Genomic DNA, 72,089 nt, shown 5'->3' with positions numbered 1-72,089 from the left:
GATCAAGGAGCTAGAGAAGAAAGGAATGGAATTGAATTTTGATTACGAAACTGGTGGTTTGAGTATCTTGCAATTGCTTGAACAAATAGATGATATCGAAAGGTTGGGCCTTGACTATCGGTTTCAAAATGATATAAGGAGAGCACTTAATATTATAGCATCAATAAAAGAAAATAACACTGAACATGAAGAAAAAGAAGGTAGTCTTCATGAGGCATCTCTTCGATTCAGGCTTCTTAGGAAACATGGTTATAATGTGTCTCAAGGTGCTTCTATGTTTTCCTGAATAAACATCATGCTTTTCTTTAATATGAAAATTAACTTATTCTCTATATATTTCAATTCTCATGATTAGCATTCAATTTCAATTGAACACAGATTTTCTTTTAAGATTCAAGGATGGTCATGGTGGCTTCATGCGGTCTCTAGAGACAGATGTCAGGGGATTGTTAAGTCTATATGAAGCGTCATATCTTTCTTTTGAGTGGGAAAGAGATTTGCACGAGGCCAAGTTATTTGCAACGAAACATTTGATGAAACTTAAGTGTCAAGAAAATGAAGCTCGTGAAGACATAAATCATGCATTGGAACTCCCTTCTTATCGTAGGATGCTTAGATTACAAGCAAGGTGGTACATCGGTGCATACAGTAAGCGAAAAGATGCAAATATGCATGTGTTGGAGCTTGCAACATTTGATTACAACATGGTTCAATTGGAATTCAAGAAAGAACTTCAAGAAGTATCAAGGTATACATAACTCGCCTTTTATCACTTCTCGACAATCAAATTAACTGATAATATATAAATATGTAGTGACTGACCTTTCTCTCTATATATCAAACAGGTGGTGGAAAAATATAGGCCTAGCAAGCAAGTTAAGCTTCGTTAGGGATCGACTCGTGGAATGCTTCTTTTGGTCAGTTGGAGTGGTATTCGAGCCTCAATATAATTCTTGCCGAGTAGAGCTTACAAAAGTTTGTACGTTAATTACTGTCATTGATGACATCTACGATGTTTATGGTTCTCTTGATGAACTCGTGATGTTCACAGATGCTGTCAAGAGGTATACAACTTTGAAGCGCGAATTTGATATCTCATGTCTTGTTTAATATCCATATGTAGCTAACTTGTATTTTTCATGGGGAAATGGTGATCATGTAACTTTAGGTGGGACATTAATGCAGTGAAACATATGCCCGAGTATTTACAACTATGCTTTCGAACTCTATACAACACTATTAATGAAATAGGTTCTTACACCTCGATTGCACAAGGCCAAGACATCATACCAGCCTTAGTGAAAGTGGTTAGTATCACCATAAGGAATTCAAACTTCAATTCCTTAACGAACTACTAAGAGATTGACATCTTTTTATTGTTGGATTGACAGTGGGGAGATTTACTTGAATCATTTTTGTTGGAAGCAAAGTGGACTGATAACAAATACATTCCAACACTTCAAGAATATATGGATAATGCATGGCGATCTGTCTCGGGAGTGGTTATACTTACTCATGGTTACTTTTTAATAAATCAAGAATTCAAGGAAGATGTAGTTGAGAACATGGAGAAATATAACGATCTTTTGAAATGGTCATCAATTGTTTTTAGACTTTGCAATGATTTGGGTACTTCATCGGTATGTTTTATTTTTCAACGAATTCATAAACCTTGAACTTATTGTTCTTTTTTTTCTTTCTTTTTTTTTCTAATTTTTGTATTTCTTTTGGCATATATATATAGGATGAGATAGCTAGAGGGAAAACTGCAAATGCAATATCATGTTACATGCAAGAGAGTGGTGCGTGTGAGAAAGTTGCCCGTAAATATATAAAAACTTTAATCGACCAAGCATGGAGGGAAATGATCAAAGCCCGAGTGGCTTGTTCTCAAGAGTTAACAGATCCTTTCATTGATATGGCCATTAATCTCGCTCGAATTTCACATTGTGTATACCAATACGGAGATGGGCATGGAGCTCCCGATGCTCGAGCCAAAGAGCGAGTCTTATCTGTGATTCTTGACCCCATTCCAATTAAGGATAATTAGGAGTTTTCTGCAAAAATAGAGTTTTTTTTTTTAATTTTATTTATTTATTATTATTTTTTACTACAAAAGTGGTGCTGTTTTGATAACCTTATGTACAAACGGGGTTATTTCAACAATTAGGGCATGTTGGCCCACATATTTTGTTTGCTTGTTTATAAGTTGCATAAATGGTCCTGATTTGTTAGGGATTCCACCCTTATCTTATATAACAACTTATAATTTTTTTTTATACTATTGTTTTTTTAAATAATTCTCATATCATCAATATATTTAAGCAGAATTCCGTATATACCCTTGCTAAACATCTAAATATCATATTTGCACGACCTAAACTCTAAATATCGTATTTACATTTCTTAATCTTTTTTAATATCAAATATACCCAAATCTATTTTTTTTATAACTTTTATTGATTTATAATTCGTTTTCATAATCTTAAATCATTATACTTAAAAAATCATTTGAAATTAACAATAATGCTCTTAGTTGTAAAATCTTATACAACAGACACATTCATCACTATGCATGTTCTTGAATCTCCAATATTGAGTAACGTCTTGAAAACTTGTCTAGAATTACTGGAGTCCATTTCAATTTCATCAACAGCAGTCCCTGCCACCACAAAAGACTCCATGGAAACTGACTTTATTGATGTCATTACAGATTCATACTCTGTTTTTGAATCTTCAATATTATCAAAAACGTCTCACTCCGAGACTCGATTCCCATCCAATTCACCATGGTTCTCTAAATTATATATATTGATATTTCAATTAGATTCAATTCCATGCAAAAAGCTTCTATCATTCGGACTCAAACCTACACCCAAGGGATCATTTGTATGTGATCTTAACCAACATGACAAAGAGGGCAATTTAAATGCAATCTTAACCAGGTATCAATATAAGGGATATGAAATGCATGGTTATATCTCAGAAAAAATTGTAAAATCTCATCATCTTCAAACTCACTCAAACAAACCGAACACATAGTTCCATCAATCAAGTTGTAGCCTCTATTAAACTTTATTATAGTAATCGAATTGATCACATATGGTTGAAGGCGGACGTTGGTGTGTACCATATGGGATAATCAACTTGAAACACTGCATGATTTTCATCGGAAAAATCTTCTGCTTTGTTGTAGACTTTTAGGTGGAGGACTTTCGAAAACGTCTACAACATCTTACCATGATAAGGTAATAGATGATGACGAGAAAAGAACCTCCAAGCAGGGCCACAATGATGATAACGTAACATGATATGTTGGTGGTGGTGGTATGTAGAGGTAGTTGTGGTAGTTTCTGTTGGATTAATGTCTAAGTTCATAACTATAATTGGTAAGACTTGACCCGACCCGACATGGTCCATTTGGGTTGCATGGCATCATTCATATGGATTGACTAAAATGAGAGAAATAACACTTAAAGTTTGGTAATATATTATAAGTTCTAATATATTAATAAGATTATTTAATTAGTATTGATCAAGAATTAATCTAGAATTAATTAAGTGATCAAAAGAAGACTAATTAAATATATAGGTTGATTGTGTAAATCATTCATACTTTTATAGTGGGCTAAGACTCCATGGATTATCAAGTTGGGCTAAAACCCATAGGATGCTCCATGGATGCTCCATGGTGTATTTGAACCCATGGAAAGCCATGGCAATTAGGGTTTACCCTAATTGTGACACTATATAAAGATCATATTCTTGGGAAAAATTGGCCACTATGTGTGAAAGAAAGGGCTAGCCGATTTTCATGAAGTGTGTATGTTATCTCAAGTTATTCCAAGTGTATTTGTTTGTAACATCCCAAAATTTAAGGCCAAAATTTTCATTTTTAAATAAGTTATTATAAAACCAACAGTATAAGATAACATCCATAATATCATGTCATGTCAAAACCAAAGTAGAAATAGTCAAAACATAATATCATAAAACAATATTAGAGTGTAATCCCAAAGATCTCATGTGCGGAAAACCATAGTGTGATGCGTTGCGATCAAGCCGACTCCTTTCCTTTAAACACGAAGTACCTGAAACCAAAACTAAAAACCGTAAGCACGAAGCTTAGTGAGTTCCCCCATCATACCACATACCGTATAAACACATAATGCCTAGCATATCTGGGTGTTGGCCTCCCCTTTGGTATATTTCAACCGGTAACCGCCTAGCATATCTGGGTGTTGGCCTCCCATTCGGTCTCTTTCAACTGGATAATTGCCTAGCATATCTGGGTGCTGGCCTCCCCTTCGGTCTCTTTCAACCGGATAACTGCCTAGCATATCTGGGTGTTGGCCTCCCATTCGGTCTCTTTCAACCGGATAACCGCCTAGCATATCTGGGTGCTGGCCTCCCCTTCGGTCTCTTTCAACCGGATAACCGCCTAGCATATCTGGGTGCTGGCCTCCCCTTCGGTCTCTTTCAACCGGATAACTGCCTAGCATATCTGGGTGTTGGCCTCCCATTCGGTCTCTTTCAAACGGATAACCGCCTAGCATATCTGGGTGCTGGCCTCCCCTTCGGTCTCTTTCAACCGGATAACCGCCTAGCATATCTGGGTGCTGGCCTCCCCTTCGGTCTCTTTCAACCAGATAACTGCCTAGCATATCTGGGTGCTGGCCTCCTCTTCGATATCTTTCAACCGGTAACCGGGGACTATTTCACCCCTACCACTACCACATAAAAGCATAGCATAAACACATAAATCACATACTGTCTAGCATATCTGGGTGCTGGCCTCCCCTTCGGTATCTTTCAACCGGTAACCGGGGACTATTTCACCCCTACCACTACCACATAAAAGCATAGCATAAACACATAAATCACATACTGCCTAGCATATCTGGGTGTTGGCCTCCCCTTCGGTATCTTTCAACCGGTAACCGGGGACTATTTCACCCCCTACCACTACCACATAAAAGCATAGCATAAACACATAAATCACATACTGCCTAGCATATCTGGGTGTTGGCCTCCCCTTCGGTATCTTTCAACCGGTAACCGGGGACTATTTCACCCCCTACCACTACCACATAAAAGCATATCACATATATCATAATCTGTCTAGCACATAAACATAACATGTAGTAGCAAACATAGACAATTATCACAAAGACAATCATCTAACAACAACTCCTACTGGTGGGTCGGCATTGTGGCCGTAGACCCACCCCTACTGGAAGGTAAATCACCTCACACTGTTGAAGTCCCATAGACACAATCCCACACTTGCTGAAGTCCCGCAGACTCAACCCCAGTTGTTGGATGACAGATTCCCGAACTGTCAACACCAAAACAACACCCACTTAATAATTGGGTCCCAACACATAACCATAATACATACTTGGATAATTACTACATTACCCCATACTTGGCTTATTTAAGCCCAAGGCCCAATCCTTAGGCCCAAAGTACACTAGGAAATCAAAGCCCAACATATGACCCAATTTTCCAAATTGGGCCCAGGCCTATACATGGTCTTATTCTAAGGACCAACATTATACAATCATTAAGGCCCAACTATGGCCCATCTATGGCCCAATTTTCCAAATTGGGCCCAAGCCCCTTACATGGGCCTTACCCTAGGCCCATTAAATTACTCTAGACCATTTGCTTGATCTTGGATAGCCCATTTAATAACCCAATAGAAAGGCCCAACAATAAATCCAAGTAAAATTAGGGTTTCACATAAAAAGATGATTAGGGTTAAGTTTCCTACTTAACCCATTAAGGACTTAATCCATTAAGTCTAATATTACTTAGATTAATTTCCGCCAATGATTATTATTTAATATTCGAAGTTATTAATAAGTCCCGTGTGTCTCGATTAATTCCCCAAAATTAGGGTTTTGATGGCATTAGGGTTTTCCAAACCCTAATTAGGGTTCCATCCCAAATACTAGCCCATTTATTAATTTGTTGGGCTTTTAGATCAATTAGGGCTTTATTGGGCCTATTAAGCCCACTAAAATATTATTGAGCCCATTATGGTTTTATTGGGTCCATTAGAGTCCATTAAGCTTCATTGGGCCCATTTGAGCTTCTTTAGGCCCATTAGGGTTCCAAGCACCCCAAACGAATCAACACTACGAGGCAAAGCACACCGCCACCCGACACGGCGGCTGGTGGTGGCAGGAGGCGGCAGCCACCACCCTAAGGTGGTGGTTTTCAATTTCTTTCATTATACTTTAGCTAATTACAGTTTACAATGCCTTAACCAATAATAAACACACACACACACACAAACTACATCAACACGCACCCATGGCGGCTTATGGTGGCAGCCACTACCCTATGGTGGTGGTGGTCGCTTTTCCGGCCAAAAACCAAACACCAATTTACAAGGAATCAACAACACCTCGCAGAAACACATACTAGGCACCAAAACACGTCCACGACCACCACCACTCGGCAGCTGGTGGTGGCAGAGGGGGGTAAACACGGCAGGAACCACCATGGCTGGCTGCCATGGTGGTGCTCTTGCATTCCGGCGACACACACATTCCGAGCACACACATACGAGCTTGCAGATGGACCCAACCACCAACTGGTGGCGTAGGATGGCGGCGGGGACATGGGAAGGCGGAGACAGCAGCAGTTGCAATGCAACAGTGGCGCCATAGGCCAGAGGTAGTGGTGGCAACGACGTCTCACCATAGTCGTTTGGAGTGGCGGCGCTCGACAGCCCTAGCGACACCGTCAACATGGTTGAAAGCGAACATGAGAAGAAGAAGAGACGAAGCGCATCTGGGCACGGCAGCTTACAACCACGACAATGGTCTTTGGTGTTCCCGTCTCCATTACTAAGCGGACGGCAGCTGGGCGATAGTGTGGCATTGAGGTGGTTCTTGGTGGCTGGAGAACGAACGAGATCCATGGCAGCTCGGAATCGGTGGAGATGGGTGGTGCGACACCGAGGAAGGTGAAGGGGAGTGTAGATGAAGTTAGCGGCTAAACAAATGAGGTTAGGGTTAGGGTTTCATAACCCTTATATACCGACTCCTCATACTATTTTTCCATAATGACCAAAATGGTCCCTCCAGCTCCAATTTAATTCGAAATAGATCCATATTTTACATTTTTAACCCCTCCTTCAGAAAACCCTTACAAATCAAGTCCCGATAATTACTATGCAGCCCCTCCTCTACAAATTCTTTTTAACAGAAATACATATATTACCATTCAGCCCCTAAGTCTCCAAAATCTCCTTAATTTAAGTCCCAAAAGTTAGCATTTAGTCTCTGCCTTCATTATTACTTACAAATTAAGCCCGAATTTTACACTTTTAACCCCCCTAATCTCTTAAAGTGTGATAATTAGCTCTACGAGACCATCATTTGGTATATAATTATTTATTTTAGGGCTTCTATTCGTTCATTAGTTTATTTATTTATTAAATAAATAAACAGGGTGTTACATTGGTGTTGTGTGAACCAGTTGAGGTGTCACACATGGGGCACTAGGCACTCAAGCTTCATGAAGGCATTCTACGTCAAAGAGGTATGTAATTATAACTTGATATATTCATATGAATCAATGTTTTATGCTAGTTAGGATGAACACCTTGGAAAGTTCATAAATTGCGTGTATAATAGAGAAAACATAGATCCAAGGTACTTAGGGTTGGATGTATAATTAGGAGTGTTAGAATGCTCAAAACCCAACAGTTTCGATGACCAAAATATTTCTGGGTAACTACATTTGTAATGGCGTATTGGAGCATAATTAGAATAGGTTGACGTTTGGTTGGAATCTTATTTCTCATTTTAATTTTCAAGATTTACTCATTCCCCCTCCTAAACTATAACATTTAGCTAATAACTAACTACTAAGTAGTTAGTTATCTAAGTTCTATCTTCTTCCCTCTTCTCTTCCTATAAATCTCGAACACACTCCTCTTCATTTTCTTATTCAATATTCCAGAAAACTCTCCATAGAAAAGCTTTCAATCTTCATCATATTTCAACCACGTAAACTTCCTTCCAAACCCATCACAACTGTGAGCAAAACGAAGCTGCTTTCCCTTGGTTTTTCAGCCACCATTTCACCTATTTTCAACTTCCTGTTGCTTTATATTTTCACCTCTAAATACCCCTGGAAGTAAGTTGTTATGCTACACTAAAATGAGGACTCAAGACAGTGGCTAAACCACTATTTTCTTACCCTTTTTGCTAGGAATTGTTGTGACAGCAACAAAGCCAAAACAGTGACTGTTTTTTAGCATCAAACCAACACCCAAAAGTCTTTCATTTTGCCGCCCATTTTCGAGATTCATAGTAGCCCATATGTTGCTACTTTCAAGCGCTTAAAACCTGGGAGAAAGTTACATTTCATCTCTCAAAAAGCTTGTTTTTTCCACCACTTTTTGGCAATATACTTTAGATCCAAGTAAAATCTAGGTATATTCTTGATTTTTACTTTTTCCTTTTATCATAAAGTCCAGTGGTTTTAAGTGATTAAATACATGATAATAGTCTAACTTAGATGTAAATGTATGTCTTTATGTGTTAAGACATCCCAAAGAATACTCAAATCACGAGCTTGAGTGGAACCGGAAACCACATGAATCGTTTTCAAATCGAATAACTTTACGCAACAAAAGTGAGTTTTCTACGGCCCCTATTTTACGTTTTACAACTTTTATGGGAGAATACATACTAAATGATGTCTAGTTGCATGATTTATAGGCTTAGTTAGTTGAAAATACAAGTTATATCACTAAACATTTCTAAGCTTAAAATTCAGTAATTTACTGAAAAATTATGCTCTATTCAAGGACTGCTTTGCCCTTCTTAAACCTTAGGGTTTTCAAAACTATACAGTATAAAAATATTTCAGATCGAAAATTTTCAAGGACTACTCGAACGCGTTCATACGATTTTTCTACAATTTATAATGATTTTTACAGAACTGCTTATCATTTCAGAACATTTTGAACCAGTCTGTAAAAACATACATTTTCATCCTGCTTAGGATCCGCATAAAGTCAGGGTAAAAATCATGGAAAAAGTAGACTAAATTCCTAAGCTTTGAAAGTTTACAGATCCTAATTCTGACTTACGATGATTTTTCTATAATTTTTCTAAAAACAGGGACAAAATCGACATTTTGATTAACCTTGTTGTTTAGTCTTTCAAATACATACACGGAGATTTGTTGTAGATAAGAGAAACACAACTTATGATATTGTTTAATTCACAAACTTTAAGGTCACAAAAGTGTTATTTATAACAAGTTTTTCTAATATGGTCATGTTGAAAGTCTTATGACATAAAATGATTTGAAATATGTTGGTTTTAGTCACTCATACCCAGGGTGTTGTATAAACTTTATGTTGTCACTTACAGTCAGAGTACTGTCTAAACATTTATGTGGTCTCTTACTGTCAGAGTATTGTCTAAAGATTTGTGTGGTCACTTACAGTCCGAGTACTTTCTAAACATTTGTTATGGTCACTTACAGTCAGAGTATTGTCTAAATATATACATGGTCACTTACAGCTGACATGTTGTTTAAACTCGTATAGGGAGACATACGACCGTTGTCCTGCTAGAGCTCTGGTAGCTTTACACTATTAAGCATTACAACCAAAAGTTTTCGAACAAACAATTGGAAATTATAACAAAATCTTGGAGACAAATATACTAATACAAACTAGGATGAGGTTGTATGTAGTCTAAATAATGTTTGTAGATTGTTAAACCGATTGGTAGTGTTTATTGACACGCACACTAAATATTTTGCTTCACAAAATATGTAAATATGTACTTTTATCATAAGTATATTAACATGGATACTCGTATCGGATTTCATGTATTGGGTCTCACATGAAGCATAACAGTAACATTGTTAGACCATGTTTTGCACAACTTATTTTGTTAAATGTTCTACATTTTATAAAGGTTTCTTTTTATAAAACTCACAGAGTCAAAACCTGTGGAACTCACCAACAATTTGGGTTGACGTATTTGAAAAATGTGTATTCTCAGTTGACTAAGAAGTCGGAGGTAGGACATCGGTTCTAATGAAATTATAGTTCCTTTCTTAGGGAATAAACTTGACTTGGTTTAATTTACCGTTGTGTGTTTAAATTTTGAAGATGTGATTTCAATTCCAAAACCTAAAGTTCTATAATATATTGATTCAAATATGTTAAGTGTTTGAAATATGTGGTTGAATGTGATCAAATTGTAAAACATTGCGACCCCGAAATTTTCCATCGTCGGTCGGGGTGTGCCAGATTGGTATCAGAGCTAACGACTATAGAGAACTTAATATTTTCTTTTTAAGAAAGGTACAACTATAGTCTAGGGCTTACTTTAGTAGGTCTAGGAATATCCTTACCCTACAACACTTAAAATATAAAAATGTAATAAAGTTAAACACAAGGATTTAGATCAAATACTCAACTAGGTTTCATAAAATATAGGTCATACTGTAACTAAACCTAGTTGCGAGCCTAAGTTTTATTTTGGTCGGGCTCATGCATTATCCAACTTAAGCGAAGTAGTTGATAAACTAAAATCTTGGCGTTTTAAGAAACATAAAGTAAGATCACAACTCAATAAAATTCAATAGAATATTATTTTATTTATATGTGTAAATTTTTGTGTAACATATTTCAGATACTAAAAATTTCGGGCTTACGTGGTTTAGACCAAAACCCTAATAATTAGGGTTTATGCACTATTTAAATACCATTATTGCCCCAATACATTTCCCTTTACTAGCCTCCATCTCAAGATCGACCCTCTTTGCAAAACCTAGTTCATTTTTAAGCATTTTGAGCTGTTTGGAGTGATTGTATGCTTCCTTGGTTCTGAAGAAGGACCTTCAAGGAGTAAGCTTTGCTCTCAAGACTTTGGATCCAACATCTACTCTTCATTGGGCACCATTTGGAGGTATAAAGCTCCAAACTTGGTTTATGTTTCATTAGATCATGGCTAAGCCTTGATTTTTCATCCTATTATCCCAAAGTCAAGTGCTTGGTGAGTAGAAGGTACTCCAAATCCTATAAGGTATCCTTTCAGATGTTTTAAGTCATTTGAAGTCATAAAGATGCAAGCTTATATCTTGATTTGTCCCCATCCATGAGTTACGATGTAGAAAAAGGATGAAGTAAGCTAGGATTTTAGTGTTGGGCTTCTTGTAGCCAATCAAAGGCATAAAGTTTGTAACATTATGAACTTAGGAGTCTTAGTAGGTTCAGATCTAAGTTTTCTTCTTTGGCTCTTAAGGCTTTAATACATTTTTGCATGGGTTGCGTGAGGGGTGCGTACGTCGTGCGTAACTCCTTATATTTTGCGTGTACTGCATCCCGGTCGCGATCCTTCCACTTTGGCCGAGTACGTTGCATGTACCAGTTGGTACGATGATCGTACAACGTCATCCAACTTGGGGTGTGGCTTGGGCCTTAATCATTAGGTTTACTAGTTGGGCAGAACCATGAACTTTCTTGCTGTCGGGCCACTTCAGACAATGAAGTCATTTTGGACCTTTGATGATCCTTAGCTTTGGGCCTTGGATTTTTTGAGCTTTAAAGACTGGCTTGGCCCATTTTATCTTGGACATTAGGCAAGTGTTTTTGGTTTTTAGTTTAGTATATGTCTCAAGTGTTAATTAGGACTATATTTGTTAGTTAGCACTGGGATTTCTTGTCACACCCCCGAACCAGACGGCGGAAACGTCCGGGGGCTGTCGTGACTCAATTGAATACCATAACATTGAATATATATGAAACATAACAACATTCGTCACCGTGCATTAATATATTACAACCAGCAGTGTTTACATGTCATACATTGTTTAAACATTACATTCCCAAAAATTAAATTGTTTGATTCGTACATAAATAAACTGCAATCGTCACTGAATATGATTTCCCTTGATTCACTGGTTCCCTGAGAATACAAGTATTTTGAAAAACGTCAACATATGAAATGTTGGTGAGTTCATAAGTAGTGGTTGAAATCGAATGTTTGTATTGTTTGAAAAACCGCCAGAAAATCCGATATTTTCTGAAAAGAAAAGCTTTTGAAAACGTTTGTGAAGATCCATAGGTATGCTTGTTTGTTTCTATACTTAAAAAAATTTCATTTAAGTTGTATGCATTTCAAATCTGTATGTATTGAAAACCCTAGGAAAACCCGATGTTCTCCTAGTTCCTTGAATTGTATGAAGTTACATTGAAACCATTATGTAGCGTATAGTGTCAGTCCCAGGCGACGTTGGAAGGTTCTCGAGCAGGATTATTTACTACAAACCCGCGTTACACAAACGCCTAGTTTATAGTTATACTAACGACTCCGAAGGCGTCGTCAGTACTAATCGCGTTATCCAATCGCCCGGACTAGGTGTCGTCCCACATCCGAAGAGTAAGAGGACACGAAGGCCTCGATGACTCTATTAACCGGTTGGGGATAATATGCGTGTGAGGGGTCCCCGACCCGCCTCGTAAAATATGCAGACTTTTCTAGCAATACCAAGGACCCTTGGGGACCAGTGGTATACAAGCCATTGAAAGTCCCTCTACGTCGTGCCGAGTCGGTGAAACTCAACACTTCGTAGAAAATATGCGTCTTCGGGCCTTAAGATCAGGTCATTGGGCTAGCTAGGCCCAACAAGCAAGATTTTACACTTTTGGGGCCCGAAGATGGTGCGTAGACGTCTGTGCACACTCGTATGTAAGCTAAGTTCCCAAACGTTATTTATATGAATCGTAGTGTCGTAGAGTTAGTAGTTGTAGATTTCTATTGGCTCGAGACCGAGCCAATTCGTTTAACAACGACTTTTGGTATTGTAATGTGTTGTATTTCGTCGATAGTCGCGATGCTATTATTTAATCAAATTGTGTATATTGAATTAGCCTTGAAGTATTTCTGTTTTCAGCCCCTCATTATTTGTAAAATTTCCATTTTCAACCCTTTTATTAAATACTTCCCGGTTTGGTCCTTAAACTAATTTTCTTGACATTTTAACACCAAAAATTATTGAAATTAATATTTTTCAGCATATTTTTCATAGAAAACAGTTTAAGTCCCTGAAAATGCAGTTTTCTCGGTTTTAATCCCTTCTTTTCGCAACTTTGACAATTTTGGCCCAAATTGGAAAATTTTTGCACTTTGGTCCTTTTTAAATTTAAAAAGCATTTTAAACCTTTGAAAAGGATTTGGAACACTTATAGTCCACTGTTTTACAGAAAATCACAGTTTTGGCCCTCCAAAACAGAAAAATTCGCATAATGGGCCTCATTGGGCCGAAATTTCCATTTTTAGCCCATTAAGCTTGAAATTCATGTTTTTAATCCTCTAATTGAGTATAATTCCAGAAATAGTTTTATGGAAACTGTTTTGGCACACTTCATCCATCAGAATCTGTGAAATGTCAATTTGGGCCCTTAATTTTGTATTTTTCACATTTTTGGCCCAAAATTTGTGTTTTTAGCTTAAAGAAAATTGTTACTAAACCATTTAGCCATCTTTCTTGAAACACTTTGTATTTAGAAATATATTTGAAGCTAAAATCATTTAACACAAGATATATCTCGGTTTTGAGGGGTTTTATGGCTAGATCCAACATTAAAACACATAAAAGCATACATATAAGCATGGAAATCATACAAGGCATACAAACACATATAGATCTACACTTTCACTTGTATTCCCCCCCCCCCCCACAAAACTCATAAAAACAGAAAATAGGGGGTATGAAGCTCACCTTGGGTGTTGATTCGGTTTTTGGAAGAAAGATTGGAAGAAATGAAGTGATTTTTGGCCTTTGCACTCCTTGATGAACTTTTCGAGATTATGGGGTTTCTAGAGTGCAAGATCATGATTTTTGCATGGATTAGGAAGAGATTTTTGATAAATAAGGAATACAAGTCATAGATCCAAACAAAACCTTACCTTAGATGATGATTTTTGTGGAAGAACTTCCTTGAATGCTTCCTATTTTTCGAGATTTTGGATGGAGAAGAAGGGAGTGTTCTTGAGTGAATCTAGAGAGAGTTGAGATATTTTTGGGGTGTGTATGTGTGTATGGCCGAGAGTGAGAGAGAGGAGAGAAGAGAAGTGATATTTGAGGTGATGTGCATGGAGGAATGGGAAATATTGCATGGATATCCTTTGGATAATAATGAGGTGGCATGCATTAAGTCAACACTTCCATTTCTCTTTGGGTTTGGGCCTTGGGCCGAGAATGAGAAGAGAAAAAAAAAAGATTTTTGGGCTTTTTGCCCTTAAGCCCAATATTTGAGGTAGTTTGGGTATGTCTTTAGTCTAAAAGAATGTAGTAGGATTTTTATGTTTTTATCGGACTAGTTTAGGTTATTCATGTATCAAGGCTCTTAATCCATTTCATTCTAGGCCCAACATGACCTAAAATGTTAAAATAAATAAGTGTGGGTCCAATTAGAGCCCAATTAGGGTTCTAAGCCCATGATAGTCTAATTGGAAGCTTATTGGTCCGTTTGGATCCAATAAGGAAGTTCTAGTCCAAAATAGACTTAACAAGAACTTCTAGGGTTTTCCAATTGTTTGATGACTACTTGTAGTACTTGTATGATGTATTTGATTGAAGTTTTTGATTCACATTTACTTGAATGTATAGATTACATAGCTCAAAATTTTCAGTTGTGACATCATCCCCCCGTTAGAGGGAATTTCGTCCCGAAATTCTGTTTGAAAGCTAGATTTGAGAATGCTAGAATAGGTGAGGGTACTTCAGCTTCATTTGATCTTCGCGTTCCCACGTGAATTCTGGCCCACGCTTTGCGTTCCACCGTACCTTCACGATCGGGATGCGGCTCTGCTTAGTACGCTTCACCTCCCTGTCCATGATTTCGATTGGTTCTTCGACGAACAGGAGATTCTTATTGATTTCGATTTCGTCAAGAGGAATGACAAGACTTTCATCTGATAGACACTTTTTCAGATTAGAGACATGAAACACGGGGTGTACACCGTTTAGCTCCGCGGGTAGTTGTAGTCTGTATGCTACTGGACCTATTCGGGCGACGATTTCGAAAGGTCCAATGTATCGCGGGTTCAGCTTTCCCCGTTTTCCGAAACGTATAACCCCTTTCCAGGGTGAGACCTTCAACAATACTCGATCACCGACCTGGAATTCTAAGGGCTTTCGCCGTTTATCAGCGTAGCTCTTTTGCCGGTCACGCGATGCCTGTAATCGAGCTTTGATCTGGACAATCTTTTCTGTGGTCTCGCGAATGATTTCCGGTCCTGTTATTGCCCTATCCGACGTATGTGTTCTTGCTAGCTGGGTGTCGCCTACTTCAGCCCAACATAACGGTGATCTACATTTACGCCCGTACAGTGCTTCGAAAGGGGCCACCTTAAGGCTCGAATGATAACTATTGTTATATGAAAACTCGATCAACGGTAGGTGGGTATCCCAAGACTTTCCGAAGTCTATCACACATGCACGAAGCATGTCTTCAAGCGTCTGAATGGTTCGTTCGCTTTGACCGTCCGTTTGTGGGTGATACGCAGTGCTCATATCAAGATGAGTTCCCATGGCCTTGTGGAGCGACTGCCAAAAGCGTGACGTGAACCTACTGTCCCTATCCGAGATGATAGATTTTGGCACTCCATGAAGCCTTACAATCTCTCGTAGGTACAAACGCGTCAGTCTCTCCATCTTGTAGGACTCTTTGATTGGTAGGAAATGGGCAGATTTCGTCAGTCGGTCGATTATTACCCATATGGTGTCCAGTCCGTCCGACGTCTTGGGCAGCTTGGTCACGAAGTCCATAGAAATCCCCTCCCATTTCCACTCAGGGATTGCCGGTTGTTGTAACAATCCGGAAGGTTTCTGGTACTCCACTTTTACTTTGGCGCACGTAAGGCACTTTCCAACATAAGTCGCGATTTCCGCCTTCATGTTAGGCCACCAATAGTGTTGCTTGATGTCCAAATACATCTTGTCCGAACCGGGATGAACGGAGTATCGTGTCTTGTGGGCTTCCTTCATAACGGTCTCCCTGAATCCTCCGATTTTTGGAACCCAAATACGGTTCATGAAGTAGTATATCCCATTCTCCTTGACTTCTAGGTTCTTCTCCATTCCGCGTAATGCCTCGCTAGTTCTATTTTCCGTTTTCATAGCCTCTGTCTGGACTGATGCAATTTGAGTGGCCAGATGAGACTGAATGGTTATCGAGTGCGTTTTCGTACGGCGATTTGTGTACTCCTTCCGACTTAATGCGTCAGCTACCACGTTGGCCTTGCCTGGATGGTACTTGATCTCGCATTCGTAGTCGTTTAACAATTCCACCCATCTTCGTTGTCTCATGTTTAGCTCCTTCTGATTCAAGATGTGTTGGAGGCTCTTGTGGTCCGTAAAGATGGTGCACTTTGTGTCATACAGGTAGTGCCTCCAAATTTTTAGAGCGAAGACCACGGCTCCCAGTTCTAGGTCATGGGTCGTGTAATTTACTTCGTGCGCCTTTAGTTGGCGGGACGCATATGCTATCACTCTTCCACGTTGCATGAGAACGCAACCTAGGCCTTGATTCGACGCGTCACAGTATACTACAAAATCTTCCGTTCCTTCGGGTAGAGATAGCACAGGAGCACTACAAAGAGCTTGCTTCAAGGCTCGAAACGCAATCTGTTGTCGGTCTGTCCACTTGAATGGCACGCTCTTTTGCGTAAGCAAGGTAAGTGGCTTGGCGATTTTAGAGAAGTTTTGGATGAATCTCCTATAGTAGCCTGCTAGGCCTAAGAACTGACGAATTTCTGTGGGCGTAGTCGGAGTTGTCCATCCTTCCACAGCTTTGACCTTAGAGGGGTCCACATGAATTCCGTCTTGGCTAACCAAGTGGCCTAGGAAATTCACACTCCGAAGCCAGAACTCACACTTGGAGAGTTTGGCGTAAAGCTTTTCCGATCGCAGAGTCTCTAAGATTTGTCGGAGATGTTGGCCATGCTCCTCTTTGCTTCGAGAATAGACGAGGATGTCATCGATAAACACAATGACGAAGTTGTCCAAGAACGGTCGACAGATTCTGTTCATTAGGTCCATAAATGTGGCGGGTGCATTTGTTAGACCGAAGGGCATTACGACGAATTCATAATGTCCGTAGCGGGTTCGGAAAGCGGTTTTAGGAATATCTTCTTCTCGGACCTTGAGTTGATGGTACCCGGACCGTAAATCTATTTTAGAAAAATAACTAGCTCCTTGGAGCTGGTCGAATAGATCGTCGATTCGCGGAAGTGGGTAGCGGTTTTTGACAGTGAGTTTATTTAACTCTCTGTAATCGATGCACATTCTGAAAGATCCGTCCTTCTTTTTGACAAAGAGCACCGGAGCTCCCCATGGCGAGTAGCTAGGTCGGATAAATCCCTTGTCCAGAAGCTCGCTGAGTTGGCTGGACAATTCCTGCATTTCAGCAGGTGCCAACCGATATGGTGATTTAGCGAGAGGAGTTGCTCCTGGAACGAGGTCGATTCGGAACTCAACCTGTCTCTCTTGGGGTACTCCTGGAAGATCTTCAGGAAACACGTCCGGAAATTCACACGCTACCGGAATGTCTTGGATGTTAGTTTCTTATTTGGTCTTGTCCACTATGTGAGCCAAGAACGCTAAGTTGTTCTTTCGCAGATGTTTTTGTGCCTTGATGCACGAGATGAGGCGAAGATTCGTACTGGGTTTATCTCCGTAAATTACTAGGGTTTCGTGATTCGGGAGACGAAGGCGAACGACCTTCTCATGGCACATAATCTCAGCATGGTGGGGGCTTAACCAATCCATGCCGATAATCACATCGAAACTCCTAATTGATACTGGCATCAGATCTATTCGTAAGACGTGTTGGTTGAGGGTTAGGGTACATCCGATGTAGATCTCCCTAGTGGATTCGGTTTTCCCATTGGCCATTTCCACCGTATAGGTTTCATTTAGCTTCTGGGGTTGTTGTTTTAATAAATGTTTAAACTTCTCGCTTACGAAACTTCGCTCCGCTCCGGTATCAAATAAGATGCATGCATAAGTGTGGTTTAGGAGGAACGTACCGGTCACAACTGCGGGGTCCTGAACTGCATCACTCTGACCCATAGTCAGCATTCTTCCTGCTCCTCTGTTTCATGAGTTGTTGTTGTTGTTAGGGCAGTCTCGACGGAAATGCCCCGTCCTTCCACACCCAAAACAGGTGTGGCTAGGCCCTGCATTGTTGCCGCCAGTATTGATGTTGTTGTTATTGCGGTGGTTGTTGTTGTTGTTCTGGTTGTTTCCCTGACTCTGGTTCTGAGAAGGATAAGTCCTGCAGAACCTTGTAGTGTGTCCCCTTCGGTTGCAACTGGTGCAGTGGAACTCCTTGCATTCTCCATGGTGATGGAACCCGCACTTATTGCACTTGGGAGAATTACCGGAATAGGGTCTTGAAGCATTTGAAACAGCTGAGGCTGGAGCATGTGATGTGACTGGAACCGGCGCAGTGACAGCGTTAACTGCCACCGTTTGCTGCTTTTTAGAGGTCTCGGGGCCCTGACGCCCCTTCCTCTTGTTGTTCCATCCTTTCTTACCATCACTCTCCTTCTTCTTCTCAGTCTCTACCGGTTTCTCGCCCTTTTTGTGGTTATGATCATATAGCCTCTTTGCCAATCTCTTCGCACTGTCAAAAGTTTCAGGGTTCGCAGCTATCACATTCCCTTGAATAGGGGATGTCAGTCCCCAGATGAATCGTTCGATCTTCTTTCCCTCTGATGTGATCATACCCGGGCACAACAGAGATAGTTCACTGAATCTCGATATGTAAGCATCGATATTCCCATTCTGCACCGTGAGATTCCATAGTTCTTGCTCCATCTTCTGTGTCCGGGGGCTGTACTCAGCCGTCAACATCTCTTTCATTTCTGCCCAGGGAATAGAGTTGGCTACAGGGAGTGTCATAGCTTCTACGTGACCATTCCACCAAGTGAGTGCTTGGTCCACAAAAGTGCAGGCCGCGAACTTCACTTTCATCTGCTCGGGGCACTCGCATATCTCGAATACCGACTCTACCTTCTCGATCCATCGCTTTAGGGCGATCACTCCTCCAGTGCCGTTGAAAGTTCGGGGTTTAGCGTTCGCAAAATCCTTGTGGGTGCACGTTTTAGTGAGTCCTTGGTTCGTCCCGTTGTTCGAACTTCCGGATCCTTGCCCGTTACCTCCTCCGTTGTTCCCTCGGTGAAGTTGTGCCATAGCTGCTGTGACTGCAGCAGACACGGCTGCCTGGAAAGCAGTGGAGTCAACTTCTGGCGGGGTTGGTTCGGGATTTCCGCGAGTAGCTGGGCGAGGCATCTTTTTGTCACGAAACGGAAAGATGTTGAGTGTACGTGGTTTCCGTGAGGTCGTGGTCCTACTGACTAGGTGTATGGCACGAACTTAAGTACTTCTATCATTTAGCATACAATCATAGATTCGCAACACATAGCAAAACACGTAAGAGTTCACTAATATCATCCTATGCCTCTTCCACTATTGCAGACTAAACAGTCGTCCTCTTTTTGGTGCTAGAAGGGTATAGTTTTAGGTTCCCTAGCTATCCCGTTCTCATCAAGACGTGTGTTAGTTTTACTTTGGAGGGAATGTAGTTGATCAGGCTACATTCACTCCTTGGTATCACTAAGAACAGTCCCGAATTAACCGAGATACCAGTGTTATTGTGTTTGATTCAGCGTTAGATTCTTATCCCTAATGCAAGCAAGTGTGTTTTATTTGCTTGTTTTGTTCAGAGTTATGTTAGTCCCTCTTTTTGGTTTATAGTTGCATATCAATGTATGGCTCGACATGCTAGTTCACTATAAACAAAGCTCTGATACCAACCTGTCACACCCCCGAACCAAACGGCGGAAACGTCCGGGGGCTGTCGTGACTCAATTGAATACCATAACATTGAATATATATGAAACATAACAACATTCGTCACCGTGCATTAATATATTACAACCAGCAGTGTTTACATGTCATACATTGTTTAAACATTACATTCCCAAAAATTAAATTGTTTGATTCGTACATAAATAAACTGCAATCGTCACTGAATATGATTTCCCTTGATTCACTGGTTCCCTGAGAATACAAGTATTTTGAAAAACGTCAACATATGAAATGTTGGTGAGTTCATAAGTAGTGGTTGAAATCGAATGTTTGTATTGTTTGAAAAACCGCCAGAAAATCCGATATTTTCTGAAAAGAAAAGCTTTTGAAAACGTTTGTGAAGATCCATAGGTATGCTTGTTTGTTTCTATACTTAAAAAAATTTCATTTAAGTTGTATGCATTTCAAATCTGTATGTATTGAAAACCCTAGGAAAACCCGATGTTCTCCTAGTTCCTTGAATTGTATGAAGTTACATTGAAACCATTATGTAGCGTATAGTGTCAGTCCCAGGCGACGTTGGAAGGTTCTCGAGCAGGATTATTTACTACAAACCCGCGTTACACAAACGCCTAGTTTATAGTTATACTAACGACTCCGAAGGCGTCGTCAGTACTAATCGCGTTATCCAATCGCCCGGACTAGGTGTCGTCCCACATCCGAAGAGTAAGAGGACACGAAGGCCTCGATGACTCTATTAACCGGTTGGGGATAATATGCGTGCGAGGGGTCCCCAACCCGCCTCGTAAAATATGCAGACTTTTCTAGCAATACCAAGGACCCTTGGGGACCAGTGGTGTACAAGCCATTGAAAGTCCCTCTACGTCGTGCCGAGTCGGTGAAACTCAACACTTCGTAGAAAATATGCGTCTTCGGGCCTTAAGATCAGGTCATTGGGCTAGCTAGGCCCAACAAGCAAGATTTTACACTTTTGGGGCCCGAAGATGGTGCGTAGACGTCTGTGCACACTCGTATGTAAGCTAAGTTCCCAAACGTTATTTATATGAATCGTAGTGTCGTAGAGTTAGTAGTTGTAGATTTCTATTGGCTCGAGACCGAGCCAATTCGTTTAACAACGACTTTTGGTATTGTAATGTGTTGTATTTCGTCGATAGTCGCGATGCTATTATTTAATCAAATTGTGTATATTGAATTAGCCTTGAAGTATTTCTGTTTTCAGCCCCTCATTATTTGTAAAATTTCCATTTTCAACCCTTTTATTAAATACTTCCCGGTTTGGTCCTTAAACTAATTTTCTTGACATTTTAACACCAAAAATTATTGAAATTAATATTTTTCAGCATATTTTTCATAGAAAACAGTTTAAGTCCCTGAAAATGCAGTTTTCTCGGTTTTAATCCCTTCTTTTCGCAACTTTGACAATTTTGGCCCAAATTGGAAAATTTTTGCACTTTGGTCCTTTTTAAATTTAAAAAGCATTTTAAACCTTTGAAAAGGATTTGGAACACTTATAGTCCACTGTTTTACAGAAAATCACAGTTTTGGCCCTCCAAAACAGAAAAATTCGCATAATGGGCCTCATTGGGCCGAAATTTCCATTTTTAGCCCATTAAGCTTGAAATTCATGTTTTTAATCCTCTAATTGAGTATAATTCCAGACATAGTTTTATGGAAACTGTTTTGGCACACTTCATCCATCAGAATCTGTGAAATGTCAATTTGGGCCCTTAATTTTGTATTTTTCACATTTTTGGCCCAAAATTTGTATTTTTAGCTTAAAGAAAATTGTTACTAAACCATTTAGCCATCTTTCTTGAAACACTTTGTATTTAGAAATATATTTGAAGCTAAAATCATTTAACACAAGATATATCTCGGTTTTGAGGGGTTTTATGTCTAGATCCAACATTAAAACACATAAAAGCATACATATAAGCATGGAAATCATACAAGGCATACAAACACATATAGATCTACACTTTCACTTGTATTCCCCCCCCCCCCCCCCCCCACAAAACTCATAAAAACAGAAAATAGGGGGTATGAAGCTCACCTTGGGTGTTGATTCGGTTTTTGGAAGAAAGATTGGAAGAAATGAAGTGATTTTTGGCCTTTGCACTCCTTGATGAACTTTTCGAGATTATGGGGTTTCTAGAGTGCAAGATCATGATTTTTGCATGGATTAGGAAGAGATTTTTGATAATAAGGAATACAAGTCATAGATCCAAACAAAACCTTACCTTAGATGATGATTTTTGTGGAAGAACTTCCTTGAATGCTTCCTATTTTTCGAGATTTTGGATGGAGAAGAAGGGAGTGTTCTTGAGTGAATCTAGAGAGAGTTGAGATATTTTTGGGGTGTGTGTGTGTATGGCCGAGAGTGAGAGAGAGGAGAGAAGAGAAGTGATATTTGAGGTGATGTGCATGGAGGAATGGGAAATATTGCATGGATATCCTTTGGATAATAATGAGGTGGCATGCATTAAGTCAACACTTCCATTTCTCTTTGGGTTTGGGCCTTGGGCCGAGAATGAGAAGAGAAAAAAAAGATTTTTGGGCTTTTTGCCCTTAAGCCCAATATTTGAGGTAGTTTGGGTATGTCTTTAGTCTAAAAGAATGTAGTAGGATTTTTATGTTTTTATCGGACTAGTTTAGGTTATTCATGTATCAAGGCTCTTAATCCATTTCATTCTAGGCCCAACATGACCTAAAATGTTAAAATAAATAAGTGTGGGTCCAATTAGAGCCCAATTAGGGTTCTAAGCCCATGATAGTCTAATTGGAAGCTTATTGGTCCGTTTGGATCCAATAAGGAAGTTCTAGTCCAAAATAGACTTAACAAGAACTTCTAGGGTTTTCCAATTGTTTGATGACTACTTGTAGTACTTGTATGATGTATTTGATTGAAGTTTTTGATTCACATTTACTTGAATGTATAGATTACATAGCTCAAAATTTTCAGTTGTGACATTTCTCCAGTCCAGCAGCCCGAGCGTTTATCTAGGATTTTTAGCAGTTGAGGTGAGTTTCCTCACTAGATCCATGGTTTGAAGGCACTAATGCTGGCCCATTGTTTGTTGTGTGGAACTTTGGATGCCTTATGATGATTATATGGAAGACCAGGATCTGGCCCTTAGCATTTGTATGAAAGACTAGGAACTGGCCCGTGGCAGTTAATTATATCAAAGACTAGGACCTGGCCCTTATCATTCTTATGAAAGACCGAGATTTGGCCCTCGACACTAAATAGAAAACTATGATTTGGCCTATAGAATTTATTTTCTTTCATGTGTGGTATTTGGTACTTAGGGAACTCACTAAGCGTTATGTTAACAGTTTTTGTTTATGGTTTCAGATACTTCCAGTTCCAAAGGGAATTGCCCGACATGATGACACAACATTCTCCCCTCGCGTTTTTCGCATTTGAAATAATTGTACTATGATGATTTAATACTATGATTTGTATGGATTCCAAACAATTAATGAAGAATTTGAATGACCTTTAAATGAAAAGGTTTCTAGCCTAGTGGAAAGGTGGGCGACACCTGATCCCATGTCGGCTTGGAAGGAGAACTAAACATTCCTTATAAAGCGTGTGGATATCTTCCCAATCATAATGCATTTTAAAGTTGTGAGAGCAGTAGATCCTATAAGAATTCTACAGTTAAGCGTGCCTGGACAAGAGTAATTCAGGGATAGGTGACCCCCTGGGAAGTTTTCGTCCTAGGAGCCCAAAGCGGACAATACTATGATATGTGTGTGGATGTTACAAATCGTATTAGAGCTAGGGTAGGGGCCAATGTGTGTGGATGTGTTCCCTATAGTAACACGTTTTAAAGCCGTGAAGGTAAAAGATCCCATAAGAACTCTACAGTTAAGCATGCCTAAGCGAGAGTAATTCAGGGATGGGTGAACCCATGGGTAGTTTTCGTGCCAGAAGCCCAAAGCGGACAATATTATGATATGTGTCATAGGCGGATGTCACAAATGGTATTAGAGAAAGGGAACGGGTTGATGTGCTCGACAGGGACGTCGAACACTATAATGGGGTGTGAAAGTATGTTGCACCTGATCCCACGTCAACCAGGAAGGAGAACGAAACATGCCTTATAAGGGGTATGGATACAGTCTTTATCATAAGGCGTTTTAAAGCCGGGAGGGCAACAGATCCCAAAAGAACTCTATAGCTAAGCGTGCCCGGGCGAGAACAATTCAGGGATGGGTAATTCCCAAGGAAGTTTTCGTGTCGGGAGCCCAAAGCGGACGATATTGTGATACGTGCCAGAGGAGGATGTTATAAAATGTTGTGTCGTGACAATTCTCTTCGTGTTGTGACGATGGTTTCCACCCAAATCCACCTCACCTTCAAACAACCATTACTTCCTCATTTCAACTTTGTTTTCAGCGAGCTTTATATCCACAGAAAGGTATTGAAGAGCGACATACTTTTATCTATTTAATTGTGGCTTAACAAATGTCGAACTAAAAACCATAATCCATGCAAGAAGTCTGAAACATCATTTTTTTCCATTTTACCCTTTGACTTAAAAACACAACCCAAGGGATTAGGTGACATAACCATGATTATCAATATCCAATAAAGTGTAAACCCTATTCCCTGTACGTCCAAGGCCTTTACTTGATCCATTAATTTATTGTCTACAATCTCAAAATAAAAAAAACTTCTCGAAATAGGATGTTACACGTTTATACAAAAAAATGAATACTAACACGTATTTTAGAAAAATATATACAAAAATTTATATATATATATATATATATATATATATATATATATATATATATATATATATATATATATATATATATATATATACACACGTTTATTGTGAAATAGGTGTTTATATAAAAATTTTTATAAAAACGTGTTTATATACATTTTTTTATAAATATGTGTTTTTATATAAACGTATTTATAATAAAATAGGTGTCTGTATACATTTTATAAAATATGTGTTTGTATATATTTCTTTTATAAAAACGGATTTTTCTATATTTATGTACTTAATAAATTCCTATTTTTAGGTATTTCGTATAGAATTTTTTTGAAAAGTTTTTATATAGAATAAATAAAGTCTTTTATGTGAAAAAATATATTTTTCTAAAAATATAATTTTATAAAGAAAAAAACATATTTGAAACAAATTTTATGAAAAAAAGATGTAAAAAAACTAAATTTAAGATAAATTCATAACAAAATCCTGTAATATGGACAAAAAATGTATTTGGACCAAATTTTTAATAAAATTTAAAATCTAGATCAAAACTGTAAATTTTGGATCAAATTTCAAATAAAATTTGAAATCTAGATGAAAATTATAATTTTTGAAAGTGACCTATTGACCAAGTAAATGGTCAAAATAAATACAATTATTGTTTTTGGGGATTCAATTGAATAAAAAAAATACATAAAAATTAAATCGGTTAGGGATCAAATAGGTTATAACTTATGTACAGTTTTCCCAATCATTTAAGAAAGAAGTGTACAAAAGAAATTTTTTTAACACATGCACAAATATAAATGCACAAAATTGTCTTCTTTTTCTTTTTTTTTTTTTTTTTTTTTTTTGCAAAATTAACATGTTTAAAACCCAAATTATCCTTGTGATTGACCGACCATTACACAGTGGGACTATACATGAAAAGAAAGGCAAAAATTAAATGCACAAAATTGTCTTTTTTTTTTTTTGAAAAATTAACATGTTTAAAACCCAAATTATCCTTGTGATTGACCGACCATTACACAGTGGGACTATACATGAAAAGAAAGGCAATAATTAAATGCACAAAATTGTCTTTTTTTTTTTTGAAAAATTAACATGTTCAAAACCCAAATTATCCTTGTGATTGACCGACCATTACACAGTGGGACTATACATGAAAAGAAAGGCAATAATTAAATGCACAAAATTGTCTTTTTTTTTTTTTGAAAAATTAACATGTTTAAAACCCAAATTATCCTTGTGATTGACCGACCATTACACAGTGGGACTATACATGAAAAGAAAGGCAATAATTAAATGCACAAAATTGATGTATTATGCAAAATGACACGTTTCTGTCAGAATATTATTCACAAAATCGTAGTGTCAAATTTTCTGTTGGCAATCAGTTAGCTGAGTAACACTAGCTAGTCAACGTATCTTAGATTATAATATTTATGAAGACAAAAAAATTTCTTATATAAAGACCAAGGGCGCTAAAGTTGAGTATTCAAATACTCCAGTTTCTTCTCGAATGGATAATCAAATACTCCAGTACGCTTGTCATCGAACGGCACTTCCACTCTATCCAGTTTTTTCTCAAACCTTCTTTTCAGTATAAAAACTAAAAAGCAAAGCAAAAGCTCCCACAAATTATTGTAAAGCCAAATAGCAGATATTATCCTTCGATAATGTGACAACCGTCAATTTTCGGTCAAGTCAAAGCCAACTAAAGTCAGCAAGTCAAACCGGTCAACTCAATGTGCCATGAGTATTAGAGTTTACGTTATGTAATTTCTAAACAACTCTCTATTCTAATGAGAGATCGTAAATCGAAAAGTGCGTACATCTAGATCTCCTTAACCTAAAACAGTGGTACGTGGCGAGCCAAACCGATAAAACAATGTTGCATACTCATCGGGAGTATGCAAGATCCTTAAACAAGGCTTAACGGGGTTTACGGACCCTGCATTGCGAAGCCGAACACTCAAAAAGGTCGCCAATGAAACCTCTTTCAATCATTTACACTCCATCTCTTCGTATTAGAAATCTCTCCAAAAATCTCTCTAAGTATGTGAAACCTCTCCCACATATCTCTAAGTATGTGAAATCTCTCCCACATATCCCTAAGTATGTGAAATCTCTCCCACATATCTCTAAGTATGTGAAACCTCTCCCACATATCTCTAAGTATGTCAAATCTCTCCTTGAATGAGAAATCTCTCCAAGAATGTCAAATCTCTCCCAAATCTCTCTTTGTATGAGAAATCTCTCTAAGAATGTGAAATCTCTCTCAAATCTCTCTTTGTATGAGAAATCTCTCCAAGAATGTCAAATCTCTCCCAAATCTCTCTAAGTATGTGAAATCTCTCCCAAATCTCTCTCTGAATGAGAAATCTCTCCAAGAATGTCAAATCTCTCCCAAATCTCTCTAAGAATGTGAAATCTCTCCCAAATATCTCTTTGTATGTGAAATCTCTCCAAGTACGTCAAATCTCTCCCAAATCTCTCTGAGTATGTGGAATCTCTCTCAAATCTCTCTCGAAATCTCTCCCCAACTTTCTATAATCACTCGGGGCATCCCGACCCCCGAATTTGGCGAAAATAGCCCAAAAACGGAAGTCTACGCGAAAAACGGACTTAAGGAAACGAACCCTCCGAACCGAAAGTACTATTCATGAACCGAACCGAAAGTACTATTCATGAAGGTCCGAACCGAGAGTACTGTTCATGAGCCGAACCGAAGCTGCTGACCCATGAACCGAACCGAAGCCACTGTTCATCCGAACCGAACCCGGCATTGAAGGAGGTCCGAACCGAACCCGGCATAGAAGGAAGGTCCGAACCGAGAGTACTGTTCATTACTGTTCACAACAGCTCCTTCGGTTCTGGCCTCACTTCGGACCGAACCCACCCGCCTTCGCTTCTCGCCTTCGCTTCGGACAGCTTCTCATCGGACCGAGCCATCGCTTCGCGTCCCGCCTCCTGATTCAGCCACTCGCGTCCGAACCCTGCATCACCTGACCGAACTTCGGCCCAGAGACCGAGCCTCGGCCGAGATCCGAGGAGTCTCGCTGGGAAAGTTCATTTTTCACCCGTTTTTGCGTATTTTTGCGTTTTAAACCCATTTTTAATTATTTTAACATAGGATTTTCACCCAAAACTTTATTTTTAATTATAAGACCCCTAAATTAATGATTTAATCACATTTTAAGGATAAAATCTTATTTAAAAAGGAGTTGGTAAAGTACAAAAGAAGAGTGTTGACCTTACTTTAGTTTATGACGCAAGCAACCCCCACACCCACTCCATGACAACCCACACTCCTCCCCACCATACCTTGTACCTTTTACTCCCTTTCACAAGTAACCCCCACAATCTAAGGGCTGATCTTACAACCTCTCTCCTCATTCTCTTCAAACACTCTCAAATTACACCAAGATTGAACTCCAACTTTTTCTCTCCAACTTCTCTCTCTAACTCACGATCTCAAGGCTGATCATCAAGTGTTCTTCCACTCTTGATTCTCGAAAATCTTCAAGACATTCCAAGTGTCCTTGAGTTAAGCACCTCCATTCTTCAACAATCATCTACTGAAAACACTTAAGGTGAGTTCATACCCCTACATTTTCATGTTTTCTCAAGTTTTTAGGGGGGGGAATACAAGCCAAAACATCAAGAACATATCTAAATTCTTCTAACAGCTTTCATCAGAAAAGTTAGACTCCATTCACGGACTGTTTTGGACACCTTAAACATTTTAGTTTTCAAAACTGTTTTAGGTGCATGTAGTTCCACTTCTTAGCTTTAAAATGACTACTTGCACATCTCCATACGATTTTTCTGCAATTTATGGTGATTTTTACAAAACTGCCTATCATGTCAAACACCAATCCGGACCAGTCTGTGATTATGGACCTTTTCACCTAAGTTACAGGTCATTAAAAATCATGATAAAAATTATGAGTAAACTAGACACATTTTGGGAACTCCCAGAATTTACGGATTTAGTTTTCGACTTCGTATGATTTTTCTATGAATTTTCAAAAACAGTGTAGAAAGGCTGAAAATTTGTTAACAGCTTGTAATTTTTATAACACTTTATATTATGTTGAGCAAAGTGTATAATGTCAAGTTCTAAGTATTGAATGTGATACGTTGTAAATTTTATCATCATAAACTGAAAATAAGTCATTCATGATAAAATTATTCATTCATTTAGAACACCCATATATATATATATATATATATATATATATATATATATATATATAAACTATAATAAGCATAGTTTAATGGATTTCATAATCCTAACGCTTTTTCATAAAAGAGTTCTTATATATTACAAACGTTTTGGATAAACTATAATAGGTATAGTTTATGTATCATTTACTTCTCAAACTTATTTACCAAAGGTTTTCCGTTTAGTTCACGTAAATCTGTTAATGAATAAATTTGTGAGTCATTCCCTTCGGGTTACTTCCAAAGTAACAAAACCAAAAAGTCCTATAAATTGTAACCAGAGTCTCTTGTAAGGAGAACGTGATAGTTGTCTATAGATCTATATTGGGTTTGACAAACCCACACCAGAGCTGCTCGCTACAGCTAGACCGGCATGTCTGTGGTGACAAGTGTCATTTAATGGCGACGCCTGAAGAACGTCGCATTACGAGGCCACCCAAGTCAAGTATGGTTACGATAGCTCACATGTGGTATTAACAATCATAAGATTTACGGGTTCTAACCTTAAATTAGCGAGTTAAGTCTAATTAGCTCACTGAAATTACTTTAAGTATGGAAAAATACTTGTACGCTTTCATATCAAACAAAAAGGGTTTTATGTCGATTTAAAATCACATTTTATATCAACAATACTATATTGTATACTTTTGGTCTTGGTATTTAGGACTACCTAACTTTTGTAAGGAAAATATTGGATTTTTCTTGGTATCATACATCTCTTTACAAAGATCGATTTTCAAACTCTTACTGTCAAAAGCTTATGAACTCACCAACCTTTGTGTTGACACTTTTCAAAACTACTTGTATTCTCAGGAATTCAGTGAAACAGGAAATCAACCACGTTTTGAGGATGGGACGATAAATCATCGAACAGTTCACCTTGTATCATAATGTAATTGATTTGAATCATGTAAACATATACTTTGGTGAAACTTTTTCAATTATATTTATGATGGTTGTATTTACTTTGAGCACTATTATACTCGTTGTTGTGATACTTTACATGAAGTCCTCCTCCCCCGGACGTTTCCGCCATCCTTGGTTTGGGGGTGTGACAGATTGGTATCAGAGCATTGTTTATAGTGAACTCAGTATATCGAACCACATAAGATATACAAACTATAAATGCATTGGGACTAGAGTCTCTGATTTTATGTTTTCAAAACAACTATACTTTTGGAAATAAGTAGTTTCTTATTAAAAGTATACACGCATGCATACATACTAGGGTCACGTCGTTCTAGAACAAAACAAAAGTAATGATTGTTGGATATCACAGGTAAGCTCGGGGATGTATGGTCAGTCTTGGGATTGGCATAGCCTGATCAACTATGCTCGTCCGAGGAGTGATTAGCACATGCCCAAGAATGGTTGTGATATGGCAACAAGTCTAAAAACTTACCAACACTACCACAATGAAATACCATAGGGGTATTTGGTGTTATTATAATTATTTATCTGAGAACTAAATAGATTTTTATCAATAGGTCAATAATTGCTTAGTGGATACATTAAAATTATATGTAGCCAGGACGTCATAGACTTAGAATCTGTGAATCTTTGCTTTACTTCCTGTTCTCGTTGGATTGGGGATTTAGAGTTAGGATCGCTTATTCGAAGGTCTATCCTGTCCCAAATACATATGACTAGTATGCACTAAACAATGTATTGAAGTACCTGATAAAGATAATCTTATAATTATCTAATTAGTACATCTACTTAGTTACTTCTTATATCCCCATTTCTCGCGAAGGTATCATGGCTGGATTTCATCCCCACGACGACCCGTACTACCCTAGCCACAACAATATTGAATGGCTCGGAGAGGAGCCAGAGAACGATCACCCAATCCCTGTGGATGGTCACCAAGCTGAAGGCCTTGCTGACGGTTCTGACTCCGAACCTGAAATGGTGGACCTATCCTCGATGATCCGTGTTCCCAATCCCAACCCTCGACCGGCTTTTCAAGGCCCGATGCCTCCTTGGGTAGAGTGCTTGGAAATCTGGAGCGAAGAGCAAGACCAACCTATGTCATTCGATGGAGATCGAAACTTCTGCAACATAAACGAAGGAACCCCAGCCGATAAAATTTTTCCAATCCTGGTCCGTAGAGTTGCCCGAGAAGAGATTCGGGGCAGAACAACTCTCCATAGTATCGCAGAGGTTGATGCAAATGCAAGAATACATACAATCCGCACCAATTGCCTTGAGCACACTTGTGAAAAGTCTGCAGAAGACTATGAAACCTTGTTGCAAGCACTGGCTGAATCACGAACCGATGTCATAAAACTCCGAGTACGCCAGAGGGTGTACGAAAGGCACATGCCTGATATGGAGCGGCAGCTAGCTGAACTGAGAGATCACAAGAAAAATGACTGCCGCCAGTAGTAGATGCCTTGCTTCATTTCATGATAAAAAGGAATCGTTTTCCCTATCTATGCCCTATGTGGTATTCCCTATGAGACTATCTTGTACTGTAGGCACCTTTAGTGAGGCCTTTAGGCGGCCAAGACACCCCTGCTTTGATATGATATAAGACCCTCTACAAGGTCAATTTCCCCTAATTTGTTACATCTTAAACATCAATGACGTATCAATCAGCCGAGTTCTGTGTCACCTTTTTGTTCAAACACTCCCATCATGCTGCCATAAGAGCCTGCCTAAAACCCACTCTATTCAAGTTGTAAGACTAGAGTAATCTAGCTCCGGAATCGTCCCTGATCTTCTCTCCAAGGTTGGATCATGTTATTCACCAACCAATGGAACCCGGTTTCAAACAACCAACATCAAAAGATCACTACCTGAACTTACTTCTACTCTGTATTAGGACTGCATCATAGGGATGCAGGTCAAATCTTCAAGAACATGCTCCAATTGGTCGTAATAAGGACCTAGCCTGGGCCAACTATAAGGCACCACTTGGATGCTAAACTACTAAAAATTCATGGGTTACCATATAAAGACTCCCGTTATGAATTGTTTTCAGAACGCCCTTAACGACCAAATTACGTTACAAATCGATATAAGATAAAACTTAGTTAGAAACTCGCGACGTATAGCCATTCTAAAAACTCATTATCACCTCACCCTTAATCATTTTGTTGAGAAGTTCCTTCATCATAGACTTACGGGTGTGTTCATACCAGCACTAATGCACCGGATCCCATCAAAACTCCCCAGCCAAGCGTGTTTGAACACACATGATTCTAAGATGGGTAAAGCTTGACGCCCGTATGTAACCTACCCCTACCCACTGCTGTAACCCTATTTCAAGAATGTTAGCGGAAACACTAGGAGTAGTACAGTAATGTGCAAAAATTTATATGCGTTAATATAAATTGTAAGGATGCACTTAAGATAATCATTTCCACTAACAAAGATGTTTTTCATCATGAAACAGAACTATGTCTTGACCAAGAAGGAACCAACCAACTAGCAAGGCGCCAACTCTGCAGATTGACGCTGCTACTTTTCAGGCTGCAGTCACGGCAGCCGTGGCAGCCGTCCTGGCACAGTTCGATGCTAACAACGCCAGCAGAAATGGAAGCGATGCTGGCAATACAGATAGTGGTAATATTCAAGAACACCAACGGGTGTCCGCCAGCAAAAATACCTCCGGTCTCAAACCTACGAGCAAGAAGAGAAAGTTTTGGAACATGAAAGAGCGCCACCAATCTCAAAGATCCATTAAAAGACAACAACCTATGGCCACCCCCACCATCACAACAGCAGTCACGACACATGCCTCAACACTAGCCACAGGGTCTGCCACCCAAACGCCGGCCAGACCATATAAGGGTTCACTCCCGAAGTGTAACAAGTGTAACACACAGGAGCTTGCCGAATTTTACAATGTGATAACTGCTACAGGGAAGGACACACCGCCCGTTTCTGTAGGACCTCGACTCAGTACATCACATCAACACCCAGTACCAAGGTAATTCCAGTGTGCTTCCTATGTGGCGAAGCGGGACACTTCAAGAGAAACTGTCCAACTGAGAGGAATGAAGGGGAAAGCGGAGGAGCATAACCAACGAACCGGCAGGATCAGTAGGAAACCATATTAGGACTTTTGTGATGTTTCCAACGACAAAAACGTTGAAGTACTATATGTTTGTAATGAAATTGTTATGCTTGCTAAAGTCACTGTCTTTCTGAAAGTAGTTAAACTACTCTCTCGTTTAAATCAAACCAAATACATTCATATATGATCTAAAGATCATTACCTCTAAGATGTGATGACTTTGTACATACATCGGGGTTAATTATAATCAAAATACTGAAGTCTTGAAACAAATAATTTCATCCCGACTCCTAATCCATGTCTAGTAGTAAGAACCGAGTGGGGCCACCCACTCGACGATTCCCCAACATCAGGTCACATACGACGTTCATATACCATTCGGTCATAGGGAGACCTGTCAGGGGTCATGATGTCAAATATCATTACTAATTCTCGAAACACACCTGCCGCCAGTGCTAGACACTGTGGTATAAATCATCTACGATAATGATAACATCAATCAAAGTTCATCACCCTAAAAAGAAACACAAGATACTTTATCACTCTAGTGATCTCTTCTTGCGAATACAGCTTAGCTGGTTTTATCTAAAAAGATATTGCTGTCGTCATTCAATCTTCATTGATATAGCCCTCATCTTCCCAATTTAACATCTACAAAAGGACCTTTCACCTAACCCCTCCAAACATCGAAACCTTCGTCTCTCATAAACATCCAGCTCGAACCTACGGATTATCTTTTACTATGGAACCCCAAAACACGCATCAGAGGAGTGTTATGCTTCCGAAACCTCATCACAAGTGCTTACAGGAGACCCTTGGGAATGTCACGCATGTAGCAGACAAGGTCCAAGCACAGAAGTTTGGGAAAGATATGGTATGAGTTCTGCCATGAACTTCGAGCCAAGGTTGCCCAGGAGGGCGAGTAAATGTCCTACCATCTAAGAAGGCCTAATCGTATAAACCAAACCCACATGCTTTCTACCGAGCTACAAGAACTCTTAGGTCAAACCTGTCGATCTACTCAACAATAAAATTGAAGAACCAAGCTTCTCACCCTGGAAAGCTCTGTTCTTATTCTTCAAATAGAAAGGCAAATTGCTCATAGTTCCATTAACTTCAGAGGCCCTGACAATATCCCCAGTAGAAACCTTTACTATCTGCCTCACGTAAACGAATAGGCCGACCAACCACAAGGAACGAGGTACCCTTTAGGAATCGGACCTAAGATCTGAATATCACCAGTCGCGAGTATTGAAAAAAAAGGGATGTCCGAGGACAACCCTCCAAATTCGATGCGGACGCTGCAAGTCCGTAGTGATACCCCTCGGATAGGACCAACCCATTCACAGTATTCATAGGATGTGCCATTCTTACTAGGATCAGTTCATCGTTGTCGTTGTAAGTGACTTGCTTATCTACCCTCATAGTAAGAAGGATTACTAAGTTATTTGTTATGATTTCCTCACTTATACATTCCCCAGTTATATATAACGAATACCTGGTAGATAATAGCATGTGAGAATTCTAACTTAGTTTCTTTTCCTCGTTGGGATGTGAAACTGAAGTAGAATCACACATTTTACTATCCGCCCAGTATTGGTTATATCATAATGTGTATAACCTAAGTTTTCATGTATAATAACTCATCTCTTAGTCAGAATCAAAATAATGTAGAGCCGACCTTAGTCATTAACAAACTCCTTGCCTGATTTTTAAATTTCGGGACGAAATTCCCTCTAACGGGGGGATGATGTGACAACCGTCAATTTTCGGTCAAGTCAAAGCCAACTAAAGTCAGCAAGTCAAACCGGTCAACTCAATGTGCCATGAGTATTAGAGTTTACGTTATGTAATTTCTAAACAACTCTCTATTCTAATGAGAGATCGTAAATCGAAAAGTGCATACATCTAGATCTCCTTAACCTAAAACAGTGGTACGTGGCGAGCCAAACCGATAAAACAATGTTGCATACTCATCGGGAGTATGCAAGATCCTTAAACAAGGCTTAACGGGGTTTACGGACCCTGCATTGCGAAGCCGAACACTCAAAAAGGTCGCCAATGAAACCTCTTTCAATCATTTTCACTCCATCTCTTCGTATCAGAAATCTCTCCAAAAATCTCTCTAAGTATGTGAAACCTCTCCCACATATCTCTAAGTATGTGAAATCTCTCCCACATATCCCTAAGTATGTGAAATCTCTCCCACATATCTCTAAGTATGTGAAACCTCTCCCACATATCTCTAAGTATGTCAAATCTCTCCTTGAATGAGAAATCTCTCCAAGAATGTCAAATCTCTCCCAAATCTCTCTTTGTATGATAAATCTCTCTAAGAATGTGAAATCTCTCTCAAATCTCTCTTTGTATGAGAAATCTCTCCAAGAATGTCAAATCTCTCCCAAATCTCTCTAAGTATGTGAAATCTCTCCCAAATCTCTCTCTGAATGAGAAATCTCTCCAAGAATGTCAAATCTCTCCCAAATCTCTCTAAGAATGTGAAATCTCTCCCAAATATCTCTTTGTATGTGAAATCTCTCCAAGTACGTCAAATCTCTCCCAAATCTCTCTGAGTATGTGGAATCTCTCTCAAATCTCTCTCGAAATCTCTCCCCAACTTTCTATAATCACTCGGGGCATCCCGACCCCCGAATTTGGCGAAAATAGCCCAAAAACGGAAGTCTACGCGAAAAACGGACTTAAGGAAACGAACCCTCCGAACCGAAAGTACTATTCATGAACCGAACCGAAAGTACTATTCATGAAGGTCCGAACCGAGAGTACTGTTCATGAGCCGAACCGAAGCTGCTGACCCATGAACCGAACCGAAGCCACTGTTCATCCGAACCGAACCCGGCATTGAAGGAGGTCCGAACCGAACCCGGCATAGAAGGAAGGTCCGAACCGAGAGTACTGTTCATTACTGTTCACAACAGCTCCTTCGGTTCTGGCCTCACTTCGGACCGAACCCACCCGCCTTCGCTTCGGACAGCTTCTCATCGGACCGAGCCATCGCTTCGCGTCCCGCCTCCTGATTCAGCCACTCGCGTCCGAACCCTGCATCACCTGACCGAACTTCGGCCCAGAGACCGAGCCTCGGCCGAGATCCGAGGAGTCTCGCTGGGAAAGTTCATTTTTCACCCGTTTTTGCGTATTTTTGCGTTTTAAACCCATTTTTAATTATTTTAACATAGGATTTTCACCCAAAACTTTATTTTTAATTATAAGACCCCTAAATTAATGATTTAATCACATTTTAAGGATAAAATCTTATTTAAAAAGGAGTTGGTAAAGTACAAAAGAAGAGTGTTGACCTTACTTTAGTTTATGACGCAAGCAACCCCCACACCCACTCCATGACAACCCACACTCCTCCCCACCATACCTTGTACCTTTTACTCCCTTTCACAAGTAACCCCCACAATCTAAGGGCTGATCTTACAACCTCTCTCCTCATTCTCTTCAAACACTCTCAAATTACACCAAGATTGAACTCCAACTTTTTCTCTCCAACTTCTCTCTCTAACTCACGATCTCAAGGCTGATCATCAAGTGTTCTTCCACTCTTGATTCTCGAAAATCTTCAAGACATTCCAAGTGTCCTTGAGTTAAGCACCTCCATTCTTCAACAATCATCTACTGAAAACACTTAAGGTGAGTTCATACCCCTACATTTTCATGTTTTCTCAAGTTTTTAGGGGGGGGAATACAAGCCAAAACATCAAGAACATATCTAAATTCTTCTAACAGCTTTCATCAGAAAAGTTAGACTCCATTCACGGACTGTTTTGGACACCTTAAACATTTTAGTTTTCAAAACTGTTTTAGGTGCATGTAGTTCCACTTCTTAGCTTTAAAATGACTACTTGCACATCTCCATACGATTTTTCTGCAATTTATGGTGATTTTTACAAAACTGCCTATCATGTCAAACACCAATCCGGACCAGTCTGTGATTATGGACCTTTTCACCTAAGTTACAGGTCATTAAAAATCATGATAAAAATTATGAGTAAACTAGACACATTTTGGGAACTCCCAGAATTTACGGATTTAGTTTTCGACTTCGTATGATTTTTCTATGAATTTTCAAAAACAGTGTAGAAAGGCTGAAAATTTGTTAACAGCTTGTAATTTTTATAACACTTTATATTATGTTGAGCAAAGTGTATAATGTCAAGTTCTAAGTATTGAATGTGATACGTTGTAAATTTTATCATCATAAACTGAAAATAAGTCATTCATGATAAAATTATTCATTCATTTAGAACACCCATATATATATATATATATATATATATATATATATATATATATATATATATATATATATATAAAAACTATAATAAGCATAGTTTAATGGATTTCATAATCCTAACGCTTTTTCATAAAAGAGTTCTTATATATTACAAACGTTTTGGATAAACTATAATAGGTATAGTTTATGTATCATTTACTTCTCAAACTTATTTACCAAAGGTTTTCCGTTTAGTTCACGTAAATCTGTTAATGAATAAATTTGTGAGTCATTCCCTTCGGGTTACTTCCAAAGTAACAAAACCAAAAAGTCCTGTAAATTGTAACCAGAGTCTCTTGTAAGGAGAACGTGATAGTTTTGTATAGATCTATATTGGGTTTGACAAACCCACACCAGAGCTACTCGCTACAGCTAGACCGGCAGGTCTGTGGTGACAAGTGTCATTTAATGGCGACGCCTGAAGAACGTCGCATTACGAGGCCACCCAAGTCAAGTATGGTTACGATAGCTCACATGTGGTATTAACAATCATAAGATTTACGGGTTCTAACCTTAAATTAGCGAGTTAAGTCTAATTAGCTCACTGAAATTACTTTAAGTATGGAAAAATACTTGTACGCTTTCATATCAAACAAAAAGGGTTTTATGTCGATTTAAAATCACATTTTATATCAACAATACTATATTGTATACTTTTGGTCTTGGTATTTAGGACTACCTAACTTTTGTAAGGAAAATATTGGATTTTTCTTGGTATCATACATCTCTTTACAAAGATCGATTTTCAAACTCTTACTGTCAAAAGCTTATGAACTCACCAACCTTTGTGTTGACACTTTTCAAAACTACTTGTATTCTCAGGAATTCAGTGAAACAGGAAATCAACCACGTTTTGAGGATGGAACGATAAATCGTCGAACAGTTCACCTTGTATCATAATGTAATTGATTTGAATCATGTAAACATATACTTTGGTGAAACTTTTTCAATTATATTTATGATGGTTGTATTTACTTTGAGCACTATTATACTCGTTGTTGTGATACTTTACATGAAGTCCTCCTCCCCCGGACGTTTCCGCCATCCTTGGTTTGGGGGTGTGACAGATAAAGTGTGTGGACAAGAACAATGGTTCACATGAGAATATTTCCATACCCATTTACCAACCAACTATTTGGACTCATAACTTTATCGAGGCCTTAGATGTCAATTTCCCGGTAGTTCGTTTATGCATTTTTTTTTTCGAATTTATGCTTATAACAATTCAAATACTGGGAAAATATGTAAACGGGATGCTTAGTAATTTCATGAACTTTTGATGAATGCACACATATCAACTCCAAGGAGGAGGTGAAGGAGGTAGAGAAGAAGGGAATGGAATTGAATTTTGATTACGAGAATGGTGGTTTAAGTATCTTGCAATTGCTTGAACAAATAGATGATATCGAAAGGTTGGGCCTTGACTATCGGTTTCAAAATGAAATAAGGAGAGCACTAAATATTATCGCATGAGTAAATGAAAATAACATTGGACATGAAGAAAAAGAACGTACACTACAAGGAGATTGGGCAACAGCGGCGACACACGTCGCCGCTAAAGGTTAGGCTTGTCGCCGCTAATACCTTTAGCGGCGACATGTCGCTGCAAATACGTCGCCGGTATTGATTCATCGCTAATACGCTCAATGTCGCCGCAAATACTTGGTGTCGCCGCTAATACTCCCGTCGTCGCTAATGCTGCCCGTCGCCGCTAATATGTTGTCGCCGCTAATAGGACGTCGTCGCCACTATTACCGTCGCTGCTAATGCTCTTTTGATTTTTTTTTTTGTTTATTTATTTCACATTAAATTTATAATCAATCCAAATATTAATCCATATAGCATTTGAAAAATCTGATAATTTTATATAGAAATATTAATACATAAAATCAATCCAAAATATTAATACATAAAATTAATCCATATATATACCACATTTAGTATTGTTTCGAATTACAAAACGTTTCATAAAATCCTAAAATAACTACTCGTCCTCATCATCATCTCCATTATTTGGTGGCGGCAATGAGCGAAACCACTCTTCCAATGCTGCAGAACAAGCCGGGTCCTGTAGTATTGTTTGGAGCATTTGCAACTATAAAAAAAACAAAATATATTAACAATATATCAGAATAACATTATAATTAATTATACCATTCCATTATAGCATTTACTAACAATTACCTGTGATTGTGGTTGTTCTTGTGTCATTGGTTGTTGCTGATCGTACATAGACACAACGGTAGGGGGTTTACGCCCAATGCCTCTGATATGTCCGCGTCGAACACCCAATATTCTTTCAAAACAATCTTTTATATCAGTTGGTGCTAGACCGCTTGCCTCAGAAGTAGCTTGGGTTCGTTGGTTTATCTCTTCGAGTAAAGCATTCTGTATTTTTTAAAAACAATAAAAATCATAAAAATTAGATTACTAAATACCTTTGACGATATAAACACTTATATGAAAAATACAAATTAACCACTTACGTATTGTTGCTCGACTGCAGGACTATAAAATACCCCTTGGCGATTGGAATTAGCTTTACGAAAAGCTTCGATTCGACTGATATCCTATTTAACATTAAAATTTAGATTAGTTATACTTTAAATAAATATTTAAATATATCATAACTTACCTCTTTAAAACATGCATTGATGTATGAGCTCGACCCCCCTCTGTTTACAACTACTTGTTTTGCACGACATTCCTTGTTTGACGCCGAACGCCTTAAAAATTCTGGCGTTTGAAAATGTTCGACTGCCTTCGCCCAATTTTCATGTGACATTCCGTTAGGGGGGTTGTTTAATGCAGCTTGGATATCTGCAGGGCCCCCGATTTCCTTAAAATAAGCATGAGCTTTACTTTTTCGACCTCTGTAAACTTTTGCAAGACTTGAATTAATGCTCCGCAACAATTGAGTACGCTCCGGATCCATGTTAACCTTATCCAAATCAAATTTATTCTGCAAAACACAAAAAGTTTAGTTAATTAAATAACAATCACAACTAAAATTAAAATTGTATCCAAGTTACCTTTAGATGAACAACTGTTGCGTTCCTTAAAGCGGGGGAAACATTGTCCCAACCAGATACGTTGAAAGGGACATTGTTCCACAAATACCTCCCAATTTCATGGGTGAACCAATTACCACGCTTCCCGACAGGGGAATATGTGATCTCCCTGTCGAAATCCAAATCTATGGGCTTTCCCTTATTTGCCCTTATCAACTTTCCCAACTCAATATTTTTTGACATGCCTCTCCTTTTTTTAGGAAGCTCGGCTGCAAAAATACAATTAAACCTATTAGTCATGATAACTTATTATAAAATAATAAAAATAGTTAATAAATATATCAGAATAAAACTCACCATCTTGTTCGTGCTGACCACGACCAAAGCCTCCTGGAGGTGGTGGATCCCCGGCTCCATCACCTCCGTGTCCAAGCCCCATAACATCGGCCATCATGGCCAAGAGTATTGCCCAAGTAAACCTCATCTGCAATATGAATAAAAGTTAGTTACCCTGCGAAATTGTAAGATATAAAATATAGACAAACAACATAAATAAAACATAAACAAACAATATGAATTAAAGTTACATTTCAAATAAAGTTTCTATTACCAAAAAGAATTGATTTTTTAATCAGAATCTTGATCATATAATTCAATGTCTTCTTCATCCGTATCATAATCAGAATCGCCATCATCATAATCAGTCTCTTCATCGGAAACATTATCGATTCTACCCGTTGGCGAAGGTACTTCAGTCTCGTCTTCATCATCATAATCAGCATTGTTTTGAGCTACATCAACATTGTTTTGAAAGTATTGTGAGAAGTCAATAAAAAGTCTAGCTCCAGATGAAGAGTTGTTTTGAACTATGTCAACATTTTCGGCCTCCACATTGTCGACATCTTGGACAGAGTCACTGTAAGCATTTTGGACACGAGGATTGTCGGATGGTAGATCCCAAATATTTCGATGATTAACATGCTCGACGATACAACGAGGGTTGTTGTTTTGGTTTCTTCGATGATTAACAGGCTGGCGGATGTAGAACACTTGTTTGGCTTGCGAAGCATATATGAGTTGATCATCTTGATACGCTTCTTTTTCTGTGTCGATACTTATGAAATTATCATCAGGAATATCTCCCGTATCAAACCACTTACACCGAAATATTACAGTCGAATAATCATATGGATATTGCACCTCCATAATCTCTTCTAACTGGCCATAATATTTCTCTCCATTCTCACCAACCGCTAGAACCCCAGAGTTTTGCGTTTTGCGTTGTGCATCACGACTAAGTACCATAAACCTAACACCGTTGACTATGCACGCAGTGTAAGTATAAACATCCATTTGTGAACCCAATGAAAGGGCTGACAACTCTTTGTGGAATTCAGGAGAGTTTTCTTTTTCCAGCTGATAAACCTATTAAACATATGTTGATGTGTTATGTATTCTTGATTCATTAAATTTATGAAAGATATTTGTTTGTTAATTATGATTACCTTTTCAAGAAACCAGCTGGGAAATTCGGTCTTTTCGTCACTTTCAGGATGTTCAGATTTGAATTTTCTATATTGATGAAATATATATATATATATATATTAAATTAATGAATGGAAAAAAGTAACAATAAATAATTAAAGATAATTAAAAGTAAGAACACTTACTCGATGTATTGTCTGACTTCTTGACAACTATTCAATATAAACCATTCAATATTACGTTCTCTGTTATATCAAGATGTTTGATTTGCGTTGCACTCGTCGGTCGACACTTGGACTCAAACATCCAAAACTTTGTTTTTTCAATGACAACGTCTTCGTTTCTTTCAAGGCGATTGACATCTCGAAGGTACATCGAACAAAATGTCAAAGCTTCTTCAGCAATATAACCTTCAGCTATACAACCTTCCGGCCTCGCCTTATTTCTGACATAGTTTTTTAGTTTTTTCATATACCTTTCAAACGGATACATCCATCTCATACATACCGGGCCTCCAGCAATCGCTTCATCTGGTAAATGCAAAACTAAATGAATCATAATGTCGAAAAACGCTGGCGGATAAATCAACTCTAACTTGCACAAGATTCTAATGACATCTTCTTTTGCTTTCCTCATATCCTCCACCTTTAGTGTTCTGGAGCAAATTTGCTTGAAAAACATACAAAGATCTACAATTGGTGTAGAAGTTTCTTTATCCAATAATGCTCTAACTCCAATCGGTATCAAACGTTGCATAAGAATGTGATAGTCATGAGATTTCAACCCAATAATGTTAGTATCATTATCTACCACTTTCTTACTAATGTTAGATCCAAACCCATCAGGAAATTTAACATCTCTTATAAATTGACAAAAGATTTTGCGGTCAGCTTTCTTGAATGAGTAGCTTGCATGTGGTCTAGTGAACTTGTTACCCTTTTTTTGCAACCATTGATTACGCCGGATATTCAGATTTTTCAAGTCCTCACGTGCATTTGATGTGTCTTTACTCTTATCATTCATCATAGAAGTACCCAAAAGACTCTCACCCACATTTTTCTCGACATGCATCAAATCTATGTTGTGTTTCAGCTGTAGAGAAGACCAATATTCGAGCTCGAAAAATATGCTACGTTTCGACCAGTTCAACTCGACTCCCACATAACATCGTCAATAACATCAGCCATCTCGTTGCTTGGCGATACGACATCTACAACTGGAGGGATTAAAGGTTCACCGTGATATATCCATGTTTTGTATGATTGACTGAAACCATATATACGAACATGACGTCTCATTGCTTTCGGATTCATGAAGTAACGATTATCACATTTCTCACACGGACATCTGGTTTCACCTTTACAATCTAAGTGTAACATGGATCTCTCGACAAAAGTGTCGAGCCCTAGCTGGAACTCGGGAGATTGACGATGTGGATTAGTAGTCCAGCTTTTATCAATAGACATGATGCAACTGAAACATAATTTAGTGTTTAATGTTTACTTTATGGGAAACAAAAATCAAGTAGAGTATTCATAAAGTTGACGATTTAAAAAGTATTCTAACACGGGATAACCTAATTAAAGCTAAATTTAAAGTTTTAATGACCAACATTAAGTCACTAAAAGTATGTTGCTATTAAGTTGGTTTTATAAGTGATTTAATTTGATTTTACAAAGGTAACTTAATTTGATTCTAAAAGTAAATTAATTAGATTTTATAATTAATTTAATATTTTCTTTTTTGTTATTAGTTTAATTTATTTATTAAACTAATTTAATTTTATTTTAATATTAACATTAACTTGATTTTAAAACTACTTTAAGTTGATTTTACAATTAATTTATTATTTTTTAATGTTTTTTTAAATTAATTTAATTTTATTCTATTTAAATTAAAATTACAAGAAGTACGTTGCTATTAAGTTAGTTTTATAATTAATATAATTTGATTCAAAAAGTAAATTAATTAGATTTTATAATTAATTTAATATTTTCTTTTTTGTTATTAGTTTAATTTATTTATTAAACTAATTTTATTTTATTTTAATATTAACATTAACTTGATTTTAAAACTACTTTAAGTTGATTTTACAATTAATTTATTATTTTTTAATGTTTTTTTAAATTAATTTAATTTTATTCTATTTAAATTAAAATTACAAGAAGTACGTTGCTATTAAGTTAGTTTTATAATTAATATAATTTGATTCTAAAAGTAAATTAATTAGATTTTATAATTAATTTAATATTTTCTTTTTTGTTATTAGTTTAATTTATTTATTAAACTAATTTTATTTTATTTTAATATTAACATTAACTTGATTTTAAAACTACTTTAAGTTGATTTTACAATTAATTTATTATTTTTTAATGTTTTTTTAAATTAATTTAATTTTATTCTATTTAAATTAAAATTACTAGAAATACATTGCTATTAATAACCTAATTAAAGCTAAAGTTGTAATGACCAACATTAAGTCACTAAAAGTATGTTGCTATTAAGTTGGTCAAACATTAAGTCACTAACAAAATTAAGCACTTTCAAACCATATACAATACATTACTAGAAGTAAGTTGCTATTAATAGCCTAATTAAGCTAAATGTATACATCCAATTTCATATTTCAATAACCTAATTAAGCTAAATGCATATTTCAATTTCATCCAATTTCATACAATTAAGCCAAATGTATATATTCAATTTCATACAATTTGCATATTCCAATTTAATCCAATTTGCATATTCCAATTTCATACAAATATATACATCTAAGTTTCATGTTAAGGCAATGTGGTATAACTTCAATGTAATCTAAACATAAATTTCAACAAAATACATACAATCCAACAAAATTCCCACAAATGTGAACAAAACACACATAATAATTCAACAATCCAACAAAATGCATAACCAACAAAATACATACAATCCAACAAAATGCATAACCAATTCATATATCAAAATACAAACATAATCACTCAACAAACTTGAAAAATACTCACTATTTATCATCTAAAACAGAAAAATCATAAAGAAGATGAGAATTTTGACCTTGGTTGGGGGCAATTTCGGAATTTTGGCTAAATGTCGACCTTGGTTGGGGTTGTGGCGGTATTGTGGCTGCCTTGAGGGAAGGAGAAGCTAGCTAGCACCGGTCCAAGAAGCAATGCGTCCACCAAGTTGAAAAACTGCGAGATATTGAAGAAAAAACGAGAGAGAAGTATCAGCTGTGAATGGCAGAAAGGTAAACTGTGAAGGGTATATGCGTTTAGCATTAGCGGCGACGGCTATTAGCGGCGACGTAGGGCAATAGCGGCGACATTAGGGCATTAGCGGCGACACACGGAGGGAAAACATTAAGTTGATTTTACAATTAATTTATTATTTTTTAATGTTTTTTTAAATTAATTTAATTTTATTCTATTTAAATTAAAATTACTAGAAATACATTGCTATTAATAACCTAATTAAAGCTAAAGTTGTAATGACCAACATTAAGTCACTAAAAGTATGTTGCTATTAAGTTGGTCAAACATTAAGTCACTAACAAAATTAAGCACTTTCAAACCATATACAATACATTACTAGAAGTAAGTTGCTATTAATAGCCTAATTAAGCTAAATGTATACATCCAATTTCATATTTCAATAACCTAATTAAGCTAAATGCATATTTCAATTTCATCCAATTTCATACAATTAAGCCAAATGTATATATATTCAATTTCATACAATTTGCATATTCCAATTTAATCCAATTTGCATATTCCAATTTCATACAAATATATACATCTAAGTTTCATGTTAAGGCAATGTGGTATAACTTCAATGTAATCTAAACATAAATTTCAACAAAATACATACAATCCAACAAAATTCCCACAAATGTGAACAAAACACACATAATAATTCAACAATCCAACAAAATGCATAACCAACAAAATACATACAATCCAACAAAATGCATAACCAATTCATATATCAAAATACAAACATAATCACTCAACAAACTTGAAAAATACTCACTATTTATCATCTAAAACAGAAAAATCATAAAGAAGATGAGAATTTTGACCTTGGTTGGGGGCAATTTCGGAATTTTGGCTAAATGTCGACCTTGGTTGGGGTTGTGGCGGTATTGTGGCTGCCTTGAGGGAAGGAGAAGCTAGCTAGCACCGGTCCAAGAAGCAATGCGTCCACCAAGTTGAAAAACTGCGAGATATTGAAGAAAAAACGAGAGAGAAGTATCAGCTGTGAATGGCAGAAAGGTAAACTGTGAAGGGTATATGCGTTTAGCATTAGCGGCGACGGCTATTAGCGGCGACGTAGGGCAATAGCGGCGACATTAGGGCATTAGCGGCGACACACGGAGGGAAAACATTAAGTTGATTTTACAATTAATTTATTATTTTTTAATGTTTTTTTAAATTAATTTAATTTTATTCTATTTAAATTAAAATTACTAGAAATACATTGCTATTAATAACCTAATTAAAGCTAAAGTTGTAATGACCAACATTAAGTCACTAAAAGTATGTTGCTATTAAGTTGGTCAAACATTAAGTCACTAACAAAATTAAGCACTTTCAAACCATATACAATACATTACTAGAAGTAAGTTGCTATTAATAGCCTAATTAAGCTAAATGTATACATCCAATTTCATATTTCAATAACCTAATTAAGCTAAATGCATATTTCAATTTCATCCAATTTCATACAATTAAGCCAAATGTATATATTCAATTTCATACAATTTGCATATTCCAATTTAATCCAATTTGCATATTCCAATTTCATACAAATATATACATCTAAGTTTCATGTTAAGGCAATGTGGTATAACTTCAATGTAATCTAAACATAAATTTCAACAAAATACATACAATCCAACAAAATTCCCACAAATGTGAACAAAACACACATAATAATTCAACAATCCAACAAAATGCATAACCAACAAAATACATACAATCCAACAAAATGCATAACCAATTCATATATCAAAATACAAACATAATCACTCAACAAACTTGAAAAATACTCACTATTTATCATCTAAAACAGAAAAATCATAAAGAAGATGAGAATTTTGACCTTGGTTGGGGGCAATTTCGGAATTTTGGCTAAATGTCGACCTTGGTTGGGGTTGTGGCGGTATTGTGGCTGCCTTGAGGGAAGGAGCAGCTAGCTAACACCGGTCCGAGAAGCAATGCGTCCACCAAGTTGAAAAACTGCGAGATATTGAAGAAAAAACGAGAGAGAAGTATCAGCTGTGAATGGCAGAAAGGTAAACTGTGAAGGGTATATGCGTTTAGCATTAGCGGCGACGGCTATTAGCGGCGACGTAGGGCAATAGCGGCGACATTAGGGCATTAGCGGCGACACACGGAGGGAAAACATTAAGTTGATTTTACAATTAATTTATTATTTTTTAATGTTTTTTTAAATTAATTTAATTTTATTCTATTTAAATTAAAATTACTAGAAATACATTGCTATTAATAACCTAATTAAAGCTAAAGTTGTAATGACCAACATTAAGTCACTAAAAGTATGTTGCTATTAAATTGGTCAAACATTAAGTCACTAACAAAATTAAGCACTTTCAAACCATATACAATACATTACTAGAAGTAAGTTGCTATTAATAGCCTAATTAAGCTAAATGTATACATCCAATTTCATATTTCAATAACCTAATTAAGCTAAATGCATATTTCAATTTCATCCAATTTCATACAATTAAGCCAAATGTATATATATTCAATTTCATACAATTTGCATATTCCAATTTAATCCAATTTGCATATTCCAATTTCATACAAATATATACATCTAAGTTTCATGTTAAGGCAATGTGGTATAACTTCAATGTAATCTAAACATAAATTTCAACAAAATACATACAATCCAACAAAATTCCCACAAATGTGAACAAAACACACATAATAATTCAACAATCCAACAAAATGCATAACCAACAAAATACATACAATCCAACAAAATGCATAACCAATTCATATATCAAAATACAAACATAATCACTCAACAAACTTGAAAAATACTCACTATTTATCATCTAAAACAGAAAAATCATAAAGAAGATGAGAATTTTGACCTTGGTTGGGGGCAATTTCGGAATTTTGGCTAAATGTCGACCTTGGTTGGGGTTGTGGCGGTATTGTGGCTGCCTTGAGGGAAGGAGAAGCTAGCTAGCACCGGTCCAAGAAGCAATGCGTCCACCAAGTTGAAAAACTGCGAGATATTGAAGAAAAAACGAGAGAGAAGTATCAGCTGTGAATGGCAGAAAGGTAAACTGTGAAGGGTATATGCGTTTAGCATTAGCGGCGACGGCTATTAGCGGCGACGTAGGGCAATAGCGGCGACATTAGGGCATTAGCGGCGACACACGGAGGGAAAACATTAAGTTGATTTTACAATTAATTTATTATTTTTTAATGTTTTTTTAAATTAATTTAATTTTATTCTATTTAAATTAAAATTACTAGAAATACATTGCTATTAATAACCTAATTAAAGCTAAAGTTGTAATGACCAACATTAAGTCACTAAAAGTATGTTGCTATTAAGTTGGTCAAACATTAAGTCACTAACAAAATTAAGCACTTTCAAACCGTATACAATACATTACTAGAAGTAAGTTGCTATTAATAGCCTAATTAAGCTAAATGTATACATCCAATTTCATATTTCAATAACCTAATTAAGCTAAATGCATATTTCAATTTCATCCAATTTCATACAATTAAGCCAAATGTATATATATTCAATTTCATACAATTTGCATATTCCAATTTAATCCAATTTGCATATTCCAATTTCATACAAATATATACATCTAAGTTTCATGTTAAGGCAATGTGGTATAACTTCAATGTAATCTAAACATAAATTTCAACAAAATACATACAATCCAACAAAATTCCCACAAATGTGAACAAAACACACATAATAATTCAACAATCCAACAAAATGCATAACCAACAAAATACATACAATCCAACAAAATGCATAACCAATTCATATATCAAAATACAAACATAATCACTCAACAAACTTGAAAAATACTCACTATTTATCATCTAAAACAGAAAAATCATAAAGAAGATGAGAATTTTGACCTTGGTTGGGGGCAATTTCGGAATTTTGGCTAAATGTCGACCTTGGTTGGGGTTGTGGCGGTATTGTGGCTGCCTTGAGGGAAGGAGAAGCTAGCTAGCACCGGTCCAAGAAGCAATGCGTCCACCAAGTTGAAAAACTGCGAGATATTGAAGAAAAAACGAGAGAGAAGTATCAGCTGTGATTGCAGAAAGGTAAACTGTGAAGGGTATATGCGTTTAGCATTAGCGGCGACGGCTATTAGCGGCGACGTAGGGCAATAGCGGCGACATTAGGGCATTAGCGGCGACACACGGAGGGAAAACATTAAGTTGATTTTACAATTAATTTATTATTTTTTAATGTTTTTTTAAATTAATTTAATTTTATTCTATTTAAATTAAAATTACTAGAAATACATTGCTATTAATAACCTAATTAAAGCTAAAGTTGTAATGACCAACATTAAGTCACTAAAAGTATGTTGCTATTAAGTTGGTCAAACATTAAGTCACTAACAAAATTAAGCACTTTCAAACCGTATACAATACATTACTAGAAGTAAGTTGCTATTAATAGCCTAATTAAGCTAAATGTATACATCCAATTTCATATTTCAATAACCTAATTAAGCTAAATGCATATTTCAATTTCATCCAATTTCATACAATTAAGCCAAATGTATATATTCAATTTCATACAATTTGCATATTCCAATTTAATCCAATTTGCATATTCCAATTTCATACAAATATATACATCTAAGTTTCATGTTAAGGCAATGTGGTATAACTTCAATGTAATCTAAACATAAATTTCAACAAAATACATACAATCCAACAAAATTCCCACAAATGTGAACAAAACACACATAATAATTCAACAATCCAACAAAATGCATAACCAACAAAATACATACAATCCAACAAAATGCATAACCAATTCATATATCAAAATACAAACATAATCACTCAACAAACTTGAAAAATACTCACTATTTATCATCTAAAACAGAAAAATCATAAAGAAGATGAGAATTTTGACCTTGGTTGGGGGCAATTTCGGAATTTTGGCTAAATGTCGACCTTGGTTGGGGTTGTGGCGGTATTGTGGCTGCCTTGAGGGAAGGAGCAGCTAGCTAACACCGGTCCGAGAAGCAATGCGTCCACCAAGTTGAAAAACTGCGAGATATTGAAGAAAAAACGAGAGAGAAGTATCAGCTGTGAATGGCAGAAAGGTAAACTGTGAAGGGTATATGCGTTTAGCATTAGCGGCGACGGCTATTAGCGGCGACGTAGGGCAATAGCGGCGACATTAGGGCATTAGCGGCGACACACGGAGGGAAAACATTAAGTTGATTTTACAATTAATTTATTATTTTTTAATGTTTTTTTAAATTAATTTAATTTTATTCTATTTAAATTAAAATTACTAGAAATACATTGCTATTAATAACCTAATTAAAGCTAAAGTTGTAATGACCAACATTAAGTCACTAAAAGTATGTTGCTATTAAGTTGGTCAAACATTAAGTCACTAACAAAATTAAGCACTTTCAAACCATATACAATACATTACTAGAAGTAAGTTGCTATTAATAGCCTAATTAAGCTAAATGTATACATCCAATTTCATATTTCAATAACCTAATTAAGCTAAATGCATATTTCAATTTCATCCAATTTCATACAATTAAGCCAAATGTATATATTCAATTTCATACAATTTGCATATTCCAATTTAATCCAATTTGCATATTCCAATTTCATACAAATATATACATCTAAGTTTCATGTTAAGGCAATGTGGTATAACTTCAATGTAATCTAAACATAAATTTCAACAAAATACATACAATCCAACAAAATTCCCACAAATGTGAACAAAACACACATAATAATTCAACAATCCAACAAAATGCATAACCAACAAAATACATACAATCCAACAAAATGCATAACCAATTCATATATCAAAATACAAACATAATCACTCAACAAACTTGAAAAATACTCACTATTTATCATCTAAAACAGAAAAATCATAAAGAAGATGAGAATTTTGACCTTGGTTGGGGGCAATTTCGGAATTTTGGCTAAATGTCGACCTTGGTTGGGGTTGTGGCGGTATTGTGGCTGCCTTGAGGGAAGGAGCAGCTAGCTAGCACCGGTCCAAGAAGCAATGCGTCCACCAAGTTGAAAAACTGCGAGATATTGAAGAAAAAACGAGAGAGAAGTATCAGCTGTGAATGGCAGAAAGGTAAACTGTGAAGGGTATATGCGTTTAGCATTAGCGGCGACGGCTATTAGCGGCGACGTAGGGCAATAGCGGCGACATTAGGGCATTAGCGGCGACACACGGAGGGAAAACATTAAGTTGATTTTACAATTAATTTATTATTTTTTAATGTTTTTTTAAATTAATTTAATTTTATTCTATTTAAATTAAAATTACTAGAAATACATTGCTATTAATAACCTAATTAAAGCTAAAGTTGTAATGACCAACATTAAGTCACTAAAAGTATGTTGCTATTAAGTTGGTCAAACATTAAGTCACTAACAAAATTAAGCACTTTCAAACCATATACAATACATTACTAGAAGTAAGTTGCTATTAATAGCCTAATTAAGCTAAATGTATACATCCAATTTCATATTTCAGTAACCTAATTAAGCTAAATGCATATTTCAATTTCATCCAATTTCATACAATTAAGCCAAATGTATATATTCAATTTCATACAATTTGCATATTCCAATTTAATCCAATTTGCATATTCCAATTTCATACAAATATATACATCTAAGTTTCATGTTAAGGCAATGTGGTATAACTTCAATGTAATCTAAACATAAATTTCAACAAAATACATACAATCCAACAAAATTCCCACAAATGTGAACAAAACACACATAATAATTCAACAATCCAACAAAATGCATAACCAACAAAATACATACAATCCAACAAAATGCATAACCAATTCATATATCAAAATACAAACATAATCACTCAACAAACTTGAAAAATACTCACTATTTATCATCTAAAACAGAAAAATCATAAAGAAGATGAGAATTTTGACCTTGGTTGGGGGCAATTTCGGAATTTTGGCTAAATGTCGACCTTGGTTGGGGTTGTGGCGGTATTGTGGCTGCCTTGAGGGAAGGAGCAGCTAGCTAGCACCGGTCCAAGAAGCAATGCGTCCACCAAGTTGAAAAACTGCGAGATATTGAAGAAAAAACGAGAGAGAAGTATCAGCTGTGAATGGCAGAAAGGTAAACTGTGAAGGGTATATGCGTTTAGCATTAGCGGCGACGGCTATTAGCGGCGACGTAGGGCAATAGCGGCGACATTAGGGCATTAGCGGCGACACACGGAGGGAAAACATTAAGTTGATTTTACAATTAATTTATTATTTTTTAATGTTTTTTTAAATTAATTTAATTTTATTCTATTTAAATTAAAATTACTAGAAATACATTGCTATTAATAACCTAATTAAAGCTAAAGTTGTAATGACCAACATTAAGTCACTAAAAGTATGTTGCTATTAAGTTGGTCAAACATTAAGTCACTAACAAAATTAAGCACTTTCAAACCATATACAATACATTACTAGAAGTAAGTTGCTATTAATAGCCTAATTAAGCTAAATGTATACATCCAATTTCATATTTCAGTAACCTAATTAAGCTAAATGCATATTTCAATTTCATCCAATTTCATACAATTAAGCCAAATGTATATATATTCAATTTCATACAATTTGCATATTCCAATTTAATCCAATTTGCATATTCCAATTTCATACAAATATATACATCTAAGTTTCATGTTAAGGCAATGTGGTATAACTTCAATGTAATCTAAACATAAATTTCAACAAAATACATACAATCCAACAAAATTCCCACAAATGTGAACAAAACACACATAATAATTCAACAATCCAACAAAATGCATAACCAACAAAATACATACAATCCAACAAAATGCATAACCAATTCATATATCAAAATACAAACATAATCACTCAACAAACTTGAAAAATACTCACTATTTATCATCTAAAACAGAAAAATCATAAAGAAGATGAGAATTTTGACCTTGGTTGGGGGCAATTTCGGAATTTTGGCTAAATGTCGACCTTGGTTGGGGTTGTGGCGGTATTGTGGCTGCCTTGAGGGAAGGAGCAGCTAGCTAGCACCGGTCCAAGAAGCAATGCGTCCACCAAGTTGAAAAACTGCGAGATATTGAAGAAAAAACGAGAGAGAAGTATCAGCTGTGAATGGCAGAAAGGTAAACTGTGAAGGGTATATGCGTTTAGCATTAGCGGCGACGGCTATTAGCGGCGACGTAGGGCAATAGCGGCGACATTAGGGCATTAGCGGCGACACACGGAGGGAAAACATTAAGTTGATTTTACAATTAATTTATTATTTTTTAATGTTTTTTTAAATTAATTTAATTTTATTCTATTTAAATTAAAATTACTAGAAATACATTGCTATTAATAACCTAATTAAAGCTAAAGTTGTAATGACCAACATTAAGTCACTAAAAGTATGTTGCTATTAAGTTGGTCAAACATTAAGTCACTAACAAAATTAAGCACTTTCAAACCATATACAATACATTACTAGAAGTAAGTTGCTATTAATAGCCTAATTAAGCTAAATGTATACATCCAATTTCATATTTCAGTAACCTAATTAAGCTAAATGCATATTTCAATTTCATCCAATTTCATACAATTAAGCCAAATGTATATATATTCAATTTCATACAATTTGCATATTCCAATTTAATCCAATTTGCATATTCCAATTTCATACAAATATATACATCTAAGTTTCATGTTAAGGCAATGTGGTATAACTTCAATGTAATCTAAACATAAATTTCAACAAAATACATACAATCCAACAAAATTCCCACAAATGTGAACAAAACACACATAATAATTCAACAATCCAACAAAATGCATAACCAACAAAATACATACAATCCAACAAAATGCATAACCAATTCATATATCAAAATACAAACATAATCACTCAACAAACTTGAAAAATACTCACTATTTATCATCTAAAACAGAAAAATCATAAAGAAGATGAGAATTTTGACCTTGGTTGGGGGCAATTTCGGAATTTTGGCTAAATGTCGACCTTGGTTGGGGTTGTGGCGGTATTGTGGCTGCCTTGAGGGAAGGAGCAGCTAGCTAACACCGGTCCGAGAAGCAATGCGTCCACCAAGTTGAAAAACTGCGAGATATTGAAGAAAAAACGAGAGAGAAGTATCAGCTGTGAATGGCAGAAAGGTAAACTGTGAAGGGTATATGCGTTTAGCATTAGCGGCGACGGCTATTAGCGGCGACGTAGGGCAATAGCGGCGACATTAGGGCATTAGCGGCGACACACGGAGGGAAAACATTAAGTTGATTTTACAATTAATTTATTATTTTTTAATGTTTTTTTAAATTAATTTAATTTTATTCTATTTAAATTAAAATTACTAGAAATACATTGCTATTAATAACCTAATTAAAGCTAAAGTTGTAATGACCAACATTAAGTCACTAAAAGTATGTTGCTATTAAGTTGGTCAAACATTAAGTCACTAACAAAATTAAGCACTTTCAAACCATATACAATACATTACTAGAAGTAAGTTGCTATTAATAGCCTAATTAAGCTAAATGTATACATCCAATTTCATATTTCAATAACCTAATTAAGCTAAATGCATATTTCAATTTCATCCAATTTCATACAATTAAGCCAAATGTATATATTCAATTTCATACAATTTGCATATTCCAATTTAATCCAATTTGCATATTCCAATTTCATACAAATATATACATCTAAGTTTCATGTTAAGGCAATGTGGTATAACTTCAATGTAATCTAAACATAAATTTCAACAAAATACATACAATCCAACAAAATTCCCACAAATGTGAACAAAACACACATAATAATTCAACAATCCAACAAAATGCATAACCAACAAAATACATACAATCCAACAAAATGCATAACCAATTCATATATCAAAATACAAACATAATCACTCAACAAACTTGAAAAATACTCACTATTTATCATCTAAAACAGAAAAATCATAAAGAAGATGAGAATTTTGACCTTGGTTGGGGGCAATTTCGGAATTTTGGCTAAATGTCGACCTTGGTTGGGGTTGTGGCGGTATTGTGGCTGCCTTGAGGGAAGGAGCAGCTAGCTAACACCGGTCCGAGAAGCAATGCGTCCACCAAGTTGAAAAACTGCGAGATATTGAAGAAAAAACGAGAGAGAAGTATCAGCTGTGAATGGCAGAAAGGTAAACTGTGAAGGGTATATGCGTTTAGCATTAGCGGCGACGGCTATTAGCGGCGACGTAGGGCAATAGCGGCGACATTAGGGCATTAGCGGCGACACACGGAGGGAAAACATTAAGTTGATTTTACAATTAATTTATTATTTTTTAATGTTTTTTTAAATTAATTTAATTTTATTCTATTTAAATTAAAATTACTAGAAATACATTGCTATTAATAACCTAATTAAAGCTAAAGTTGTAATGACCAACATTAAGTCACTAAAAGTATGTTGCTATTAAGTTGGTCAAACATTAAGTCACTAACAAAATTAAGCACTTTCAAACCATATACAATACATTACTAGAAGTAAGTTGCTATTAATAGCCTAATTAAGCTAAATGTATACATCCAATTTCATATTTCAATAACCTAATTAAGCTAAATGCATATTTCAATTTCATCCAATTTCATACAATTAAGCCAAATGTATATATTCAATTTCATACAATTTGCATATTCCAATTTAATCCAATTTGCATATTCCAATTTCATACAAATATATACATCTAAGTTTCATGTTAAGGCAATGTGGTATAACTTCAATGTAATCTAAACATAAATTTCAACAAAATACATACAATCCAACAAAATTCCCACAAATGTGAACAAAACACACATAATAATTCAACAATCCAACAAAATGCATAACCAACAAAATACATACAATCCAACAAAATGCATAACCAATTCATATATCAAAATACAAACATAATCACTCAACAAACTTGAAAAATACTCACTATTTATCATCTAAAACAGAAAAATCATAAAGAAGATGAGAATTTTGACCTTGGTTGGGGGCAATTTCGGAATTTTGGCTAAATGTCGACCTTGGTTGGGGTTGTGGCGGTATTGTGGCTGCCTTGAGGGAAGGAGCAGCTAGCTAACACCGGTCCGAGAAGCAATGCGTCCACCAAGTTGAAAAACTGCGAGATATTGAAGAAAAAACGAGAGAGAAGTATCAGCTGTGAATGGCAGAAAGGTAAACTGTGAAGGGTATATGCGTTTAGCATTAGCGGCGACGGCTATTAGCGGCGACGTAGGGCAATAGCGGCGACATTAGGGCATTAGCGGCGACACACGGAGGGAAAACATTAAGTTGATTTTACAATTAATTTATTATTTTTTAATGTTTTTTTAAATTAATTTAATTTTATTCTATTTAAATTAAAATTACTAGAAATACATTGCTATTAATAACCTAATTAAAGCTAAAGTTGTAATGACCAACATTAAGTCACTAAAAGTATGTTGCTATTAAGTTGGTCAAACATTAAGTCACTAACAAAATTAAGCACTTTCAAACCATATACAATACATTACTAGAAGTAAGTTGCTATTAATAGCCTAATTAAGCTAAATGTATACATCCAATTTCATATTTCAATAACCTAATTAAGCTAAATGCATATTTCAATTTCATCCAATTTCATACAATTAAGCCAAATGTATATATTCAATTTCATACAATTTGCATATTCCAATTTAATCCAATTTGCATATTCCAATTTCATACAAATATATACATCTAAGTTTCATGTTAAGGCAATGTGGTATAACTTCAATGTAATCTAAACATAAATTTCAACAAAATACATACAATCCAACAAAATTCCCACAAATGTGAACAAAACACACATAATAATTCAACAATCCAACAAAATGCATAACCAACAAAATACATACAATCCAACAAAATGCATAACCAATTCATATATCAAAATACAAACATAATCACTCAACAAACTTGAAAAATACTCACTATTTATCATCTAAAACAGAAAAATCATAAAGAAGATGAGAATTTTGACCTTGGTTGGGGGCAATTTCGGAATTTTGGCTAAATGTCGACCTTGGTTGGGGTTGTGGCGGTATTGTGGCTGCCTTGAGGGAAGGAGAAGCTAGCTAGCACCGGTCCAAGAAGCAATGCGTCCACCAAGTTGAAAAACTGCGAGATATTGAAGAAAAAACGAGAGAGAAGTATCAGCTGTGAATGGGAGAAAGGTAAACTGTGAAGGGTATATGCGTTTAGCATTAGCGGCGACGGCTATTAGCGGCGATGTAGGGCAATAGCGGCGACATTAGGGCATTAGCGGCGACACACGGAGGGAAAACATTAAGTTGATTTTACAATTAATTTATTATTTTTTAATGTTTTTTTAAATTAATTTAATTTTATTCTATTTAAATTAAAATTACTAGAAATACATTGCTATTAATAACCTAATTAAAGCTAAAGTTGTAATGACCAACATTAAGTCACTAAAAGTATGTTGCTATTAAATTGGTCAAACATTAAGTCACTAACAAAATTAAGCACTTTCAAACCATATACAATACATTACTAGAAGTAAGTTGCTATTAATAGCCTAATTAAGCTAAATGTATACATCCAATTTCATATTTCAATAACCTAATTAAGCTAAATGCATATTTCAATTTCATCCAATTTCATACAATTAAGCCAAATGTATATATATTCAATTTCATACAATTTGCATATTCCAATTTAATCCAATTTGCATATTCCAATTTCATACAAATATATACATCTAAGTTTCATGTTAAGGCAATGTGGTATAACTTCAATGTAATCTAAACATAAATTTCAACAAAATACATACAATCCAACAAAATTCCCACAAATGTGAACAAAACACACATAATAATTCAACAATCCAACAAAATGCATAACCAACAAAATACATACAATCCAACAAAATGCATAACCAATTCATATATCAAAATACAAACATAATCACTCAACAAACTTGAAAAATACTCACTATTTATCATCTAAAACAGAAAAATCATAAAGAAGATGAGAATTTTGACCTTGGTTGGGGGCAATTTCGGAATTTTGGCTAAATGTCGACCTTGGTTGGGGTTGTGGCGGTATTGTGGCTGCCTTGAGGGAAGGAGAAGCTAGCTAGCACCGGTCCAAGAAGCAATGCGTCCAACAAGTTGAAAAACTGCGAGATATTGAAGAAAAAACGAGAGAGAAGTATCAGCTGTGAATGGCAGAAAGGTAAACTGTGAAGGGTATATGCGTTTAGCATTAGCGGCGACGGCTATTAGCGGCGACGTAGGGCAATAGCGGCGACATTAGGGCATTAGCGGCGACACACGGAGGGAAAACATTAAGTTGATTTTACAATTAATTTATTATTTTTTAATGTTTTTTTAAATTAATTTAATTTTATTCTATTTAAATTAAAATTACTAGAAATACATTGCTATTAATAACCTAATTAAAGCTAAAGTTGTAATGACCAACATTAAGTCACTAAAAGTATGTTGCTATTAAGTTGGTCAAACATTAAGTCACTAACAAAATTAAGCACTTTCAAACCATATACAATACATTACTAGAAGTAAGTTGCTATTAATAGCCTAATTAAGCTAAATGTATACATCCAATTTCATATTTCAATAACCTAATTAAGCTAAATGCATATTTCAATTTCATCCAATTTCATACAATTAAGCCAAATGTATATATTCAATTTCATACAATTTGCATATTCCAATTTAATCCAATTTGCATATTCCAATTTCATACAAATATATACATCTAAGTTTCATGTTAAGGCAATGTGGTATAACTTCAATGTAATCTAAACATAAATTTCAACAAAATACATACAATCCAACAAAATTCCCACAAATGTGAACAAAACACACATAATAATTCAACAATCCAACAAAATGCATAACCAACAAAATACATACAATCCAACAAAATGCATAACCAATTCATATATCAAAATACAAACATAATCACTCAACAAACTTGAAAAATACTCACTATTTATCATCTAAAACAGAAAAATCATAAAGAAGATGAGAATTTTGACCTTGGTTGGGGGCAATTTCGGAATTTTGGCTAAATGTCGACCTTGGTTGGGGTTGTGGCGGTATTGTGGCTGCCTTGAGGGAAGGAGAAGCTAGCTAGCACCGGTCCAAGAAGCAATGCGTCCACCAAGTTGAAAAACTGCGAGATATTGAAGAAAAAACGAGAGAGAAGTATCAGCTGTGAATGGCAGAAAGGTAAACTGTGAAGGGTATATGCGTTTAGCATTAGCGGCGACGGCTATTAGCGGCGACGTAGGGCAATAGCGGCGACATTAGGGCATTAGCGGCGACACACGGAGGGAAAACATTAAGTTGATTTTACAATTAATTTATTATTTTTTAATGTTTTTTTAAATTAATTTAATTTTATTCTATTTAAATTAAAATTACTAGAAATACATTGCTATTAATAACCTAATTAAAGCTAAAGTTGTAATGACCAACATTAAGTCACTAAAAGTATGTTGCTATTAAGTTGGTCAAACATTAAGTCACTAACAAAATTAAGCACTTTCAAACCATATACAATACATTACTAGAAGTAAGTTGCTATTAATAGCCTAATTAAGCTAAATGTATACATCCAATTTCATATTTCAATAACCTAATTAAGCTAAATGCATATTTCAATTTCATCCAATTTCATACAATTAAGCCAAATGTATATATATTCAATTTCATACAATTTGCATATTCCAATTTAATCCAATTTGCATATTCCAATTTCATACAAATATATACATCTAAGTTTCATGTTAAGGCAATGTGGTATAACTTCAATGTAATCTAAACATAAATTTCAACAAAATACATACAATCCAACAAAATTCCCACAAATGTGAACAAAACACACATAATAATTCAACAATCCAACAAAATGCATAACCAACAAAATACATACAATCCAACAAAATGCATAACCAATTCATATATCAAAATACAAACATAATCACTCAACAAACTTGAAAAATACTCACTATTTATCATCTAAAACAGAAAAATCATAAAGAAGATGAGAATTTTGACCTTGGTTGGGGGCAATTTCGGAATTTTGGCTAAATGTCGACCTTGGTTGGGGTTGTGGCGGTATTGTGGCTGCCTTGAGGGAAGGAGAAGCTAGCTAGCACCGGTCCAAGAAGCAATGCGTCCACCAAGTTGAAAAACTGCGAGATATTGAAGAAAAAATGAGAGAGAAGTATCAGCTGTGAATGGGAGAAAGGTAAACTGTGAAGGGTATATGCGTTTAGCATTAGCGGCGACGGCTATTAGCGGCGACGTAGGGCAATAGCGGCGACATTAGGGAATTAGCGGCGACACACGGAGGGAAAACATTAAGTTGATTTTACAATTAATTTATTATTTTTTAATGTTTTTTTAAATTAATTTAATTTTATTCTATTTAAATTAAAATTACTAGAAATACATTGCTATTAATAACCTAATTAAAGCTAAAGTTGTAATGACCAACATTAAGTCACTAAAAGTATGTTGCTATTAAGTTGGTCAAACATTAAGTCACTAACAAAATTAAGCACTTTCAAACCATATACAATACATTACTAGAAGTAAGTTGCTATTAATAGCCTAATTAAGCTAAATGTATACATCCAATTTCATATTTCAATAACCTAATTAAGCTAAATGCATATTTCAATTTCATCCAATTTCATACAATTAAGCCAAATGTATATATATTCAATTTCATACAATTTGCATATTCCAATTTAATCCAATTTGCATATTCCAATTTCATACAAATATATACATCTAAGTTTCATGTTAAGGCAATGTGGTATAACTTCAATGTAATCTAAACATAAATTTCAACAAAATACATACAATCCAACAAAATTCCCACAAATGTGAACAAAACACACATAATAATTCAACAATCCAACAAAATGCATAACCAACAAAATACATACAATCCAACAAAATGCATAACCAATTCATATATCAAAATACAAACATAATCACTCAACAAACTTGAAAAATACTCACTATTTATCATCTAAAACAGAAAAATCATAAAGAAGATGAGAATTTTGACCTTGGTTGGGGGCAATTTCGGAATTTTGGCTAAATGTCGACCTTGGTTGGGGTTGTGGCGGTATTGTGGCTGCCTTGAGGGAAGGAGAAGCTAGCTAGCACCGGTCCAAGAAGCAATGCGTCCAACAAGTTGAAAAACTGCGAGATATTGAAGAAAAAACGAGAGAGAAGTATCAGCTGTGAATGGCAGAAAGGTAAACTGTGAAGGGTATATGCGTTTAGCATTAGCGGCGACGGCTATTAGCGGCGACGTAGGGCAATAGCGGCGACATTAGGGCATTAGCGGCGACACACGGAGGGAAAACATTAAGTTGATTTTACAATTAATTTATTATTTTTTAATGTTTTTTTAAATTAATTTAATTTTATTCTATTTAAATTAAAATTACTAGAAATACATTGCTATTAATAACCTAATTAAAGCTAAAGTTGTAATGACCAACATTAAGTCACTAAAAGTATGTTGCTATTAAGTTGGTCAAACATTAAGTCACTAACAAAATTAAGCACTTTCAAACCATATACAATACATTACTAGAAGTAAGTTGCTATTAATAGCCTAATTAAGCTAAATGTATACATCCAATTTCATATTTCAATAACCTAATTAAGCTAAATGCATATTTCAATTTCATCCAATTTCATACAATTAAGCCAAATGTATATATTCAATTTCATACAATTTGCATATTCCAATTTAATCCAATTTGCATATTCCAATTTCATACAAATATATACATCTAAGTTTCATGTTAAGGCAATGTGGTATAACTTCAATGTAATCTAAACATAAATTTCAACAAAATACATACAATCCAACAAAATTCCCACAAATGTGAACAAAACACACATAATAATTCAACAATCCAACAAAATGCATAACCAACAAAATACATACAATCCAACAAAATGCATAACCAATTCATATATCAAAATACAAACATAATCACTCAACAAACTTGAAAAATACTCACTATTTATCATCTAAAACAGAAAAATCATAAAGAAGATGAGAATTTTGACCTTGGTTGGGGGCAATTTCGGAATTTTGGCTAAATGTCGACCTTGGTTGGGGTTGTGGCGGTATTGTGGCTGCCTTGAGGGAAGGAGAAGCTAGCTAGCACCGGTCCAAGAAGCAATGCGTCCACCAAGTTGAAAAACTGCGAGATATTGAAGAAAAAACGAGAGAGAAGTATCAGCTGTGAATGGCAGAAAGGTAAACTGTGAAGGGTATATGCGTTTAGCATTAGCGGCGACGGCTATTAGCGGCGACGTAGGGCAATAGCGGCGACATTAGGGCATTAGCGGCGACACACGGAGGGAAAACATTAAGTTGATTTTACAATTAATTTATTATTTTTTAATGTTTTTTTAAATTAATTTAATTTTATTCTATTTAAATTAAAATTACTAGAAATACATTGCTATTAATAACCTAATTAAAGCTAAAGTTGTAATGACCAACATTAAGTCACTAAAAGTATGTTGCTATTAAGTTGGTCAAACATTAAGTCACTAACAAAATTAAGCACTTTCAAACCATATACAATACATTACTAGAAGTAAGTTGCTATTAATAGCCTAATTAAGCTAAATGTATACATCCAATTTCATATTTCAATAACCTAATTAAGCTAAATGCATATTTCAATTTCATCCAATTTCATACAATTAAGCCAAATGTATATATATTCAATTTCATACAATTTGCATATTCCAATTTAATCCAATTTGCATATTCCAATTTCATACAAATATATACATCTAAGTTTCATGTTAAGGCAATGTGGTATAACTTCAATGTAATCTAAACATAAATTTCAACAAAATACATACAATCCAACAAAATTCCCACAAATGTGAACAAAACACACATAATAATTCAACAATCCAACAAAATGCATAACCAACAAAATACATACAATCCAACAAAATGCATAACCAATTCATATATCAAAATACAAACATAATCACTCAACAAACTTGAAAAATACTCACTATTTATCATCTAAAACAGAAAAATCATAAAGAAGATGAGAATTTTGACCTTGGTTGGGGGCAATTTCGGAATTTTGGCTAAATGTCGACCTTGGTTGGGGTTGTGGCGGTATTGTGGCTGCCTTGAGGGAAGGAGAAGCTAGCTAGCACCGGTCCAAGAAGCAATGCGTCCACCAAGTTGAAAAACTGCGAGATATTGAAGAAAAAATGAGAGAGAAGTATCAGCTGTGAATGGGAGAAAGGTAAACTGTGAAGGGTATATGCGTTTAGCATTAGCGGCGACGGCTATTAGCGGCGACGTAGGGCAATAGCGGCGACATTAGGGAATTAGCGGCGACACACGGAGGGAAAACATTAAGTTGATTTTACAATTAATTTATTATTTTTTAATGTTTTTTTAAATTAATTTAATTTTATTCTATTTAAATTAAAATTACTAGAAATACATTGCTATTAATAACCTAATTAAAGCTAAAGTTGTAATGACCAACATTAAGTCACTAAAAGTATGTTGCTATTAAGTTGGTCAAACATTAAGTCACTAACAAAATTAAGCACTTTCAAACCATATACAATACATTACTAGAAGTAAGTTGCTATTAATAGCCTAATTAAGCTAAATGTATACATCCAATTTCATATTTCAATAACCTAATTAAGCTAAATGCATATTTCAATTTCATCCAATTTCATACAATTAAGCCAAATGTATATATATTCAATTTCATACAATTTGCATATTCCAATTTAATCCAATTTGCATATTCCAATTTCATACAAATATATACATCTAAGTTTCATGTTAAGGCAATGTGGTATAACTTCAATGTAATCTAAACATAAATTTCAACAAAATACATACAATCCAACAAAATTCCCACAAATGTGAACAAAACACACATAATAATTCAACAATCCAACAAAATGCATAACCAACAAAATACATACAATCCAACAAAATGCATAACCAATTCATATATCAAAATACAAACATAATCACTCAACAAACTTGAAAAATACTCACTATTTATCATCTAAAACAGAAAAATCATAAAGAAGATGAGAATTTTGACCTTGGTTGGGGGCAATTTCGGAATTTTGGCTAAATGTCGACCTTGGTTGGGGTTGTGGCGGTATTGTGGCTGCCTTGAGGGAAGGAGAAGCTAGCTAGCACCGGTCCAAGAAGCAATGCGTCCACCAAGTTGAAAAATTGCGAGATATTGAAGAAAAAACGAGAGAGAAGTATCAGCTGTGAATGGCAGAAAGGTAAACTGTGAAGGGTATATGCGTTTAGCATTAGCGGCGACGTAGGGCAATAGCGGCGACATTAGGGCATTAGCGGCGACACACGGAGGGAAAACTCAACGCGCCTTTCCGCTTTCCTTAACAACCGTTAGATTGAAAACAAATCGGACGGCTGGGGTGAAAATGACGCGGATTGCTAAAAGAAAGCATTAGCGGCGACAGCCAGCAATAGCGGCGACACGTAAAAGACGCGTTACTTGTCGCTGCTATTGCTGGCTGTCGCCGCTAAAGGCGTCGCCGCTAATGCTTTCTTTTCTTGTAGTGGTAGTCTTCATGCAGCGTCTCTTAGATTCAGGCTTCTTAGGAAACATGGTTATAGTGTGTCTCAAGGTGCTTCTAAGTTTTCCTGAATAAACATCATGCTTATCACGATAAATCCTATATTTTTCTTTAATATGAAAATTAACTTATTCTCTATATATTTCAATTCTCATGATTAACATTCAATTTCAATTGAACACAGATTTTCTTTTAAGATTCAAGGATAGTCATGGTGGCTTCATGCGGTTTCTAGAGACTGGTGTCAGGGGATTTCTAAGTCTATACGAAGCTTCATATCTTTCTTTTGAGTGGGAAAGAGATTTGCACGAGGCCAAATTATTTGCAAGGGAGCATTTGCTGAAACTTAAGCGTCAAGAAAATGAAGCTCATGTAGACATAAATCATGTATTGGAGCTCCCCTCCTATCGTAGGATGCTTAGATTACAAGCAAGGTCGTACATCGTGTTGGAAAATTAATTTTCAAAAATGGATTTTCTTTATTTTTGAGCACAAATTTTGGACTCTATATATAATGAAAACGAGTTATTGATTATATATTCGTGTTCTCCTCCGTGATATCTACGTTTCGATATATCATCCGTCCAAAAAGGATTAAAAATGAATGAGAAATAACTTGTCAAAGTAGGGCAATTGAAAGAAAAAATAAAAGAGTTAAGTGGGTTTAAAATTCATCCCACATTGGTGGGAGAATGAAAAGGAAATTGGTTTATAACTACAAAGACTATCAAAATTTTTAAGACTTATTACAACCAAGACTCTTTTTTGCATCCAAATGCAAGCCAAATTGGCTACGGGCCACTAAACTTGTGTGCGGGCACGAATGCACCATAGGTCGATTAGAAAAGTTCAAGGACTTTTTTTTGCATTTTTTTTCTTATCTTAACAGTTACAAAAACAAATTAAGAGCAATTAATCATAGATTTCGGTTTTGATTTGTTGATTAATTTTCTTATTTAATTGTGACAGTTACGATTTCGTTTTAATTGCATTGGGTATATATACAATACATATGTGACTGATCCCAGACAACAGATGAAACGAAATCAACCTCTCTTCCTCTCTTACGCTTCTGTTTCATCTTTTCTCTCTTGCTGCAACCAAGGTATAATCCGGGCCAACTGATGGTTCCAGCAATCTAGAAAAATTGTTTTCTACCGTTGTATCCTGAGAAATAAACACCCGAACGAATTTGTTTTAAGAAAATTGTGTTAAACACAGACCTCAACCAAGAATTTTATGCTTTTGTTCTTTTGTAAATGAAAGATGCAAATATGCCTCTGTTAGAGCTTGCAACATTGGATTACAACATGGTTCAATCGGAATTCAAGAAAGAAAGAAATATCAAAGTATACATGACTCATCTTTTCTCAGTGCTCCATACACAAATTAATTGACATTTCGCTCTATATATCAAACAATTGGTGGAAAAATATAGAGTTTTTTGCAAAAATTGAGAGAAAATAGGAAACCTTTGTAAAAATAGGTTGATTTTTATTTCATATGTAAAAACCGTTTCTTTTTTTTTTTTTTTTTTTTTTTTGTCTTGTCTTCACATAAAAATCAAGGTATTAATATATAATTTTACATTTTGGCTCGTTCGTTCAACTTTCATAATAACCCTACAACTTATATGATATATTTATTTTATATCTTTTTTATTAAAAAAATTAGTTTTTTTTAGCTTTCTTAAAACAAATGTTAATTTATATATATTAAAAACATATAACCGAAAAATGCATATTATGTTATTGCGATTTATGCCATTAGAAAATTTAATATACAAATTCTAATTGATACCAATACTGAATATATTACATGTTACGAAATTACGAAATTACATGATAATTAAAAACACAACCACAAAAAAATTAAACATGTACTAAAAAATAAATTAAACATAAAATTACAAGCATAATAAAATTTACGTGGTTCATATCACATTGAATCTTGGTTGATAATCTGAACAATTTCTTCTGTTATGATCAGGTTGATGGTATAGTCCACATTTATGAGGTTCATCAGGATAGCGAACATACATCTCGTTACGAAATTGAGTTGCACGCCTCGGACCTCGACCGACAACACATTTTGAGTTATCTCCTTGAATACCCCAATCAACCTCTAACCAATAATCAACATGATGAAGTGGTGAAAAACAGTCATGATATTGTTGCTTGTACGTCACAGTTGTGTAAACATGATTGATAATGGAAAAAGGGTTATCCCCTCTAAAAAGACAAATTGCGAGAGCATGTGAACAAGCAAATCTTTCCATTTGCCACTTACCACATGTGCATGTATGTTGATAATAACTGACAGCGTGGGTATTTCCTCCGTTTTCATTTATTCGTAACTTGATGACGATTCTATAAACACCTTCATTATAGTTGAACTTAGTTAAAGTATTACTTTGTGCAGAAGAGTCACATTAAGGAAAGAGACATCATATACGTGATGGTAGAGGTGTATTGCAGTTCATTAGACATGCAGAAAAAGAACGTAAGTAGTCTTCATGCGGCGTCTCTTAGATTCAGGCTTCATAGGAAACATGGTTATAGTGTGTCTCAAGGTACTTCTAAGTTTCCTTGAATAAACATCATGCTTATCACGATAAATGGTATACTTTTCTTTGATATGAAAATTAACTTATTCTCTATATATTTCAATTCTCATGATTAACATTCAATTTCAATTGAACACAGATTTTCTTTTAAGATTCAAGGATAGTCATGGTGGCTTCATGCGGTGTCTAGAGACAGATGTCAGGGGATTGCTAAGTCTATATGAAGCTTCATATCTTTCTTTTGAGTGCCAAAGAGATTTGCAGGAAGCCAAGTTATATGCAAGGGAACATTTGCTGAAACTTAAGTGTCAAGAAAATGAAGCCATTTAAGACATAAATCATGCATTGGAACTCCCCTTGTATCGTAGGATGCTTAGATTACAAGCGAGGTGGTACATTGACGCATACAGTAAAGGAAAAGATGCAAATATGCTTCTATTAGAGCTTGCAACATTGGATTACAACATGGTTCAATCGGAATTCAAGAAAGAACTTCAAGAAGTATCAAAGTATACATGACTCGCCTTTTATCAGTTCTCCACAAACAAATTAATTGATAATATATTAATCCGTATTGACCTTTCGCTCTATATACCAAAAAGGTGGTGGAAAAATATAGGCCTAGCAAGCAAGTTAAGCTTCGTTAGGGATCGACTCATGGAATGCTTCTTTTGGTCGGTTGGAGTGGTATTCGAGCCTCAATATAATTCTTGCCGTGTAGAGCTCACAAAAGTTTGTACGTTAATTACTGTCATTGATGACATCTACGATGTTTATGGTTCTCTTGATGAGCTCGTGCTGTTCACAGATGCTGTCAAGAGGTATGCAATATTTTTGATGTGCAAATTTGATTACTCATGTCTTGTTTAATATCCATATGTAGCTAACGTGTATTTTTCAAGGGGAAATGTTGATCATGTTAATAACATGGGACATTAATGCAGTGAAACATATGCCCGAGTATTTACAACCATGCTTTCGCACTCTTTACAACACCATAATTGAAATAGGTTGTAAGACCTCGATTACACAAGGCGAAGACATCCTACCAGCCCTTGTGAAAGTGGTTAGTATCACCATTACGAATTCCAACTTCAGTTCGTTAACTAACTACTTAGAGATCGACATCTTTTTACTGTTGGATTGACACAGTGGGGTGAATTACTTGAAGCATTTTTGTTGGAAGCAAAGTGGACTCATAATAAATACATTCCAACACTTCAAGAATATATGGATAATGCATGGCGATCTGTCTCGGGAGTGGTTATACTCACTCATGGTTACTTTTTAATAAATCAAGAATTCAAGAAAGATATAGTTGAGAAGATGGAGAAATATAATGATCTTTTGAAATGGTCATCAATTGTTTTTAGACTTTGCAATGATTTGGGTACTTCATCGGTATGTTTAATTTTTCAACGTATTCATAAAACCTTTAACTGTTATTTATTGTCTAATTTTTGTATTTCTTTTGGCATATATAAAAACTTTAATCGACAAAGCATGGAAGGAAATGATCAAAGCTCGAGTTGCTTCTTCTCAAGAGTCAACAGATCCATTCATTGATATGGCTATTAATCTTGCTCGAATTTCACATTGTGTATACCAATACGGAGATGGACATGGAGCTCCGGTTGCTCGAGCCAAAGAGCGAGTCTTATCTGTGATCATTGAGCCCATTCCAATTAAGGACAATTAGGAGTTTTCTGCAAAAATAAGATCATTTGACAAACTGTTTGGAAAAATTGGGTCTTTTCAGATTTAGTTGTAAATATAGGACAATGGTCCTCATCTACCGACTGTAAAATTACAAAACATTATATAATTGATCCTTTAATTTTTCTTTTCAGCCTAACGTTCACATAATACATTTTATTTACAATAATTTCATTTTAAAGTCTTAGTTTGTACATTCATATTCAACAAACAAGATCTTTACGGGATATCATAGATGACAGAGTTTTTAAATTTGTTCACCTAGTTTCATTCGGATGGTATTAACAACTCTGGATGCAACTCATCCTTCATCACATTATGGTCCCGAAAGCATCTCATCCACTTTCCTTGGGTGATTAAATGCCAATCAACCTCATCGGGTGCATACATAAGGTTATTTCAAAGGTGCTCGATAATCGCTTAAAATCTATTATCGGCTTTGTTGTTGATGAAGTTCAAATGGCTTTTATTGGGGGAGACCATCTCCTGGCTGAAAAGATCTAAGAGGAGTTCTCTACTTTTTAAGGAATTTTTTAATAAGGCTTTTAAGTCTTTTAGTTGGAGTTTTTTGGACTCCATAATGAGGCAGCTAGGCTTTCCTTCTCGGTGTTTTTTATGGATTAAAGGATGTCTCTCATCTTCTCGTACGTCGGTGCTTGTAAATGGAGCACCAACTGATGAGTTCTTGCTGAGCAAAGGAATCATGCAAGGGAATGCAATTGCTCCCTTTCTTTTCATTATAGAAACGAAGGCCTTGAATGCGGTGATGACTAAGGCATGTGACATGGGTATGCAGACGATGCTGATCTCTTCATTGGTGAGTGGTCTCGAATAATTTTATTAAACCTTGCTAGGAGTTTCTTTTAATTAAATCTTGTCTTGAACCTTGGGGTGATCCAAAGGGAAGTGGATTGCTTTCCTGGCATCAACATGTTAAAAATGAGTCGTTACATTTATTTATTGACATAATATGTTATCGTGTGATACACGATTGACAATAAATAAAATTTAAATAGTAAAACATATCAGTTGATTGCATATATATAGGGCCGGCCCATGGGCCTGGGCAAGCTGGGCGACCGCCCGGGCCCCCATTTTATATGGTTATATAGGGTTATATAATGACATTCCATTAATTTTAAGCCTAATAGACTAGTTTTTCAAAGGCCCAATACTCTAATCGGCGACAAATCCAAACAGGTAGCGGGAACGAGAATTAAACCTACGGTGCGTTTCCACTTTCCAAGGCATCATCATATTTCTATTTGTGGAAAATCCAAACGTCCTCCAACTCCTAGTGATTAGTAACTTCTCCTTCTATTTCTTAATTGTTATTCAAGCTAATCAATTTCTTCTCTTTTGTTTTTTTGATTTTCTGAATTCATCCACAACACTAGGCAACAACAGAGGATTTCAAAAAACTGGAACTCACATAATCGGTTCTTTCTCCTTCTTATTTCTGATTTTTTTTCTAAATATCTCCAATCGAAAAGTTATTCACTTATTTGATTAAATTCGAACCTGACATGTGATTGCTAATGCTATAGACTAGAACTGGAACTAGTCAATCATTATCCCGAAGGCTTAAAGAACTCTTTCTGAATCAGAATCCACTGGAGTTTGAAAATCAAAATTTGGTTTCTTATTCTTTCACATGCATAATTCGAGAATCTGATTGCGATTTGTGAATCTGTGTAAGTTCTAGCCTTCCTGAAATTTGATTTTTTATGTTATTCTGTGAGATATCTTAATGTAAATGTTAATATGTGCAATTTGATTTTTACACCCAATCTTTATTTTTGTAAAGATGATTCTGCCTAATTCGATTTAGTTGTCTTTCTTAACATCAAATATATGTATGAGGCTTGCTTTTCCAATTGCTCATAGGATCCACAACCACAAAAGCCCACAGGCACTCTTTTGTTTTCTGTTTCACTTTTTTTTTGTTATTCTATTATCTTCATTGTTAATCTATTATATGTGATTGTTATTTGTTAAAAATGGTTCCCAAAAAATATGTATGAACTTCCCATCTAAAAAACATTGTAAATGTAATTTTTTTTTGCAAGGTTTATGTATTTGAGTGTATTTTGGTCTTTTTTTTTTATTTTGTAATTAATAGTTATTTGGTTGTTTGGCTTTTGGGGCTTGTCGTGAAGTCTTTTTTCTTTACATAGGTGGTCTAGGGTGGCAGTTTAATGGCTTAAGGTTGGTAGTTCAGGTAGAAGGAGAGACGGAAGGTTGTGATGCATGAAGATGAGTGACATATGAAAGAGGTGAAAGCCGCAATGGTGTTTCGGTGGTTCCTGCAGAGGCGGCGGATGACGGTTTCGGCGATGGAAATTGGTTGTTCAACAGCGGCATCCAGAGGTTCCGATGGTGGTGCATCTTTAAGTTGTAATGAGATCAGAGAATAGAAGAATGACATATGACATTAGGTTTTAGAAATGGTAATTAATTCATGGTGGGAATTAGGAAAAGTTTTATATTATTTGTTTGGATTACAATCATAAGTAAATAATATATAAATTATGAAAAAAATAAGGTATTATGCTCTTTTTATCTTTGTAAGGAACAAAAACGAAAATAAAAATAAATTATCTTTGTGAAGGGCCCCATTTTTTATTTTATCCTGGGCCTCAAATTGTTTTAGACCGTCCATATATATATATATATATATATATATATATATATATATATATATATATATATATATATATATATATATATATATATATATATATATATATATATATATAAAAGCTTATGATGCTTATGTATCAATCGATTAATGTATTACAACAAAAATGCTTTACATATTTTCATTTCTTCTTTCTTCCCCCAACTCCTCTTACGATTAAAATTGATTTAACATTTTAAAATTTTGCTTTTTGGGAATGTAATTATGTAAGGGCAAAATGTTTATTCATAAAGTGCTTGACGGTTTGGTTTATTTATTTTCACATGGAGGGTATTTCTGTCCATAGGGGTCTGGAATGTATTAAGGCTATGACCTTCTATTGGGTTAAACATAAAGACAATAAGGGTATATGTAGTTGGGAGGATTGGTTGACATCTCCATTTTATGATTTGTAATTTTGCATTCACTTGTATGTCTTTCTCATTTTG

At 35.8% G+C, this 72,089-nt stretch overlaps 1 protein-coding gene and 1 pseudogene across 1 annotated transcript in view; both read left to right on the top strand.

The window, feature by feature from the left end:
- LOC111881302 ((E)-beta-ocimene synthase, chloroplastic) overlaps window positions 1-2,279 on the top strand; it is a 2,752-nt gene extending 473 nt beyond the window's left edge. Inside the window, exons 2-7 of the mRNA XM_023877718.3 lie at window positions 1-266; window positions 379-748; window positions 846-1,064; window positions 1,169-1,307; window positions 1,392-1,640; window positions 1,745-2,279. The exon at window positions 1-266 is cut by the window's left edge and continues 20 nt beyond it. Coding sequence (XP_023733486.1) covers window positions 1-266; window positions 379-748; window positions 846-1,064; window positions 1,169-1,307; window positions 1,392-1,640; window positions 1,745-2,050 — 1,549 coding nt within the window. The 3' untranslated portion in view covers window positions 2,051-2,279. The remainder of the gene's footprint in view (window positions 267-378; window positions 749-845; window positions 1,065-1,168; window positions 1,308-1,391; window positions 1,641-1,744) is intronic.
- A 30,120-nt stretch (window positions 2,280-32,399) lies between these two features.
- LOC111917021 ((E)-beta-ocimene synthase, chloroplastic-like) lies at window positions 32,400-68,943 on the top strand (annotated as a pseudogene).
- Window positions 68,944-72,089: the final 3,146 nt, after the last annotated feature.

Source organism: Lactuca sativa, chromosome 4 (assembly GCF_002870075.4).
Source record: "Lactuca sativa cultivar Salinas chromosome 4, Lsat_Salinas_v11, whole genome shotgun sequence".
Taxonomy (NCBI): domain Eukaryota; kingdom Viridiplantae; phylum Streptophyta; class Magnoliopsida; order Asterales; family Asteraceae; genus Lactuca; species Lactuca sativa.
This window is presented reverse-complemented; position numbering and strand designations above follow the sequence as displayed.